Below are 71,776 nucleotides of genomic sequence, written 5' to 3'. Positions count from 1 at the left end.
AGCTCAAATAAGCCTTAGTTACCTTATTCAAATCTGGTCCACGCCCAGCTGTTTCTCCCCAGCCCGAGTGTGTTGCCTGCTCCCTCAGCGTGAAGGTGCCCCAGATATGAAAGAGCAGGTTACATAAAAGCCGCCCCCGGTGCGCGGCAGGGCCGAGGCTGTGGCTCCCTGGTTAATCCCAGGCTGCACCAGCGGCTCCGGAGGGGAGCGGGTGGTGGAATGAGCAAGCTGCTGAAGAATATCTAGCTAAGCAAAACATGAAATAAACTTGGGCTTAAACAAAACAAACATTATGGCCATGCGTTGTTTTCTTTGAAGTCTGGCAAATCATAGGACAATAGAATGGTTTGGGTTGGAAGGGACCTTAAAGATCATCTAGTTCAACTGCCCCACCACAAGCAAGGATGCTACCTAGTAGATCAGGTTGCTCAAGGCCCCATTCAACAAAAGTTGGAGATAGTGTGCTACCAGTGGGAGCAAGATTGAATCATTTCAGCATTGTCTGTTGGGGGTGAGAAGGAAGTGGGAAGAGCATTATCAGAACACTCTATGGAGACTATGCAAAGAGAGGTTAGCACCCTCACTCTTACTGATGCTGGTACTACTAGAAGGAGAGACAGGCTGATGTTTAAAATCCAGATAAGAACATTCTTCCTAGATGAGGCTTCCTAATTAGAGCAGTTTCTGTCTTGGGATTCAGCCTTTCATGTGGTAAATGCTCAGTTATAAATGTATGAAGTTATTGATTTTCTGATGCCTTGCCAGCAGCTCATATATTGAATATTTAATGTAACCCAAATACTTGTTTCCTAGAAATACTGGGAGATTAAAAAAACCAAATCAAACTCAATCTCTAGAGTTCACAGTTTAACAAGCGTTATGCTGGACAAACTAAAGAGGAAGGTATGAAATACCTGTGGAATGGGTAAGGAATCCTTTCCAGCAGACATTCAGTGTTTACACTGACTCAGATGGGCTTGGATGGGTGGAATTGCAGATGGACGGTCATCAAGCTTTGTGAGTGATGAGTGTGGCGGTTTTCATCCTTTTATCTGCTGATTTGCAGATATCTGTGAAGTACTTTGAAGAGGTCTGTGAAAGATATTTTAAGAAAAGAAAGTACATTTAGGTTACAAAGAAATTTGACATACGCCAATTTTTAAGGTAGTCCGAACTCATAATTGAATTTTTGTACAGGGTGTGAAAGGATGGAAGAACATTGTCCAAACTAATATTTGAGATTATATTCTTTACAGTTTATGTTCCCTGTGTTTCAGGATTAGTTCTCCTCTTGCTTTCAGACTTCAGTGAATGGAGCAAAACTTAATGACCTTTGGACTATTCCTAAAGTTAAACATGTGAGGTACTGGATTCCTCTCCAAGGAGAGCACTTCAGCTTAAAACAGTAGTAAATAAACTGACATAGCCCAACGTTAATTACAGCAGGACCTTGAGTCAAGGTTGGATCACTTAGTAATTAAGTAATTAGGAATACTGTTGTTTACTTTGATACATGCAAGATTTAAATACTTGTTTGGTTTTTCTTTTTTTTCCAGAGATTTTAATTAAATGAGCAAAATGTAGTTGTATTGCTGCTTCCCCTAGCAAAAACTTGTGTCAGCAATCTATGCTTTTGCTTTAGATCAAACCAAACCAAAGGCTTTATTTTCTTGCATGGAGATGCTGTTAGCTGTGCTATTAGGAGTATTAAAATAATTGCCACTTAACTATGTTTACTTGTGCAATAGATTGTATTGTAAAATTTATTGTGTTCCCTTGCATGAAAACTTACAACGTGAGTAAACAGTCATCTCTGTTAATTGGGGAAATCTTATTATCAGTATAAGTATGGGGGGCAGGGGGAAAGAACTACAGACAGACTAGTGAGTCAAGCTTTATAATTCTTGCGAGAAACTTCTAAAATACCACTGAAATAGGGTTCAGAGCATGAAAGAATTGGGGGAGATATGAAGCGGGGCTGTTTTAAGTCCTAGAGGTGCAGAAAACTGCTAAAACTGTTGGATCACATGTGCCTGCTTTGCTCTGCCATGTCTTCACAGGTGATTGTTCTTTATTAATGAGGTTTGCAGGGGGTTTATCTTGCTGTGATACAGCTGGCAATTTGAAGAGGTGGTTCTGGGCATTGTGTAGCTGTTGTACCAGTGCTTGAAGAAGTTAATCCTTTCTCAGGTGAGCCATTAGAAAAGCTCACCTGAGCTCTGACAGTGTTGGGCTGCTGCTCTGGGGCAGAGTGAAATGGATTTCACCTTCCTCCAGCCCCCTAAAAATTACCTGGTACATGATTTTCAGGAAGATGGAAAGAAAGGCAGAGAAAGCCACTGCACAGGACTCTGATTGCTTCCTCTCCTTAGAGTAATTGTTGTTGTGTTAGATAGCAGGACTCTGCTTCTTGAATGGCCTGAAGTTGTGTCTGAGGAGGTTTAGGCTGGATATTAGGAAAAGGTTCTTCACCCAGTGAGTGCTTGGGCACTGGAATAGGCTCCCCAGAGAGGTGGTCACAACACCAGCCTGACAGAATTCAAGGAGCATTTGGACAATGCTGTTAGGCATATGGTGTGACTCTTGGGGTATCCTGTGTAGAGCTAGGAGCTGGACTTGCTAATTCAACTCAGCATATTCTGTGATTCTGTGAGTCCTGGGGCTTGACTTCATCATCTGGATGTGCCAGCTCAGGTTGATCACAACACATCTGTTTCCACAGCAAATGAGTCATCTGATGCATTGTTGTGTTTGTCCCTTTGTCATCATGGTAACTGTTGCAGGTTTTTTTTACTGAGCCTTATGCTCAGCTTTAGGGCTGATCCCAACCTTTCCTTTCATGCAGTCTTTTACAGGTCAATGATGAAACTAGTTTCATGTTTAAAAACCCAAACAAGAGCAAAAAGCTCATCTCCAAGCCTGATTTTTCTGAACTAGTGAATGTCACAGCTTCCAACTGAAGCATAACATTCAAAAAGGAATAAAGAGAGCAGCTTTTATTATTTTCATGATGCCTCCTGCTTCTAGCTGCACTACAGCAGTCCCTGTCTGTCTTTCTTCAAGTTCTGCTCACTGAGCTGCTACCCAGTCCCTGCTGTCTCTCTTGCTTCTCTGCTCCACTTTTCATTTTTCTTCATTCCCATTTTGTTTATCTCTTGTTCCACCCTCCCATTTCCCAATCTCTTTGCCTCTGGCACTCTTAGAACAGCAACGCCCACAGTGCTGATTAATCTCTTAACAAACCTCAGATTCAGTAGCAGGAGTTGGAACTCTACCAGGTTTTGGAGAAGACTCTGACCTTCATCCTGGACTGCCTCAGCTGGACTCAAACATGCCAGAAAGGAGGAGATGCAATTGCTTTAATGCTTTTCATCTGTTAATCTGGATGATTCACTTCAGAACTGTGACAATTTCTGTAACCCTACATTTGAGCAGTCTCTTGTGACTCTTCTTATTTTACACGCCAGTATTTACTGGAATGAGAGAATGGAGGACACCAAGACCTCTTCAGGAATGTGCAGAGGTGGATGGTTACAAACAGTTTGGTTGCACAAAATCTGTGAACCTTAGTGAAATGAAATCTAAATATATAATCTTATATTTCCAAATAGTGCAAAATCAAAATTTAAATTGCAGTCAGCAACTTACTCTGTAGGAATATCAGCAATAGGAACCATATGGAACTTTCATACCATCTCAGTAATATTTTATCCCCAAGTTCCTTGTTTCACCAGTTAAACTGGAGAATTCTTAGATAAATGTGCATGCATTCTCTGTGAATAACTATTTCTGGAATCCTAAAACACACTCCTGTTGATCTTTGGCAAGCTGGCAAGTTGTAAGTTGTGTCCTGCTCTTCAAAACAGGATGAAGACTATTTGTGGTCTAGTTTGTCATCTTAAGTTAAGCAAGAGATGAGAACAGGTTGTCCTGAGAGGGTGTGGATGCCCCATCCCTGGAAGTGTTCAAGGCCAGGTGCCCTGACCACTCTGATCTGGCGCCTGACATTCCTGCCCATGGCAGGGGGGTTGGAACCCTCCTGATCTTAAGGGCTCTTCCAACCCAAGCCATTCTATTATTCTAGGAGTTATATCTCTGATGGTGCTTTTAAGCTGACTCTATCTTTACCAAGCAGTCTTCAGTTTGAAGAGGAATTGTCCTAATGTTTTTATTTCTTCAGCATGAGAATTGCAAGGCTGGATGTCAGAGCACTGCTGCTTCTTTCTGACATAAACTGCATGAAAGAAATAACCTACAGCATTTTTAATTTATGGTATTCAATACTGGGATATTTTTATTACTCTGGAACAGAGACTATGGATGCCAGTGAGATGCAAATTTTAAATGAGTATATACTTTCCAAAATGAATTCAGTTTGTGACCTCTGTTGATCCTGACTCGGTGCCAGCTATTTTTGAGTTGGTGTCAGCAGTATTGATGCCATATTTATCAGGAGCTGAATGACAAGATGAGATGATCACAGTGCTTTTAGGTGGCAATAGTGATTGAGCTGGGTTAGAGCAGGAAGTGTAGATGCAGGATCAGCATTTCACTCCTCATCCCTAATGTTCTGCTGCTGCTTAGGCCTTTCTCTGTTACAGTGCCTACCTAGGGAAAGACAGTAAGTCAGACAGATTTCTGACTGACTTTTTTATTCACTTTCCCTGATGCCTGATGAAAAATCGTTGTATCATTTGCCATGGAGCTTGTTCTCAGGTGTTAGACTGAGTTTTATGCTCCAAGATAGTTATTCCTGTCATGATAAAAGCTGCTTAAGCAGGGATGTCTTGTTACTAAAACTAAACTGGTTTAACTTCATGGTTTAATAATTCTGGTAATAAGAGAAGTAATAAGTGTGGCAAGAATCACCTACTGAAAAATTATTCTCAAATTCAAATAAAGTAAAAGTTTAGACTGTTTAAACATTTATTTCCTTATATTGAGTTCAAGGAGGGGGTGGTGGTATCAAAACAGCAGAAAACATAGCTAGTTCTTGACAAACAGTACTGAAGTTCAAGAATATCTAAGCAGCAAATAGGTCTAGAGTTTTTTTGTCTTTATTATTTATAGTTATCTATGTGGATTTTATTGTTCTGAAAAATTACTTAAATCTGGGTGATTCTTAGCAACATATGTTGTGTCCTGGTCTGAACTGGACAAACTGCTCACTGACCTTGAAGCCTGCAATGTTTTTGCATCAAAGATAAGTTTGCCTGCTTCTTGGCATACACATCAGGAGTACTGTAGAAAAGACTTGAAACTCACAGGAAATATGAAAAGCTGAATGAAAAACAAATAGAGTTAATGTCTTTGTTTAATGCATTTCTAAAATGAAAGTTAGGCTTTAATTTCTAAAATGCAAGTTTGCACATTAAAGCTCTCCTCTTCCAAAGTTACCATTAAAAGAACAACCGTTGCTTACTGGCAAATTATTTATGGAAGCTATGTCTGTAGATTCCAGGTTTTTTAGCTACATTGTGCTCTGTCTGGGTCAGATTGACAGAGTTTTATTTTGCTGGGACTGAGCTGAAACACTTTGGAAGTGTTAGGTACCTAGTGCAGAAATTCCCTGAAGGTCTGTATGATGACAGCATTGCCTTCTTGGAAAGCCTCTCACAGATACCATGTTCTTCATATTCTCTAGAGTTTTAAGAATTAGTGGATTCTCTTTGTCTCCAAATAAAGCCAACGGAACTAATGCATGTAACAGCTGTGTCTATAACCACCTATTCTGCTTTTTATTTTACTTTTACAGACATGAAGTCTGAACAGAATGTTAAGCAGGATATGAAGTTGATGTTTTAGTGACCCAAACAGAGCTCAGCATTGTAATGTCAGTGCTTATACATGCTTTGGCCCTCAAGATACACATTTTTCACTCTGTTGGACCAGATGCAATATCTTTACCTTATTAATGTGAGGATGTTTCCCTTTCTCATTCAGTTGTACAAATACACAAAATTATCTGCTTTAAAAGTCACACTTTTCTTGTACAGCATACCTGTGCAGAGCTAACTGAATAAGAGAAAATTTGAATCTTGGCTAAAGGTAATTTAAGGACAAGTTTTACAGATCAAATTTTGCTGTTTGATTTCATTGGGATTGGTACCTGAATGCTTTTAGCTTGCCCACCCACAACCACTCCCCCAAATAATTTGTAGGACTCAGGCTTCAACATAGGTACATAATTCATACAACATTTGGTAAGAGAGAGCTGTGAATAACTGAAGCAAAGGATGGGGAAATCTAAGCTGTAAAACCCACCTGGATTATGATGAGCTGTTCACAGGAACTCTGTGTTCTCTGAAAGTGGTATATAAGAAACAAATGTTAAATATTTTAACTCATGTTATTTAACATAGGTAATGGTAAACCCAGGAATAATTCATAAAAATGGATTCAGCTTCAGAAAAAAAATTTTAGGAAATCCACAAAGTGATGGGAAAGTACATTACCATGACTGTAAAATCTCAAGGTACTGATGGAGAGCTCACACAAGGTCTTAATGCAAAAGCCAGGTGCACACCAGAGAGAGGGACACAGGATGGACTGGACCTGGGAGAATTTTTTTTTTCCATTTATTATCCTTATTATTAAGCACATTGTATGTTTTCCACTAATAGGGAGCCAGTTAGACAAAAGATGCAACTGTACTAAAAGGGCACACAGGGGAGGGAGTTGGAGCAGTGCCCTTCTGCCCCAGGAGAGATCTCTGGCTCTCCTGTAATGGCTGAAATTCTTTCAAACACTCTAAATAATTACTCCATAAGATGATTGAAAAATCAGGAGAGTTTGCAGGGGAAGGGGCGATGGTGATGTTAGTTAATCAGAGCTGTCAACTGGAAAGACATGGGTATGCCTAAAAAAGAGGAAGGGATTCAATGGAAAGAACAGATCTGTTTTTCTTTGTCACTTGTGGGCACCATGTTTAGTTACAGTGCTTTGTAAAACTCCAGTGTGCTAGGACTAAATGTCATGCTGACTTAGGATGGGCACAATCTCTTTAAACTTGCACCATTCACATTTAGATGGAACTAGGAGAAAGATGAGAATTTTCTCTTTCTAAGTTGTAAGGAGCTCAGTAAGATAACTATTAAAAAAAATTGATAATATGATTTCGGCATACTTTATGTCTTCTCAATAGCCATATTTCATATGTTTTTTTTTAATGTGCAAGTCTTTTTTCATGAGGGAAAATATTCAAGGTATGGTTGTTTTCTTCTAAACTTTCACAGATGTAATTCTTATGTAAGCTAAGTTCTTCTGTTACCTGCATGGTGTGTTGTTCTTACACCAGGAAAACTGAATTCATGTCTCCTCATGTGTTTCAGGTCAGCAAATTCCACCCTTAGATCCTCATGAAAACAGTAACAATGGAGCAATCAAACTTGGAAGGCAGGCTTCACAGACGGGTAGGCGGTGCTGCTGACCCAACTTGATCTTTTCAGATTTACTTGAAAAACAGCACCATTTGCTTTTTTTTTCACTGAGAAAGGACTTCGTGATCTCAGTGACGTGGCTCCTTATCTTGAAAGCAGTAATTTCAATACTTCCCATGAGCAATAACGCAAGGACCAGAAGCAGAAGGCTTTACTTCAAAGGGATTTTGCAAAACCCACTTGGAAAATCCTCTCTAATATCCTGTCAAAATTACAATGTCAGAGTACTCCAATTCTCTGTTTAAACCAGTGACTGTTTTCTTTTTTTTTATAAACGGGAGTTTTTTTTTTTTTTTTTTTTTTTTTTTTTTTTTTTTTTAAATAAAAAGATCAATTTTTAAATAAAATTTAGGCTTGCTGCAAAAACTTACTTTCTTACATTTGCAAAGTGGACTTGGCATGTTTTTAGAGTTTTCTCTGTAATAATAGGGTGAAAAAATTCCATAAAACCTGAATTTTGGGTTACAGTTTCTCTGCCATCTTTTTAGCTGGACTCTGCTTCATGATTTTTCTAAATCTGCAGCTTCATCTCCTACTTTCAGTAAACATCAGCAAGAAGTGGACTGAATTTGCTAACTGAAGAAAAAAAAGGATCCAAAGTATGAGAGAATGCAGTTTTTATGGAATGGAAGTCAAAATCGGTGTCAGGAAGTGCTGTGTATGTGGAAGAAGGAGTTGTCATGGAATCTAAAAAAACAAACGTGAATGTTTGCTTACAGATGTAATTCCCTGAATTTGTAGAGTAGTCTCCTCAATTGTCTGGGGATGTGGTGTGGAAGGCACACTATTTGATAGCTTTGAAGCGTGATGCACTTGGAAATGCAGTGGAGGAAAGAATTCCTACAGAGAGTTATGAAGTGGAAATAATGTAAAACCGTATGTGTTTTCAACTTCTGTCTTTTATGAATGTGTGTGACTGAGAGGATAAAATCCAAATTTATCTTCTTCATCAATTTCATTGGAAGTGGGAATTAGAGTAAGAAATGCTATATTCAAAGCCAGAGCCCAGCCTGAATTCCACAACATTAATTTGCTCTCTTATGAGGAAAATTATCACCACTGCACATTTTCAGGAGGGCTTATGAAAAGCAAACAAAAGGGGAAAATAACTTTCCACAATAAATCATGAGCAGGCAGCCTAGAGCGTCATTTCCGTGCTGATACACAGAAACCAGACCTTATTGGCTGGTTGTGAGATTGCTTAGATTAAATGTCACTAATTGTTAGGGCTTGAAACAGAGCCAGATAAAATCAACAGGAACATTTTGTCTCCAGAGGTTTTGGAGTAGCATAGGTGGGAAATATCTCTCTGCATTTTATTTGAGAACCTAGGCTGATTGTTTTTTTTTCACATATAAGTAGTTTCTCCTGTATTTTAGCCTCCTTTGAAAATACTCATTCTAGAAAATATGGCCTTGGATATTTTAGCTAAACTTTCAGTTTTCAGCTGTGCTGATATATGATCCATGTCTCTGACTCATTGCAGCAACTATTTTACTGATAATCTAGGGGTATTTAAGTGAAAATTCAGTAATCATCATTGTTGTTAGCTGGGGAAGGAGACAGGCTCCTTTTGGGAACATTTAATTTCATCCCGGTACAAGCAAGTCTACCAGGGATGCCTTGCTCTTTCACTTGGGTGGGGAGGGAAAAGCTTAACGTGGCCTTCAGTGCTAAGGAAATAGCAAACTTACCGACATCACAGGTTCATGCATTTTATGGGGTCTATGATCCAATGCTGGAAGAGATATTATTCCTCCTAAGTAAAACCCTAAGAAAGAGGCTAGACCAGTTACCCGGAAAACAAGGTGAGATTGAACCCATGTTTTTAGAGGTGTCATAAACTGTAGTTCAACATATAGCAGTTATCCATAATTGATTTTTAAGCTTTTGTAAATGATTGTTACATATTTCTATTTTTTTTTATCATAGCATCTCAAAACTTAGTAAATCCTAACTGAGATGTCTGAAAGCTTTGTAAGACTATTTTGTGAGTACCTTGTATACTAATGTATGTTAGAACTGGCAATTGATACTGATCTTTATGGCATGTTATCCTGAACAACCAGCTCTCACAGCTGGCTTTGAGCAGTATGTGAATCAGAACAGGTTTATAAGTTATATGTTAAAACAGTTTTAAATTGCAAGTTTTTACAATGGATCTCTGACAGATTTTAAAATTTGAATGGTGACTAAATAGGTTTTGCTTTTGGTGGGGCAAATCTAAATGGCTTTATTCTGCTTTTAGTAAAGAAAAATATTTAAATTAATAAGGAATCTGATTGTAGAAGTTCTTGAGATTTGAGTTACTGGAAGCTTCACTAGGGAAGTCTGAAGCCAGAAGAAAACAGGCTAATGTGCTGTGCAGATATCTTGCATTTTCCCTGAACACAGGGCTCACCTTTGACAATATTGTTTTCTCTGCTGTTTGTCAAAGCCAAGGTGCTTCCAATGGGCCAAATGTTTGTTAAAAAAATAGTGATGTTAAAATGTAAAATTAATGATTTCTGCTTCCATTGGTTGCCTGTTTTCTTGGGAAGTACCACCACCCTCATAAACAGCCAGAAAAAATGACAGAAAACCTCCCAATCTCAGAGTTGAAGTTTTAGCAGCAACTGGAATCCCTCTTAGTAGTTAATGGCTGGTGAAAAGCTGAATTACTGTACTGGAGCACCTGACTGTGTAACTGATCTTCTCTCATAATAATAATAATTATTATAATTAATAATAATAATATCAACACTGCAGTTCTTGGTTAGCCAGCTGGTGCTGGATTTGTCCAAGACTGATTTTCTCAAGAGAGCTGGCAGCAGGACTGAGGCACAGGCCGTAGTGCCAAGGATATTTGGTGGAGCTTGTTTGCACTGTGACTCAGGACTGTGACTGTCCAGTTGAGGGTGACTTGCTTTTCTGGCTTGTCATGAACAAGTTTAAAAAAAGAATTATGAAGGAACTAGTTTTTGTATATGCTCTGCATATATGTGTGTATATAAAGTACAGTTTTATATTGTTCTGCTGAACAATATGTAGTGTTTTCTCGCTATGTCTGGTTCTCATATACTACACATTGTATTCTGTAAGTACATTTCTCTGCTAATGATCATTTCACCTTTGTGAACTTGAAGTTGTGGATCAAAGGTAGCAAGAAGATAGAGATATGCATAGGTACAATTTTTGACTTGCCATTCTTGTGCATGAAATGGCATATTCTAGAAAATGTTTGTCTTGCAGACTGAGAAATCTAAAAACAGCCATTATTATTCAGGAATTGGAACTTAGAAGTAATAAAGTGACATTCAAAAAGCTTACTATTTTTGCTCACAGTACAACATGTTATCTAAATTGCTGCAATGTAATATGAGTCTGTATCAATACCTAAAAAACTTATTAGTCATCCCATGTCTTCACTAATCCTTCATGGCACATGGGAATAAGCGTGATTAGACAGATTACATGTGTGAGCATTCTGGCTGTCATCAGACTGTTTCACTACAGTGATATATTTTACTAACCTACCCTTAATTATTTAAACCAGAGTCAGTGATAAATTTCCAGTTTAAAATCACCTGCTCGGTACTCTTCCTCTGTTCTGTTTATATAAGGGCTTTGATTGGGCTGGACCCACTCGCTTCATGTATGGGATGCTGCAATCTGTTAATACTTTACCTTCTGTTTTACATATTAATTGTATCATACCTAATAATATTTTCCCCCTAAAATGTAGTTTTTGTGTTTTATTTAACCTACAATGATTAATGCTAATAAATGTTTTAAATTTCTCTGAATTGGGGCTATCTCTGGTTTCAATAAAGCAGAACAAAATAGCTCCTATTTTGCACGTCCTTTGCTCTTGGAAAAGGGCTGTCTGCAGTCTGTGGATTACTTGCCTGGGATTTAAATGCTGCTTGAAATGTGTGTGGATGGCCTTTTAACAGAAAGTGAATGCATTCCTGGGGGATCCTGCAGTCCAGATGAACTCCCAAAAACCAGAAAAAGAAGATTTGAAAATCCTTTTGCTAATATTTGATTTATCCATTAGAAGAGAGGGACCTGAGTGGCCAGCATCTGCTTAGAAATTTAGAATAGTAGCTGTCAGTAGAAAGTGAGCTTCCAGTTACCACTTGCTTTGAATAGGAGCAATGACTAGTATGGCTTGTAAGACACTTCATCTTTTGTATGCTTTTATTTTGATGTACATTTATTTTTTCGCCCTACTTTATGTCCCTCCTTCAGACTTGTGTCTAGAAGAATTAACGCTCTCTTAAGAAATATACAGTATTTCATTCCCTTTGGTGCTATTGTTTCAAGAGGTATTTAACTACACCAGCTGATTTTTGCACTGTTTGTTTCATATTTTCACAGTTATTACAACAACTATGAGGACTATGAATGAAGAGCTGGGTTTTTAAAGGAAAAACAGGCTTTTGGAGTAAGACTTTTCTGACTGCCATGATAAATTCAATACATAGCAGTATGCAAGAAGCAGTGTAACTCAAATAACAGCACAGAACACCACTTTTCTGTGTAATGAGAAACCAGTGTTTCAAAGAGGTTTCATATGTGGTGAGTTTAGTTACTGCTGGAAGACACACAGGATCTGTTCCCTGCTTTAAAGGAATTACAATTATCTTGAAAAAATGTATCTTACCTCTAGCTGTGCATAAACAAGAAGGAACCCAGGTACATAACTGTAAACTAAAGGGTGATGTACTTAATTAATGGAACTCCTAAGCCCCTTAACTATTGTCTGTGTGTTGGAAGATCTGAAGTGAATGCTGTTTTGCCCTTAGGTGTTTGAAGAGGGTTGTGCCCTTGAATGGATCAGTCCTTGTGTTGTCCCTGGGATGTTTTGCATGGCCTGGAAGCATGTGCTTGTGCTGCTCTAGGTTGAAGTTGAATTTAGCAATGAGAGGGGAGCTATACAATTGACTGGAAAATAAATCTCCTCAGCTTTCCTTTTGAAGATTGAAGGTTGTGTCTCAAGGAAAAGTATTTGACATTTCAGCCTTCAAAATCTTCACCACTGCAGCTTCAGTCTCTGCAAAGAACATCATAGGACACCCTGCTGTGATCTCCTGACCACTGCACTGAAATCTGGACAGCAAGGCTGATGAAATAGTCTGTGTAGCTACTTCATACCTCCACCCCCTCACCTAATCTGCAAAACTGTTCAGGCCACTACCAGGTTTCCCTCCTTTCCCTGAAAGGAAAACAGTAAGCTGCAGGATTATTTTTTATCCCCTCTCGGTGTTGTTTTATACAAGGCTACAGAATAATTTTCTTTAAAAATGTAAAAACACTCATAGGAGGATAGACTAGCTAAAGGTGTGGTACAAATGCCTTTGTTAATTGGTGCTGGTTACTCCTTAAGGACTTGAAGCAATGATAGGATGGATGTCTTCGTTGTGTAATGGGGTTCTTGGCCATCAATAAGGTCCTCTTTTGGTCTCCTGTTTTTTGCCAGCTGGACCAGGGATAAAGTCATTGCTTGATATAAATGCTCTCTCACTGTCCAAAAATAAGACTTTTCACCAAAAACTATGAAATCAATAGCTAGCCACATTTAACAGGTTAAAGATGAGCAAGAATAAGTAACAGCATACTGTGGCATAATGTAGCTTTTTCATATCTATTTCAGGTGGGTTTCTTGTGTTTCAATTAAGAAGAGTCCTTATTGCAAAATGCCTGTATTTCTGATACAGCCAAGTGGGTCATGATGCAGATTAGTTTGCCTTATCACCTACCACTGCTGTGTATTTTGTTCAAATAGGAACACAGGCTCTTGATACTCATTCATAATCCTTTTGTTTTCAAGACATAGCTCTAGAAATGTTACTGAAATTGTTTTGTAACCCAGACATTGTGAAAACTTGAAGATAGTACACTGACTGAACTTGAAGTGTAAGAGACCTGTACAAACTTGCATTTAGTGTCACACCAATTAACAAGTTTTTAATAAGATATCGTTATTTAGTGTGGAGAAGAGAATTTTGAGGCTCCTGGTTAGGTATTAAACATTTAACAGCTTGGGAAGGATTTCTTTTATCTGGCTGTTAAATTACTCATTTTTTATCCCTGAGACTGCCTGAAAGACTTAAAAAAAAAAAAGCTTTCTTTGAAAAGTACTGACCTTGTTTTCTCAAAACCTCCTGGAGAAACCAAGCTTTCTCTCTCCCATCATCTGTCAGAAGTTTTTTGAGACACACCTTATTTATGATAAAACACTCAACCATTCTGTTTGCTACACTGGGAATTTTAGAAAACAAAAATGCCTTTCCCCTAAAGTCCATTTAATTCACATTTGTTTTACTTAGTGCCATTCCTGATCCATCCACAGCAGTAAAATACATGTTTAAATAAGAAGATAAATACCTAACAACTAAATGCCTATTCCCCTACATCAAGTAGAGTACTGTGGGGAAATTTTCTGTTACAGACTAAAACAGAAATGATCCCTACGCTTCCGATTACATATTGACAAGAACCAATCAATAAGAAAGTCAGCTTACATGTCTGAGAGATGCCCTTGAGGAAAATGAACATCACATTCCTTCCTCTTGGTCAATATAACATGACTTGGTGGGAACAAGTGATAGCATTGTTGTTACTGATGAAAAATAAATTAAAAATGTTTAGGAGGATAGCAACAGTTTCTCTTCACTTGTTTAATAGGGTTAAAATGTAGGTTAATCATCTTACAAAAGAAATCCCTGTTACCTGTCATCTTCAAAGACATTGGCAGCTTTGCTGAAAAATATGTGTTGGGAGTTGTCACAGGGGTTTAGCAAGAAAGAGCAATGGATGCAGCCTGGATGACACAATGCATTTCTATATTCTAGCTCTGCAAAAAACCACGTCATCACCAAGCCTATAGAATCACTACCGAATATCCAAGCTCTTGTGTGTGTTCATCACTCATCACATGGGAAAATTTTGCAACATAGATATTTGCCTAAAAAGAATAAAATATGTAGAAGTAATCTAATAAGAGCCCTCAGAAAGAAGGACATTCAAAACAAAGATGTAGCTTTTCTGTGCTATTTCTTGAGACAGTCAGAAACACAAATGAGAATTAAATAGCTTTCCTGGCAGCATTCCCTTTAGAGATACTGTTTGTCCTATGAGTTTTGCCACACTCTGTAAGTCACTCCTGATTCTCAAGGAAAATTTGCTTTCAAGGTGGCAACCTGAACTGCCTGCTGGCACCCAACCAGCTCCCCTCCTACACTGCAGCCTTTGACACCCAAATGGTTCTCCCAATAATCTCAGTAAGCAGGGATAGAAGTCTTGAGATGTGCTGGAAATAGGAACTCATTTTGATGTACGAAAAGGTTTCAACAGTTTGTTTTCTTACGGTAAAGATACCAGAAAAGCAAACAATTTTTAAATATATATAAGTTTTTTACCACAGTATTTTTTTTCCTGCAGTGTTTTAGGTCTGAAATTTCTGGAGGAGAAATAGGTTTCTTGGAATGAAAATGAAGCCAGAATGTCTTGTTGATTACAAAATTTGAAGAGGGAAAATAATGTTTAGAACTGAAAAGAAAGGACAAAGAACATGAAGATGTCCTACCCTGGGAGATCCTTGTCATGGTGGGTCACAACCCCTCTGAGGTGATAAGAAACAAAAGCTATGCCTGGAGTACAAAATCTAGATTTGTGATAAAAAGGATACCACGTTGTAAATGGTCATAGTGCATATACACTCATTTCATGCCACAACCACGCCACATTAACACCATTGTTATTTGAGAACCCTAGCTAATAAATAAGCATAAACAAACACAAGATTAGAGTACATCAGGTGCCTATGCTCCACCTATTAAAAAATTATATCATATCTTTACATGTGGGTATGCCTGAATACACCAAGTGCAAAGTCTGTGGAATAAAAGATGATACCCATTCATGCAGTCCATGACACACCAGTGAGTTGGAACTCTGGACAAAGGGCTTTGGCTGATACATTCCAGTACATTTATGTAGCCACCCTGCCTGCATGGTTTAGCTTTTCATAGTGCTTGATGCTGTCTGAATGATATCTTGGAATGATAGGTGTTTTTGCACAAATTGTTCCAGAGAAGACTAAAGAAGAAAGGATGAGATGATGATAAACGTATCCAAGTAGATTTATATTGACTGATTTAACCACAGCGTGTAGTATGTACTTAAGTAGTTGCTGCTGGCAGTATAAAGGCTTTACAATAACACAACATCCGTCACTGAAAGGTAAAATGGAGGGATTTTTATTTTAAATCTCTAGGGATGAAATTGATGCCTTAGAAAATCTGCAAGGCTTGAGTCATCAAGTCATCACTGTCAGCAGGCATGCCTTTCAGACACTTCACCTTATCTCACTGTGACTCACACACCAGGGAAAGATGCACACCATGGCAAAAAATTGCACCCTCCCCTGTGTGATAGACACAGCTGAAAAAATTACACGGCCTGAAGCAACTACTAGATTAGAAAGAGAGTTGCCATCTGAGAAGCCTGTTTCTCATCACATCCATGATAGTGAGGTAAGGATGTCTGGGAGCCACAGGTTTCAAAGCACTAAGAAAGTGGTTACTTTAGCTCTTTGGCAAAATGACTCAGCCCAGGTTTCTGGTCTCTGTCTCTCAGAGCCTGAAGTTGTTGAGGCAGCTTTCTGACAGGTCTGCTTTCAAAGACAGCTAGCTTTCCTGGTGAAATGGTGCCAGGATTCCAATGAGAAGTCCTCATTTCTCAAAAAGTTCAAGGAAAGACATGATCCTCACCATTTTCAACCAGCTTTGGAAATTTTCCTTCCATTTAGTGGGAGTTCCAAGCCACAACAAAATCCTGGATGTTAGGTAAGTCCAATGTATATTTCAAGCCATGTGGCTATACACAGGAAATCAGAGTTCGGGAACTTGTGATTTTCTACTGGTATCTTCAGATCATTCTGGAAATGTAAGGAGCCTGTGTTTCAAGCTAGGCCATCTGATTTTATACACAGCCATGTCATAGAAAGTGTGTGATGACAAGATGGATAAACTCTATCAAATTTTGTGGTTGTCACCGTTTTAAACATAACCATTACTATAATGCCACAGTTGTCATTTGCTTGCATCTTTTATACCCAGAGCAGGTCTGTGGAGACTGTGCATCAGTAACAAAACATTTAACCAAGTTAAAATATTGGATGTTCAATCTTAGTGGGGGGCAAGGCCAATAAGATTACTCTTTAGGCCATTTTCACATTCTGAGTTGGGTTTCCAAGCTTGGAGTGCAATCTTCAGCAGATCTCAGAAGGATTGATCTGGATAGCTTTGATGGAGAACAAAGCAAGGAGCTCTATCATTACATTTTTACTAAGTCACACTTTAACTCTGAGGATTAGACCCTTTAAAAACCGTCATATATTTGGGAAAGCTAGTGTATTCCACTGACATCTTGTGTGATATTTCTTGACCATTTTTTCTCTTTATATTTACTGAAAAGTGAAATGAGGTTTTCAATCTTACATTGGTCTCTTAGAGAGTCAACTGGATAGAATATGGAAATGGCCTAAAGAGTAATTTCATTAGGGCTTAGCCACCCCTAAGATTGAACATCCAATATTTTGACTTGGTTAAAAGTTTTGTTACTGATTCTTAGTCTAAAATCCAGCTCAGCTCTCTCTGTCACAATTGTATAGTCTCTGAATAGCCCACAAGAACAAAATGCAATGATTTCTTTTTTGCCTTGGATATGAATCCATGTAGGGACTAGTTTTTGCATAACAAAACACAGTTTTTACTAAGCTACTTTGAAAAGTTGGATTTCTTTCTGTTATCATAATGAAGTGATATATTTTTTTTTCATTCTCACTGTATATATGACAGAATGTTCATCAGTGAAAACAAAACACATTTAAATCTTCAGGCTTCAGTGCTCCCAAAGAGTATGAAAAAAAAAATAATTGTGGAAATACTGTTGGAGGCATTCGTCTTCATTCTGAAATAATATTGTGCACAGGAGAGATTTCAGATGACTGATAAAAAGTGAATGTGGCACACTGTAAAGAATAAATTCAAGGAGTTTTGGATAATTATAAGCATTATATAGACCCTGGGCAAAATACTAATGAAAAAAAAAATTATAAAACCAGAAATAAATAGAAATTAATTCATAGGTAGTATCTTATGTAATGTTAATAAATATATTTTTGTGTGGAAAATAGATGCATTCAAGCAACAAGATGAGACTAAAATACAATTGCTTAAGACAGATGAATTGAGTTAATACACATGGATTACTTTAACTCATTTGATGTAGCCCTGCATGACAATCTGGTAAAAAAATTGCAGTACTATACAAAATCAATTTACCTATATCAAATGCTCTGGGAACCAATTAGCAGCTACATCAGCATGTTTCTACTCTCTTCTAATGGGTTATTTAACAGCTTCAAAGGAGCTAATACAGCTCAATATCTTTATCAGTGATCTGGAAGAAAACATAAACTCTGCTGCTAACTTCGCAAATTACACCAGAATTGCTGGAAAGGAAAGAATGAAGAGAACAAAATTAGATAATGGTATTGAAGATGCTGCTTCAGATCTTGAGCATTAAGCCACTATTTTAAAAAGGATGAATCTCAATGTGGAAGATAACACTAGCTTCTGTCTTCAAATATGGGATCCTCTGAAGCTTCTGGTGCTGACCCAGAGAGAGAGAGTGATTAATGAATAGAGACTACCCTCTGATCCACTGGCAGTTCCCATTTTCCTCATTTCTATTATTTGTCTTACTCACAGAAGGAAAAAATGCAAGGAACAGCCTGGTATAGGAAAAAATCACATTCCAGATTTGCAGTGGCTAATTCTGTTTTACTATTAGATTGCTATTAATTTCCATTAAATTTCTTTTGCTCATACTAGGGAAAAAGGAGAGACAAACCGACCAGCCTCCTTTGAAGAGGAAAGCAGGAGAAGTTTGCTGGCCTGGATGCAAGCTATTGGGAACACTGAGGCAGGAACAATGTGAATTAGGAGAAAGGGAAAGGAAAAAAAAACCCAGCAAAAGATGACAGAGTTAGTTATGGGGTGGTGGACTGGGAGCAGAAGAGTCTCTCTCTCATGGTAACTTTTTTCCCACTGCAGAGAAGAACTGAAGACAGGAAACCTGTGGCATTGAAATAGAGACTGCACCGTTAAAGTCTGTATTAAAGGCATGCTCACCAAATATTTACAAGCATTTAACTTTATGAATTTAACAGTGAAAGTCTATTTATTTTTTTTGTCTGCAACAGGTACGTAGGCACAGGGGCAAAGTAGCAGGTGAGTGGGTACAGTCTCCCAACCTTCCTAGCTCATGCTGGGTGTTGGAGGAGGAAAATGGTAGATATTCACAGTTGTAGGTATAAAAAACCCTGCACAAGCTTGCAGTGTCCATTGCATAGGTAGAACTCTGCTGAAGGACAGGAGAGACTGGGTTGCCCACAGGGAAGGGGAGCATCAGAAAAACATGACAGACATCCTGGCTGGAGAGTGCACATGGGTGAGGAGTGGAAAGGTCCCACATGAGCTAATCGAGGTCAGAGCATTGTTTGCTATATGGGGCTTTCTGCAGGCCTTTTTAGCCCTTGTAATTAACAAAATGCAGCCAGGTATCCCTGCTTGGCCTCTGCTAAGTGTTCATACCTCTTTTAAGGTGACCCACCAAAGTAGCAGAACAAAGTCTGAAAGACACAGCCCTGTTTTTGTGCAGTGTATCAATTGCATATTGAAATCTAACAGGTCCTCATGGATATCATTTGTACAATTAAGCGATAAATAATTCAGTATTTGGCAGTCAAAGACTCCATCTATAATAATATGCAGACTTTTTCTTTTTTTTCTTCCCAGAATGCAAAGTAAATATTTCATAAATGATCTCTCAGGTAGACTTTTCAAGCTTTTCTGCAGACACAGAACACCTCTGAAACAAACAAACCAGAGTGGGAAGATTATTTTAGAAACCTTATGTCTTTACTCCTAGACATAATAAATTAGTCAAAAGCAAAGAGTTTTCATCTGTGTATTAGCCTCACATTAGTAGTTGCTTCCTGCATCAGTTAAAGAAGCATTAGGAGTTGTCCCTGTTTCCTGCCACAAGACAAAGGTAACGGTGCAAGAATTTCTGGGAGATGCCCACAATCCACAAAAGCAGAGCAGCTATGGATGCCCACAGGAGCTCTGATTTTGCAAATATGCAAGCTCAAAACTTCATGTGGAACTTCATGTATCCAGCATTCCTCTCAATTGCATAGAGAGGCAGACCTTTAGCTGGCCTAAGTGCTTGTGATTTAACTGATCATTCAGAGTCGAGAAAAATCCTTATGTTATTTGGTAACAGACTATGGGAAAACAGATATTTCCTCATCAGTCACTACACAAATGACTGAATTCACTGACAGCTTTAATGTCTCCCTTTCTTTTGCTCTTCTCATTTTCAGGCTCTCAGCTAATTTGATCTTTTGGCAGAGACAAACATTTCATTCTCATGTTCACGATACCTATTTATTTTTAAAATGTTGTTAACATAGTTTCAGCTGTCTCCCTCTGTCTGGCCCTGCCTAATTGATGTAAAAAATAGCTGTTTAAAATGTTCTTCCTTGAGAAAAGTTGCTAATTCTCCCCCAGAGATCTTGTGCTTGTGTCTGCTTCCAGTCAATTCCACTCAATTTTGTAAGAAAAATCTAGCACTGCACCTTCAGAGTGTGTTTACTTTCCCTTGTAAAACCATTGCAAACTAATGTGCCCTGGGAAAATGAGTTGGATTCTTCCCATTTGCAAATACCATTAACAAAATTGTGGACCAAATTCCATATGCAGCTCCAAATTACACACTCAATTAGGGCCTGATCCAATGCTTATTAAAGTCACTTGGAAAATTCCACCTGATTTTAATGGGCTGTAGCCCAGATCTCAGGAAGTGGACATTTCCACTGCAGATGATCAGTTTAATCTTTGAGCATTCTGGAATTCATGTAATGATAGACTCATAGGGCTGGAAAGGACTTCAGAGGTCACATCTCAAGGCAAGATCAGCTAAATTTACATCTCCCAACAGATGTCTAACCTGTTCTTGAAGGTCAGTGACTGGGACATCATGGATTGTGCTTCCAGGCAATCTTTTTTGTTAATTATCCTTACTCTTAAAAAATTCTTCATACCTGCTCTAAATCAATTCTTGCTCTGATCTGCACCCATTGCTTCCTGTTTCATTCAAAGTAAATGAGAGAAGACTATTTTTGCTCTCTTTCCAATAGCTTTGAATGTATTTAAAGACTATTACTGAACACGAGACCCTCTTTTCTTCCTTAGGCTAAACAACCTTGGTATTTCAATCTGTTTTTATATTTCAATCCATCTGTTTTCTGGATCTTAGTCAATACAGGTCCTTTCTTCTGGACTTCCTTAACTTATCCCACATATTTTCTGACAGATAGTACCCAAAACAGACAAACCCCTTCAGCACAGGTTTTATCAATCAATGCTTTGTAGAATGGAAGGAGTTCAAGTGTCAGGCCTCAGCAGCCTCATCACAGTGCTTGTCATTCACACGTTGATATGGCACTATTTGCTCACATTTACCTTGTGAACCGTTAGAACTGAAACTGGGCATAGTTCAAAAATATAATTTGAGGGCTTCCTGGGACAGCTGGGGAAATGCTGAGGGCAGAACTAGCAATGCAGAGCTGCTGTAGAGCAAATGAGAGGGGGAATTTGAATCCCAGTTGCCAGATGAGTTCTTCAAGCTGAGATTCAGAAAGACCATGACATTGTTTGCCAGAATATCAGTTTGAGAAAGAGAGGTATGTGATGACCATAAGGCACTATCATGCTGGTTCTGCAGAATTACTTCTAAGGTAAGACTCATTTGAGTCTTTTAGGAGTCTTTAAGGAGGCCTTAAGACTTCTCTTCTGGAAGCAAGTTTCAGCTATGTACTTATGTTTGTATACTTAGTTACAATTTTGATTTTTGGCTACTTTTTAGGAAGGTCTTTGTTGATTTTAGATATGCATCACCAGCAAACATCACATAGAGTCTGTATTTTGTATATTGAATTTTCTCATAACATTCCTCATGAATGGGTATGAATGTAAGAACAAATTCTTAAAACAATATTCAAAACTCCATTTCCTTAATAACTTTTTGCTTTATCAAAGGACTAATGGCTTTTAGCACATTTGAAATTGCCTGAGAAATCCTTCATTTTTTAAAATTGTACTTTAAACCACAAAGACAAGACAACACTTCTGGCTTGCCCTTACAGAAGTCAATGGTCCAGGGCAATTTTGCGTTCAATAGAACAGAATTGGGTCCAAAATATGAAAAGCACATTAAATTTTGTGCTATAGCTATTTATGAGAATGCCATTATGTGTTATTGGCTTCTTTCTTTATGAATATTCAACATGTATTGTGTGTTTTTCATAGTAATTTAGTGGGGTAAAGAAATACACTGTAGTTGAACCAAGTTGAAGATACTCAACTAAGATCTACTTGTCCATTCTGTGGCAATATTTGAATATTGCCATAAATCTTTAATAATACTTTGGACTGTGACTTAATCTCTGATTTACAATATAACAAGTGGGCCAAAAATGATATATGAACCTCTAGCAGTCAAGTAAATGATGACTAGAGCCTGCTGTAAGAACAGTTTTGTATTTCAGAAGAAAAACAGCAGCACCAAAAGGCCAGGTATTTCCCTAAAGAGAAATTTGAACATATTCTTAGCTTTATACCTTTGCATTTTGCAATATTCACTGACTCAGCAGTGCAGGATGCACGAGATACTTCACTGAGTGAGAGCCAGGATGTTCCCATTAACACAAGTAATGCAGCACTTGGTTACTCTTTCTGACTGTCTCAGTAACACCAAAAACTGGCAAAGAAGGTTGTGATATTGTTTTATTGCAAGGTATTTTCAAGTTTAGAATTGGTGGGACTGACCAAACAACCTGCACAATAAACAGGAAAAAGCTATTAAGAAACTGAATCTATTCTATTACTTCTCAGGAACAGAGATTGCTTATTTACTATTTAATAGCAAACAGTTTTGAAAGATGTCAAATTATCTGGAAACTGAGATATTATAACAACAATACTGAATTTGCAGAGTGAAAAACATCAAGATCTACAAATACACAGGACAAATGTTGACCTCAGATTAAGCAAATGTTATCCTTTTGCAAGCAGTGATGAATACACTAATAGCACTTCTGGAATGACATTATTATCTCACTGAAATCAGTGACAGGAGTTCGATTGACTGCAGTAGATCCAAGGTTTCATTCCTGAGCTGTGCTGTGAGGTCATGAAATTAATCAGATATTGGGGAAGGTTGCCAGGTATTGCTGATCAACAACACATGTGTTGTTTTAATATGAAAATTTACATCAATCTGGATGAAATAGAAGCATTAGATCAGAAATGATACTAAATGCAATAAAACAGATCAATGCATTAGTAAGCTTCAAAATGTGTTCAAGACCAAGTTAAAAACAGCTTTGAGTGGGAAATTAAACTATGGCCTTACTGGGGTCCTTTGCAGCCTCGCTGATGATGCGACATCCCCTCAGAGCTTGGGGCTGTGCCCTGTTCTTCATTCACTGCCTCTCACTATGCTCTTGGTAAGTATCAATCCAGTCTTCCCCCAAACTGTGCACACCCCTGATGCCAGTCCCATCTACGGCACAGCCATGTGTAACAAGGTGTTTGCATGGGAAAACCTCTAAGTCCTGTTACCATACTAAGGAGAGATCCAAACTTCTGGTTTTTCTCAGTTTTTCTTAAACAAGAGGTATGCAGAAGAATTAGACAACAGAAATACTTCTGTCTTCTAAATCTGCATAGTAGAAACTTCTAAGCTTCTTTTGCATTTACACTCTTTTCTGTTATTTTTTTTACCTCATTAAAAGGAGAAAAGACAGAAACTTTTGTGGCATTCACCATTTTGCAGCCATTTCCCATGTCTTGATTTTTTGCAAGCTGAGACCCGGTTCTTCTGGTACATAAGCAGCAGGTAATTCTGGAATGACTGAATTACTGTTTCTGAGAAGTGTGCACTATGGCTTAATCTTTGCTTGATTCATGAACAGAAACAGAGAAAGAGTGGAGATAACAGAGTTAACATTCTTCTTCTGTGTTAAGACAGAAGAAGAAAAACCTCTATTTGCCAGTTTATCATCCAGATCCCAAGGGTAAGAATGCATAAACAGAGTGGAACATTAGTTTTGTTAACAAAGCCCAACAGACCACCAGATAGCAACTTTAAATATTGCATTGTAAATAAAAGATGTAATTTAAGATGCTGTTTTATGTGCATCATAAAGTAAGTCTGGAAAAAACCTGCAGCCAGAGTAGTTGCAGAGCTCTAGTGACATTTTCACACATAGGTCATGTAACTCCACCTATTGAAGCCAATTCCAATCAGGCAAACCTGCTCTGAGGTGCTTTTCTAGTGCACTTTTTACTTGTTTCTTCTTCAGGCAGTGACGGTATTAGAAGTCATATGGCTTTTGCTGTTGGCAAGAGTGGTGTGGAAAAAAGTAGGCAGGAATGATGGCAGGCCTGGAGGAGGGGTAGGCAGCTGAAATGGAGGGTGAGGCTCCAGGGCAGAAGCTGCACCTAAATTACTCAGAGGGTCTCCCCAGCCTTCCCAGTCCACAATCCTTCCTTCATGGCTCGGCTAAACTAGAGGTGTTCACCAAAGAAATTATGTGATCTGCAAGTATTACTATGAAGAGCTGATTTTGAATGCAAGCCATTCAAGGCCTCTCAATGTATTTATTATCAGGACATTTTTTTGAAATGGGTTATTATGTCTCTATGTATGTTCTTAGCATACCTACACCAGATTTTGCAAGAGAGAAAAAATGTGTTAGTCCTTCTGACTAAATTTTCATCACCTGTACTCCAACTTTGCATGAATACAAACTTATCTCTTACAGGAAAATTCTTCAGAAGCAGATTTAGGACACAGAAATCATCAAGGTTTGGATGGATTTGACTGTCTAACAGTTTTTTCTTGTTTGTTTGTTTATTACTGATACATTCAAATACCCCAGGATGCACCATCTGCTTGAAAGTATGGTACTAATGAAAAGGCCCACGGTGACAACACTGTATCTGACAAAAAGTGTTAGCAAGGAGGATGGCAAACAACTCATGTTCCTGCCTGCTAATAAATAATGGCTCTTACTTTTCATTCAGGTTTTGCAGCAGCTCAATCTCTCTCAACTTTTCACTTTCTCAATCTCTTTCAACTTTCAAAGAATTGAAGAATTATTGGAAGAGATGTCTGGAGATCATCTGGTCCAGACCCCCTCCCAAAGCAGGGTCACCTAAAGCAGGTGACACAGGAACGCATCCAGGTGGGTTTTGAATGTCTCCAGAGAGGGAGATGCCATAACCCACCCTCTTCCAGTGCTCGGTGACCCTTGACATAGTAAAGTTCTTCTTCATGTTGAGATGGAACTTCTTGTGTTTCAGTTTATGGCCACTGCTCCTCATCCTGTCTCTGGGCACCACAGAAAAAAATTGGCACCATCCTCCTGACACCCACCTTTGAGACACTTACATGTATTAATGAGATCCCCTTCAGTCTTCTCCTCTCTAGACTAAACAGGTCCATTTATTCCCCTGTTAATATTCCTAAGACTTAATGTAACAACAGTTTTCCTACGTTAATGGTTTTGGCTGTTTTCAAGGCCAGCAGGTCAGGCCCATCCACGTCAGTGCCCAGGTCCCTTTGGATCAGACCACAGCCATTGCTGCCATTGTACCTGGCAGCAGTTGGGAACTGCCTCACCCATAAACAGCACTGACCCGTGTCGGAGCCACCAGCGCCGCCGGGATCCACCACCCAGGCTCGCTCTCCCTTCTCCAGCTCAGAGGGAAAGGCCGGTCAAGCCGCTGCACCTGAGGCCCTATGGAAGTGCGCCCGCCGGTGTCCCCCAAGACTACAACTCCCGGCAGGCCCCGCTACTGCCGCGGGGCATGCCGGGTGCTGTAGTCCCCTCGGCGCGGCTGCCCGAAGCTCCGAGCCAGCGGCATCCTTCCTGCTCCAGCCCGAACTATGTGTGTGTGTTTGGGAAGGCGAGGAGCAGGGGTGTTGATTCTCACCGCTCCGCCCCAGCCACCGCTGCTGTGGGGACCGAACCGGGATAAGCCGCGGCGCGGGGGAAGACAGACTGGATCGATGAGCGATCCAGACCAATGGTGTGAGGTTCAACGAGACCAAGTGCCGGGTCCCGCACTTGTGTCACACCAACCCTGCAGCGCTACAGGCTGGGGGAAGACACGCTGGAAAGGTGCTCTGCAGAAAGGAGTCTGGGGATGCTGGCCAGCAGCAGCTGAACAGGAGCCAGCGTGTGCCTAGGTGGCCAAGAAGGCCAGTGGCATCCTGGCCTTTATCAGGCATCATGTGGCCAGCAGGACCAGTGATGTGACTTTCTCCCTATATATAGCATTGGTGAGACTGCACTTGAGAACGGTGTCCAATTCTGGGCCCCTCCAGTCAGGAAAGACATTCAGGTGCTGCAGCGTGTCCAGGTAAAGGCAGCGAGGCTGGTGAAGGGTCTGGAGCACATACCCTGTAAGGAGCAGCTGTGGGAGCTGGGGGTGTTTAGCCTGGAGAACAGGCGGCTCAGGGGGGTCCTCTACAACTGCCTGACAGAAGGTTTTGGCCACGTCGGGATCAGTCTCTTCCCCCAGGCAATTAGCAATAGGATGAGAGCACAAAACCTCAACTTCCACCAGGAGAGGTTTAGGTAGGACATTAGTACTAATTTCTCCACAGAAAGAGTGATTAGGTGGAATGTGATGCCTAGGGAGGCGGTGGAGTCACGGTCCCTGGAGGTGTTCAAAGAAGGACTGGCACACTGAGTGCCGTGCTCTACCCTACACGGCGCTGTCCGGTCACAGCTTGTACCCGATGATCTCGGAGCTCTTTTCCAACCCAACTGATTCTGGGATTCTGACTCGCTCTAGCCGTCAGAGCGGGAAGGAAGGGTGTGTGGGGGAGTGTATGCCCGTCTGTTTCCATGCCCGTCTGTTTCCATGCCCGTCTGTGTGCCGGTGCCTCTGTGTGGGACGACCCCGCGGCGCCCGGGCGCATGCGCACAAGGAAGGCCCGGGGGGGGCGCGCCGCCGCCGCCGTGCCCGCGCAGAGGGCGGTGCAGAGCCGCGCCGAGACACCGCCCGCCCGCCGCGAGGGAGCGGCGGCACCGCCGGCCCCCTCCGCCCCTCCTCCTTCTCCTCCGCCTTCTCCTCCGCCTCCTCCGCCCTCCCCCCTGCCCCTCCTCCCGCCGGAGCGAGCGAGCGAGATGGCGGCCGCTGGGGCTCTGGCGAAGCACGAGCAGATCCTGGTGCTCGATCCGCCCACCGACCTCAAATTCAAAGGTGAGGAGGGGGGAACCCGGCGCGGCGGAGGGGAGCGGGGCGGCAGCGGCGGGGTGTCCCGTTCCGCCTGGGCGCCGGGCCGCCTCCGGGCGCCCCGGGCGCTGCCCGCCCGCCGGGGGATGGGGGGCGCCGCCGAGCCGGCGAGCGGGATCGGCCGCCGCCATCTTGGGATCCCGCGGGGATCCGCGGTGCCGGGTGGGATCGGCCGCCCCCTCTCAGCCCCTGCCCCCGCCCGCCCCGCCGTGACACCGCTGCGCTCCTAGGCCCGGCCCCGGAGCAACGGCACCCGGGGACGCGGTTGTCGCTCTCCGGTCGCTGGCGGTGCGGGCTCCCTCTGGCAGCAGCGGGCAGGAGAGGCCCTGGAGCGGGCGGTGGAAGCCTTGCGGGGTTCCAGCCTTCACGAGGCTGCCCTAACGCCTGGCCTTGTCCCACTTTTCCTCTCAGGCGTGTTGGGGCCGCGGTGTCCGGGCGGAGCTGGTGCGGCTCTGCACCACCGGTGCATCGCAGCCCGGCAAAGGGCTCCCCGCCCTTTCCCCAAAGCTGTCATATCTCAGGCCGGCTATCGGAACGTAAACAGGGAGCTCGCCTCTTTCCTGGGAATGAGGGAAATGGAATGCGTGCCTTTCGGAAGTTTTATGTGCGCTGTGTGTTGCGTGCCGACCGCATGGCTGTGACTGCTGATGTGCTGCTGTCAAAATAGGTCCCAGCTAGTGCTGGTATCGTGTGTGCCCGGGGTTTTCTCTCCTCATGAGTTAGATAGTTGAGAAAGGAAGGGCTCTGTCAGAAGCTAGAGATCGTTGAAAGGCAAGGGCACTAAAAAAAGCGTGTCAGAACGTGTAGTTTTTGTGATGATATATTTGTAAGGGGCATTGAGAAAAATCTCAGAACCTTTCAGATTTGGAATCATCAGTATTAGATTTTTTTTTTTTTAAGAGTAGTTAATATTATGTGAACTTATATTTTTAAGTGTCGTGACTGGTGTCAGCACATTTACATGCATAATCCTGTACATTCTTCTGTTTTCCACTTTTAGAATGCTCATTTTTCATTGTTTTAGAGAGCAGAGTGGAATTTATGATGTTGTAAAAATCTTGCACGGACAACTAGAACAAATGACTGTTTGTATTAGAATAGAACACTGTATTTCCCCAAAATACCTTTGGTCTGGCCTAGCATTTACATAAATTAGCAAACTATACTTGTTTTATTGATCTGCCAAATCAATTAAACCCCAACATCTGTCTAATTATGCATATTGATTTCTTGATAGCTTCAATTTAAAATTTTTTAAAGTTGCACTTTCGTACACAAACTCAAAACCGTTGCGGGAACTTATCATTTTCACTTGGGTTTTGTGTTAAAATGCTGCCCGTCTGGCTGCACTCACATTTCAGTATGCTGTGTTCAGAACAGGTTGATGCAAGAACACGTTGGGGGAAAATGCATTATTTTTATTTTAATTAAAAAAATATGTCTAATTCGAAGCCTGCAAATGTTGAGATGTCTTTGGGGTGGAACTAAGCCGTATTGGTGTGATATGAAACAGTGTGTTGATAGAATAAATACTAGATGAGAAATTCTGTCTGTGTGAAGCTGTTGTCAGTCAGTGATCTTTCTTGTGCTCTATGTTTATGCACTTAGAGCATGAAATGTGTATTCTTTAGGCATAAACTTCGGTTTCAGGCTAATTCATATATTAGGAAAATTTCTGTAGAGCAGACTAAGCAAAAACAAAATATGAAGCATAATGAGACTGCAGCACTCTCTATTACTGTACTATTGCAGTGATGTACTATAGGAAGTGCTGTCAATTCAGATAGCATTGAGTGCACTCTCAATAAATATTTTCTAACTGCTTATTATTTAGAGGTGTTTAAAAAGGTTTGTGGGCCACAAACTAATCCAGTTCTAAAGTACTGTGTTGAAGGATGCAATATTTGCAGTAGTGAATTCTGAGTGTCACCTTTTAAAAAGTAATTGGTTGGTAAGAAAGAGAATATATGACTCAGAATAAATGTAGCCTAGTGTAGGAAAAGCATAAACTTTGTTAAAAGAATAAAACTACATTTTTTTCAGTGCAGTAGATTATTCAAAGTTATTTTATTGGTACAATCATCCATTTTTATTATTATTGTTGATGCATATGAACAGAGATCCAGTTTAAGTCTAAACATTTGAATTGAACAAATAATGTTACTGGTTTTCTTGCCTCAGGAAATTATAACGGATTTGCTGACCTTTTGGGTAGCAGTGAAATGCAATAGTGTGCCCCTTACAAACAACTATTTCATTAAAAGATACGAAGTACTTAACATAAGGAGTTGTTAACAAGACTTTAAATTCCTCATTTCCTGATGAAACTGCTTTTTTATTAATAAAACCTAATTTACTCTGTCAGCAAAAATAAGATCTGTAATACATTTATCCTTGAATTTTATTCAGCACGATTCAAGGGGAGTTCTAAGGGCATGTCCTGTGGTGGCTAACATGTTACATAGTTCCCTTGGTGTCCAAGATTGCAATCCTGTTTTTATAGTGCTTGTAGTCCTAGAAATTTCAGTCATTATTAGTGTTTGGGTCATGGTTGATTCCCTCTGACCCCCTTCAGTAGGTGGATTTATTTGGATTCTGAAACTATCAGGAATCTCTTAAGAAAGCCCACAAAACAATTAAGTACTTTTCATAGTGTTGTGCAAATGTGACAAAGGGAAAAACTGTACTTAAAAGTGATGAAACCAAGAGGCAGTTGATAAACTACGTGGAACACTGAGAATTTGCCTCGTGGCAAAATTCTGGTCTTGTACCCAGGTTCTTCAGCCATATTGCTCCTGCAGGTTGGCTTTCTTTTGTATTCTAATGTGTTTCGTTTAACTTGCCAAATGTGAAGTTGTTGGAGTTTATTTAGGATTGGATAGGAAGAATTGAAACACAAGACACTTAAAAGCAACCCATTTGGAAGGTGGAACATCTTCTTGCTGGTGTTCTCTTCATGTAACTCATACATGTAATCACTGTTGGTGGCTCTAGTAGAGTGAAGATTATGGGAATCTGGAATTAGTGCACTGTGAATAAATGTTTTTAATTTGTTTTTTTTTGTAAGCAGTCATGTAGTTTAATAGCAACAGTTGAAGTTTCAAGTTCAAAAATTTGAAGCACTTTTATGGAAACTTCTTCTTCCTTAAGCCAGAGAAGCCAGTTTTGCAATTTTAGGTGACATGGAATTAAGTTGGTCTTGGATTGTGGTCGTTTTTTAAAAAAAATTAAATTTAAAAGCCTTCTCCAAATGTTTAAATCAGTCATAAGACATGCTTCTGCAACACCTAATTGAAACTCAACACTAGTTGATTTGATGAGCTTTAGAAGATTAGTGTAGACAGTGTTCAGAATTTGAATTTCATGTGATTCAGAAGTGTCTGACCAGCAATGCAAAATTCCAAAAATGCCTGAATATTCTAAATTAATACCCTTTATTGAAGGTCTTGCTTACAAGTGTGTGAGGTCCAGTTATGTTACCTTTGTAAACATCTCAAAATAATGAGCTACCCTTTTCCTTTAGCAGACTAAAATAAAATTTGGAATGGTCTGTGTGCAGTAAATTTTCTTTTTGGTGGGTTGAGTTACTAGGAGAGATCAGTGTGACAGAGAATATTTCATTTCTGATTGTTGATCTGCATCATAGTTTGGAATTGTCAGTGTATAAAATCAGCTATCAGCTGGTGTATATTCAAATGACTTTTCATGGGAGGTAGAGAGCACTTCACTCAAGTATTGCGGCTTGTTCTGAAATGCAGATTTCGACAACCTTTTAAATAATACAGAAATATTGCTGTAGGTTATTTTGTAATCATTACACTGCTATTGGTAACACTGAAAGCCATGGGATATGTGTTGCTGCAAATCGAGAAGGTGGAATTTAAAGGCAAAAATAGCTCAATGTTGAATGCATCCCCTGCCCTCAAGGTCTGTTGCCAGAATTGGCCTAGGATGCCTTTTGGTGCAGGCAGAGTTCGAAGTCCTCAAATGTGATCTTACTGCCTTACTTGTGTGTATCTTGATTATGTCAAATTTTATGCCTGTTTTCACTCTCTTCAAAGTACCAGTAAATTTTTGATGTCCCAGTTTTCTAAGATAGGTTTGGAAAAAAAAGGTGATTGGGATGTCAATTTTCTGCTGTCTTCATTCAGGAACATTTTTGAAACTAAAAGAGTGGGAGTGTAGAGGAGGGAAAACTGGTTGTAAGTGATTACTAATATAGTTGTGACTTTCTGATCCTTTGAAATGGTTCCATTTAAGTTAATATTTTTACTGGCTGAGAATTGCATAATGGCAGTAAAATGACTCAGTATTCAACATGTAGTCTGACATTTTTTTCTTTTAAATACAAGAGCAATTCTTGGCATTGTTTGCTCTTGCTATATGTATACTTCTATCCATTGTTTCATGGCTCAAATGTAGTATTTATTAGTATTTTAATTTCTTTACATTATGTGTATTAATGAAAATTGAAGCAAAGGATGATTTGTGGGAAGGAAGAAAAAGAAGGATAATGTTTTTTACCTGGTGTTGCTTATTAGTTGGTTATTATGTTATACAGTCGTCTCTACCACTGTGCTAGACTGCATTTAAAACTGCCTTATAAAAAGGGAGTTATATTGATCTGTGAAGTCAGGTGTGTTACAGTGTTAGATTATATTTTGGCAGAACTAGTTTGTCATTTGTTTTAATGGAATATTTTCTTCTGGTGATAGAGGTATACAGCAATGAAGATTTAGGAGTTTTGTCCTTTACCTGAAAATTATAGGGCTCTGTTTTGCTTAATATTGCTGTTGCTTCACTAAACAGTGAAACACTATCCGAACCTCACATCTTGTCCTTCTAACGTGTACCAATGACTGGTATAAAAGTGTCACCTTTGCATTGTAATTACTATAAAGTGCTTATTCATGCTGCTTGTTGATAGCATAAGCAGGTGTTCTAGATCACCACAAGACATTTTTATTAATATTATAAAGACATCCTGTATTATGCATGAACAGTGTACTGTTGCTCAAGGCCAGGTTGAAAAGTAGAAAGTTTGAGAGGATTGAGAGGAGCTGTTCTATTGCATCAGTAAATATATCTGAATATTTAGTGCACCTACTGTCCATTGTGGAAATATAAATTGTTCCTGTTTTGACCTGGCCATGGTTTGTGAACACTTTACTTGCTTCGTCTTTGGGAGGTGTTTGTTAACCAGATCTTTGTGACTATCAGTCACTGAAGGGTTTTCCATACTTCCCTTTTAAGCCATGAATTCAAATAGAAAAGGTTTCTGAAGAGAACTTACTGTATTAAAAGTGGAAAAACCAACCCTGACTAATTAGATAAGTATTACACTTTCCAGTTTGGAAGTTGTCAGTTTACAAGGCTTGTGGTGTCAGATGAACTTGATAAGTGAGTGTAAGCTAATTTCTTTAAAAAGAAAAAAATCAGCAAAACGACTCTACTAAGATAATTTCTGATGTGATATTTTTGAAAATAAAAATGCATAAACACAAGTTAGAATTTTACTACTTTGTTTTTTCTTAGGATGGTAAGACTTTACTTGGGGCATGGTTATCTTGGCTTCTAGCTTCTTTTGCCTTTTAGTGTTGTTTTGGATTGTATAAAGTTATTTCCTGGCATTTAAAATTGTTTAGCAATGTAGATATTGTATTTCATTTTAGTATTTGAATGTATTTAGAAATAGATAGTTATGTAAAAGAAAACAGATATTTTCAGCTTATTCCTATATGAGCAAGGTCTTGTGAATTAAGATAGTTTGCTGAATATTATCCTGCTGTAGGACTTCATGTGTTTAATTAAGCATGGAAGAGGAAGAAAATAAGTGTTTGCATGAAATTTATAAAGATAGTCAAATCAGAACTTTTCTGCCCTTTGTTTGTCAAAATGTGGTCTTGGATTAAAATCTTCTGACACTTCAGTGCTTGAATTGGTCTGGCCTCAATAGTAAGCAAAGCCTTAGAGGAAAGAATGAAGACGTTGAGGTAGATGGAACATGGAATAAAATGCAGTGTCCCAGGTAGAATGTGGCAGTCTGATCTGAGACCTTCTCTATGTGTGATGCTGGGGATTGCCCTGACCCATGTGCAGGACCTTGTACTTGGCCTTGCTGACCCTCACGAGATTCCCATGGGGGCACCTTTCCCTCCTGTCAAAGTCCCAGTGGATGGCATCCCTTCCCTCCAGTGAATCCACTGCATCGCTCACTTGCTGTCACTTGGTGCAGACTTGCCAAGGGTGATGCCACTTTCACTGTCAGTGTCATTGATGAAGACACTGAGTAATACTAGTCCCAGTATGCATCCCTGGGGGATACAGATACCACTTGTTGCTGGTCTTCACTTGAATGTTTTGGCATTGACTGGAGCTCTTTGGACAAACCACCCAGACAATTCCTTGTGCATCTAACAGTCCATGCATCAAGCCCATCACTCTCTATTTTAGGGGTAAGAATGTTGGGGATGTCCAGGTAGGTGACATATGTAGCTCTTCCCTTGTCCATTGATGTCCACCGTAGAAGGCTGCTAGATAGTCAGGCCTGATTTGACCATGATAAAGCCGTGTTGACTGTCACTAGCTACTTGTCTTCAATACATTTCGATATATTTTTGAGGAAAGTCTGACCCAATTTTCATTAATGACCTTGGTATGGGTGGGAGTGTGCTAGTACAGCTCACTGGTAATGCAAGGTTAGGAGATGTGATGAATGCAAAAACAAAATTGGATGTGTGCTAATAATAAAATATTTTCTTACAAGTGGTGAAAAAGAAGTAAAACTAGCGATGAGTACTTAATCATGGGTTTATTGTGAACGTGACAAGTCATGAAATGGGGCAAATACAGGACTGTAATTTTGTAGTGAGGAAAGTATTGATGTCAAGGTTTTTGGCTTTGATGAAGCTTCATCTGAATGCATCCCTGGCAACACCTAGTCAGATAAAATGAACCCAAATGGGAATGATGCAAAGACAGCTTTATTAACACAAGTGAAGTAGAAGGAGAATAGCTTTAGCTTGTTAATCTTAGCAAAATGAAGACTGAAAGGGGATCTGATTGCTATCTATAAATACATCAGTAAGGTAAGCACTGGGGAAAAGAAAATCTATCTAGACTAAAGGATAGACTTGGTGGAAAAATGAATTTGCTTCAAGTGGCTATGAATGTATTTAGATCATTAGAAACTTAGCTGAATCTGAATCATGTCAGTCTGAACCAACCTTCTAAAAATTGTGGGCAAAAATAGTTTTAAATTCATCAGATACCATCTTAAAAAATTATTAGTTTCATGTGGACTTCAGAAAGCTTCTCCTAGGTAATGAGTTTACAATGCTCTTGATAGTTTGGTACGACATTAATGGTATACAATTATGTACTTAAGCTAGAGGAGGTATTTGTGTTACATTCCAAGACATTAGAATAGCTTGACTGAGATATGTTTAATTTTTAAATTTTTTTTCCTTTGTAAAAAGGAAAAAAATTCCTTTGAAAAAAATTTCCTTTGTAAAAAGGAAAAAATTCAAAAATTATATATGTGGAACTAACTGCTCTGTATGTGAAATAAACCTAGTAATTCTAGTCTGTAGGGATATGATGTTAATTTAATATGTTATCATGTTTAACACTATGGTGCTAATAAGGCCAGTAAACATAGTAGACCAACTGAAAGTACAAACTGTTTGGTTTTTTTTAATTTGAATGTCCACTGGCCATCTACCAGGCACATTCTGTGTTACAGCTCGGGTTGGAGCTCCAGCTGCTTCTGTAGCCGTGACCTGACTGGTCCTGAGAAGTGCGACTGCATTAGCTCAGCTCAGTCCTGGGATTTGAACTTGATGAGGAAGTGGAGTTCGTGGTCCTGCCTGATCGACAAGACCGACTAAATGCAGCTTCTGCTTGAAGGAGGTGTTTGTTTACCCGAGTGACTGTAGGAAATGGTTGTGCTTGGCTTTCAGTGGCTTGGGAAATGGAGACCTGTGGCCTGTGCTTCCAGAGACTGAAAAGTCACCCTGAAATTGCAGCGATCTGTTGGTGTGTTCAGGAGGCAGTCCAGTGTCAGCTAGACCTGTCTGTAGGAGATTTTAATGTCTGATACACAAGTCTCTTTTGACCAGGCTCTGTGTTATGGGCTGAGGTTGGATACCATGTAGCAGTCCAACAGCTAAAACTGTTTGTTTGGGTTTTTTTTTTTAAGAATTTTCTGGGCTATTGCCCATGGTGGGAGACTTTTGAATTTAATTGGTTCTTGAAGTTACTTCGTTACACTGTTGGGATACTGCTTGCAAGGAAACCAGAGAAAACTGCTAGAGCTTTGGTGGTCTGTTCAAGGTTTGTGTCTGGCCTCTGATACCCAGTTCTTGGAGCACATTGGGAAAAGTGCAAGGCAAGAGCTTTTGGTCAGGTCTTCTGTGGGAAGACTGATTTTCTGTGTGTCACTACAGCTGTCATCTGAGATGATTACAAGTGTTCTGATTACTGCTATACAGTTTGAAGAGTATCTTGTATGTTGCAATGCAGATCAGTTAGGTGTATCCAATGGGAGATTTTTTATATGATGATGCATATGGATTTTAAGTTGCTGGATATTTGAATATTTTAAGCAGCACATCTGGGTTTTTCAGCATCACTGAAACGATTGGTAAGCTATAGCAGGTCAAATACAAAGCAAGCTTAAAAGGAAAGGAAAAAGTTACTTGTTTATTTAATTCTGTTGATCAAATATGCTAATATTCTGGAAATCAGGAACCTCTGTGAATATCAAACTCATTAGTTATCCTACCTTATGCAAGCAAAGAGAATAGCTGCTCCAGCAGGAAGGGTTTATAACATAGCCCTTACTGAACTAAATCTATACTGAAAGATTGCATGTATATATTAGTTGCTTCAGGACTTTGGGGGGATAATTTGATAGTTTAAATGTTCAATTTAAGCACCATTGAAATATTTCTACTGTTCTTGTTATTTCAGCAATGCTTTGGTATGAATAATACTTTATGATTAGATCCTGAAGATTTTATTCTAGTAGAAATAAGAGCTACCAATTTTAGTATGCTCTTAATATGTCTCTGGCAAGAATAACAGTGTAATCAAGCAAAGCTAAATTGCGAGTAAGAAATTCACGATATTAGGGAGGTTAAGTTTAAGGTACAAGCATCCCTTTGATGTTAGTAACCAGATTGTCCTTTAGTAATGGCAGTCTTTCAATAGGAAACATATCAAGAACAGACATATATGACTGACTTGGGCCTAGACTGCTAGATTTTAAGGCTTAAGCTAAATACCAGCAGTAATATCTTTGGATAAAGTTATTCTGTGTTCTACCGTCTTATAACTGGTGGTGTTTTGTTGTTGTTGAGGCTAAAGAAACGTTGCCCATATGTAACATTAAATACAGGACGGTCTACATTTAGTCTGTATTTTATCTAATATATAAAGAAAATAATGCTCTCTTGATCAGAATTCCTGGTAATGATCTGTGGTTGTACTTTATCCTTGAGGTAGATAGGTGCTTACTGCATTTTTACTGTGGTTTCTTGGCTACTGAGAACATTTCAGTCACAAAGCTGGGGTGAATAAGAAGTTTTGATCCAGAAAAAACATGTAAGGAAATGTTTTGTCTGCTTTGAAATGTCACTGTGTTGTATTTTTGTCTTTCTCTGTCAGAATGGCAGGCAAAAGGTTTCAGCTCCCCTTTCTCTTACACCAGCCCCCAGTAAAGTGTGCGTGCCAGCATCTGCGCAAGCACCTCTAACAAACTATGTAGCCATATGCAGGCTCTGCCCCTTTGATGGAGGAAGATGAGCTATTTTAGGATTAAAAAATGGGCATTGTCTCAGCATTTTTTAGAAAGAAAAATCTATGATAGGCACATCAGCAGCATGAATGCTGACAGCATGTCATCGTGTGGAGCTCAGATAAAATCTGATGTTACCCCTTGTAAACAGTGGTAGCCTAGAATCGGCCCTCAGGAATTGTGGACATTGAGGTGTGTCAGCTTTCTTATAAAGCCTGTTTTGCATTCTATATTTTACTGCAGGTTGATGATAAAACATAACTGTTTCTCAAGTGCCACGGTAGAATAAGAAGTGAAAGATTCTGTAATGCTGTTCTAATATATGAATATCTTCCTGAGAGCCATGGTTATTTGTAGGTATAATTAATCTCTCACCTTCATCCACTGATTATTCCTGATCATTCATATTCATGTTTAAGTATTAATCCATGAAACCTAAGTTATTATGCTTCATAGACCATGAATAATTTTAATGTAGGTGATTTGTTAGTGTTGGGATTTTTCTCCTAGTTGGCAAAGGTATTTGAATGGTCATGGTTCTGGTATTTCAAGAGGAAGGAGTTGTTTATGTTCGGTGGCAATATATATTACATATTCTCTTCAGATTTTTTTTCATAGAGGTCTGAATATTAATTTCTTAAAACGAATTTGTGGAAATAAATTCCACTCACTTTTGTGTCAGCTGTGTCACCTATGCTTTTTTCAGAAAGGACTGTCAAATTCGATTTTGAGCAGTAAAGTGCTTTGTGTATATTTTAAGATTGATTTTCTTATCTGGTAGTCAAGGTAGTTTTGACTTGCTACAGAACACAAGTATTTCTCATTTTTAGACATCTTCCTTCAGTACCTCTGGTGGAAGATGATCTGGTCAAGGAATACTTTAGTAAGCTAGACATAGTAAGTCCAAGGACTCTGGTGCAATGCACACGTGAGTGCTGAGGAAGCTGGCAGGTGGACAGACAAGCTGACAGGAACCTTGCAAAGTTCAACAAAAAGTGCAAAGTCCTGCAGCTGGGGAGGAAACAGCCATCCAAGCAGCAGTGCAGGTTGGGATCTGACCAGCTGGGAAAGCAGCTTTGCAGAAATGGCTCTGGGCATCCTGGTGGCCACCAAGTTGATCATGAGCCTGCAATGTGCCCTTGCTGCAAAGAAGGCCAGTGGTGTCCCAGGCTGCATCAGGAGGAATGTTGCCTGCAGATTGAGGGAGGTGATCCTTCCCCTCTGCTCAGCACTGGTGAGGCCACAGCTGGAGTGCTGGTTCCAGTTCTGGCCTCCCCAGTACAGGCAAGACACTGACACCATGGAGAGAGTCCAGAGAAGGACCATGAAGATGATGAACTGGAGCATCTCTCTTTGAGAAAAGGCTGAGAGAGCTGTGGCTACTCCAGGCTGGCAAACTGGAAGCTTGGGAGAATCTTACTGATGTATGAAATACCTGAAGGGAAGGTGCAAAGATGATGGAGATGGGTGCCCATGAGCAGACCAGAGGCATTGGACATACCTTGGAACACAGGAGCTTCCCTCTAAACGTGAGAAAACACATTTTTACTCTGAGGCTGACCAGCTAGTGGCACAGGTTGTCCAAGGGGCATCCTTGCATGTATTCAGAAGTTTTCTGGCTATGGTGCTGGGCAGCTGGCTCTTGGTATCCCTGCTTGAGCAGGGAGTTTGGGCCAGATGACCTCTAGAGGTCCTTTCCAGCCACAACCATTTTGTGATTGCCGTGTCAAATGATGGGAATGAAGAAACAATTCTATTTTGGCCTAATTAAAAAATTCCATATAACATCATACAAATATAGATTACATGGAGCTTTCTTAATTTAACTTACTCTTTCTTTACTCCATTGTTATATTTGATTCTGTCAGAATGAGTTGCTGGAGATCTTACTCTGTTCCTCTCAGGTCTATTTGAAAAGTCAGTTTACTGGGTCTCAAAATCTGTCTTGCTTGGTTTACAATATCGCTGTTAGTTTTTATTCTGCTGACTTGAGCTCATTTCTCATATAGGGCTCCAACTGTCAAATGCAGTAAATGAATTTTCTTTTTCTGCCCAACCTAATTGTATTGTGCATCCAAAGAAAACTGCTCTGAGTTTGTTTTAGTTAAGCTGCATTGAAGTGTTCTGTATGTTTCTAGTGCTCTTGGAAATTCAAAGGTGATGCAGCAGCTTTTAAAAAACAGCATTCCACTTAAAGTATATAATCCCCATATTTTTAAAGTTAATACTCTAACACATTTTAAGGAGTTCCACTTAAAACATAATCCCCATATTTTTAAAGTTAATACTCTAACACATTTTAAGGAGTTTGAATTCCCTTTGCCAGTCTGTGTATGTTTTTTATGTGTACTTACATTGTTTTAGATGTGGTTGAATGTATCACTTTAATGTGTCAATTTACAGCTTAAATAAATGTTAATTCAATGCATGAACTAGAATGTTTTCTGGCAGAGTCGGCTTAGATAATGACTTTTGTGGCAGCTACAGTTCATTGTCTTAAATTGAACAGGGTGATATGCTTAACACTTAAGCTCTTTCATAAAATGCTGTTGATTTTGTTAAATAATGCATGCTCATTTTTGTGGAACTCTACAAGTGATCTGCCTTCTAATTATCAAAGATTTTGTGTAATTTAATAAAATTTTAATTTATTCTTCTCTAATTTTATGTAGAGATGGTATTTTAAGACAGGCTTTTTGTGTACATTATGGCAGCCTTACTAAGGAATGGAGCTTCTTGCTGACCAAACCTGTTCCCTTCTCAGAAGTGCTTTTTTTGCTCTGTACAGCCGGAGGTACTGACATGGGTCTCTCACCTTCGCCAGGGGTACCAAGCCTGTGGAGGTTTGTCTAAGCCCTTCCTTCCCAGCTAGGAAGGCGTGTTCACATCATCTTTTCTTCCCTGATGTTTGACCATCTGAGATGGTAGAAAAATGGGTTTTGAAGCTGGGACAGTGAAGGAGACCTGAATCTGAAATGAGAATGACACCACTGATGAAAAAGATCTCTATACAGGTCTTACCTATCCAGTAATAGGTATATTTTGGTTTTACTGCGGTATAACTGGCAAGCTTGTAGCAAGCTGGGAAACTTGGCACTGTTTTAGCAGTAGAAACTGGCTCTGCAGAATTCGTGGCATTTCTTCCTGCCCACTAGTTGCTGTAGTCCAAGCTGTGTAGTTGCCAGAGGCAACCCCGGCATTAATGTTGTGTGGTGACTGCACTGCAAGATAGCTGAAATAGAAACTCAGCACATGAAGTTTTTGGATAGGTCTGGTATTTCTGAGTGTTGATTAGGCAGGTGTCTGTCCTTTTCTAAGGCCCTCATAAGTCAAAGTGACAGGAAAACTTGTGGCATGAATTGTCACTGCTCCATTCAAAACCAATTGGAACAAGCTGGCACTTTCACAACCTTCATTCCAGGAAGATGCTGTAATTGGTGTCTTGAATTTACACTACTAAGAGAGTTGTTGAACTTGCTGTCCCCTCTGAAGTAACTCTTGACTTCCAGAGGTTATTGGATTGAGATAACAGGTTTACAAAGCAGTGACCTCTTGTCATTAGACATCATGTTACATTGGTATGTAGCCTGAGGATTTTATTAGTTGAATTACCACAGCTTGTGTGTACAGTTAGACTTAAGCCTATCTGAGATTTAAATGCTTAAATAAAAATCTGCTTGGACCTGAGTGTCATGCAAGCAGCAGGTGAGATGCTATTTTTGAGATTATAATGCTGCCCTGGTGTAGCTGAATATTTACTAAGATGAAGTGGGTGTGCATTTGTCCATTTTGATGCATGAGCAGAATGTTTGTATCCGTCTTTGCCTGTTCTTTTCCTTGTTTACATGCAGTCTGTGTAGTACAATCCAAATGTTTCTCCTTCCTGGTTCTTCTGCCCATGCCCCACATTTTTCCTCAAGAACGGTTGTAGTTTAGGCTTTTGCACTTAGGCTGTTACTGCCAGCTTGTACTTCATTTCCCCACTCCTGCAGAGGTAGTGGTGCTTATGTTTGCGTAATAATGAGCTCTAGAATCTTCTTCAGGTGTTGCAGTTTCTTTATGAAGGGTATGTCATGCTAACTTATATCGTGTGGTTCCTCTGAAAGACACTGGATTTTTTTTTCTGATTTACTATCCTTCTGTCTGTTCCTGTCTGTCCCTGCTCAGATCCATGCTGTTGGTTTGCCACTAAACTACCAAACAGCCGGGATCTGCAGGAACAGTGAAATTCAGTCATCTCTTCCTTTTGTGCACCAATTTGTTACCACCTATTTATTAAATCTGATGGTTGCAAGTCTTGAGAGTCTTTATACAGCTATTTTCTTTAAAGCTTTTAGAAATCAGGTAGAAGGTAAAGCTGTCATAAGCATCCTCTACCTTGAAAAAGATTTCAGTCACCTCTGAAAGAAATGTCTGATTCTAAAAAATGTCCCCGAGCTGAAAGCTTTTTTTTGTGAAGTATCCAGGAAATGCAAAGGAGGTCACTGCATTCATGTACCTGGAAAAGAAAAGCAGATTTCTTTTAATTATCTGAGGTGTTGAAACTGACAGTAAATAGTGGAGTAATTGGAAGAATATATTGAATCCTATCTCATTATTGCACACTTTAAATAGGCAGGCATGAGGAGACCTTTCATATCACAAAAGAAACAGAACATCTTTTATTTTGGTTTAAGAACCAGTTTATCATCAGTTTATAAATTCACTGTTGCTTTGTCTTGAAACAAGCTGGTTTTGAATAGTATGTCTCCTTTTCTTGATGACTGTGCTTCTCAAAATGAGTCTCTGAACTGTGTATTTTTTTTTCCTTTGTGCAGAATGTTCTCAGCAAAAGTGGTTGAGAAGATTGAGAAGTAGACCACCTCACGTTGCCTAGAGTTGCAATTAAAAAAAAAGTAACCCTCAAGTTTGAAAGCCAGATTCAAAGTACTGTTTGCCTCTGGGCATTGTAAAAGCAGTGGCTATTAGATGACTAATAGCTTAGGTGGTTGTTAGTAAAACTCCCAAAATAACTTCCTCAAAAATGTGTGTGTAGCTTGAAAAAAACACATGTTTGGTGTGTTATGAGTGTATCACCAGTCTTGGAATGAGAAGAGTATTCAGCTGCCTGGTTTTAGTTCAGTTTGTGGCATGGGTGATGGGAAGTTTTTTTTGGATCTCCCTCTATAGGTAAAGACAACTGGATCATGCAAGAACCATCAAAAAGATAAGTGCCAGGAAACTTTTCAAGTAATTTTGTAAATCTTGGGGGCTGTGTCAAATTTGCCTGGATTGAGAGGATGACTTACTTCATCCACCATATAAAGTCAGATCAGAAGTGAAATTTCAGACAAATAATACCAGTTCCTGTTTTGTCAAAAGATCCTCACTGAATGTAAACCTAGCTCACATGTATCTTCATCTGCATCTCAGTATTTTGGTTCTCAGTGATTCTCTTTTTAGTCTTTATGTATTTGTATCTTGGTTTTTTGTGTTAGGACTGTTTTTAGGACTGTTTAACGCTCTCTCAAAATCAAGTCCTTGGAATGAGTTATAGAAATAAAGGCATCAGTCAAGTAGTGAGCCCTCTAGTGTAGTAATGTGTTTGATAGCGGGCAGAGCTTTTTCCTTCAGAGAAGTGCAGACTCCTCTATGGAATAAGGTGTTCAGACTTCTCTGAATTGACTTCCTATGTCTCATGCAATTAGTGGTTTTGTTGTACCTTGCCACTTATTCGTATCACTTATGCTTTTCATCCAATTTAATCTGAAGCTTGCTTTCATTGTAGTTTTTTAATGGAAAAGTTGTTGTGTTTTCAATACTACAATACTGTAGTTATTTAATGTGTAGTTTTAAAGAACTATAAAGAAGGTTCTTAAAAGTTAATGTACACATGGAATATTCTTGAATAAATTTCATGTTCATATGAAACACCATTTTTCTAGAGCCCTTGCAGTCTTGCTTTCAGATGACACAGACATAAGGGAGATTAACACTGCTCAGAATGCTGTGAACCTTATTTTTTGTGATGTTCCTGTGTGGCATTGCATGAAGGTGATCCCTGTCGGAAGATGTGCTTTTCCAGCTTGATATTATGCCTCTTGTCCAGACTTGGAAGGAGTTCCTATCCTGAAGGTTTAACATAAATACAGTTTAGAGAGTACACTGCATTGAATACATAAATATAGCAACTTCAACTGCAAGGGCAACTATTGCTTTTCTGTGTATCAGTTAGAGTACCTCATAAACAGAGTATGATCTCTCTTGCTTATTTTGAGTTTAAAAGAGGAGATTGATACCTTGTTTTTCTAACTCTATAGGAGGTCAGAAGCCAACAGAAGTTGAAATCTCAAGAGTGCTGACTGTGTTTTAGTCTCAGTGTTTTCTTTCTTTAAACAATTGAAAGTGTTCCAAAGAATGTGTTACTTCTATTCCTGAAGAAGAATTCAGCACAATTTACTTTTGCATGTGACCAGTACCTTCTAGGTATTTCAAATATTAAGAATGGTTTGGTAGGAATAGCATATACACATATGAACCACTTGTGCCAGCAGCTCGAGTCTGTTGTAATATTTAAGAGTTCTTGATTGCTGTAATGTATATTGTTGTAACTAAGGTGATAGAGCACTCTTTGCAGGTAACACAGGGTATGTGCCTAACAGGTGTATGATTTAACCTGCCAGCAAACTGGCAACAAGATGTATTTTAAGAGTTACTTGTACTGTATAAACAGATTTCTTCTCCAGAGATGCACATATACTTTAAAAAGACCAACCTTTTTTTCAGGTCCCTTTACAGATGTAGTAACTACAAATCTTAAACTACGAAATCCGTCAGATAGAAAAGTATGCTTCAAAGTGAAGACCACAGCACCTCGTCGATACTGCGTGAGGCCAAACAGTGGAATTATTGATCCAGGATCATCTGTAATTGTTTCAGGTAAAAATAAATATATGCAGTTGTAGGTTAAGTGTTTTTGAGGCCTTTGATGCAGTTCCCTAATGCTTGATACGAAAGACTGTTTGAAGTATGTCAGCTTTTTAAAACCTTTTTATTTTTAAATAACAAGGATTCCCCTTGTTAGTGGGATGGCAGCTTGATGTAGAGCTGCAATGATACAGAAATCTTCCATGTAGAAATACTTGCCTTTGTCGCATTTATTTGTGGCTCCCTAAAAGGAGGAAAAACAAGTTGAAAATGGGCAGTGACATTAACAGTACCTTTGCCTCAGACTACTATATTCATGTTTGTATCCTGAAGTAGAGCATTTCTTGGCTGCTCTGATGTGCTTTCAGTGTAACATTTCATAGTTCATTGCATTTAATAAAAAATTGGTTTGCAGTTGTATCTAGTTGTTTTTCTCAAGAAAATGGGAAAACAAGATACTAGTCTGCAGATTGGGTAAATGATTTTTGTAGGTCATTCTTCTGACCATTTTGTAGTAGAACCTCTAGGATAAGGGGAATTCAGGTTGTAGATATCACAGGCAATACAGGTGTGAGCTCCTAGATCTCCTAGATCTAGAAAACTGATTATTTTAGAACCCTTGGAGACCTCTGTGGCAAAGCAAAAGGGAAATAAGATAGCAATCCTCAGAGCTTTTCAGATCCACATTCTTGCACCCTTTGGGAAGTTTAAAAGAAACTGGAGAACTATCTTCAGGTGTTTTGTTCAAATACTGCAAAGAAGAACGCAAGACAAGTTTATGATTGATTAAAACCTTAGAGTAACTTTGCTTGTAGGAGTTTTCTAATCTAATATGATCTGTAGAATGGGGCCCTTTAAAACTTCATTATTGCTTACCATGGGCAGTCCAGCATCTGGACTCGTGGTACTTATTCACTGACTTGGGGATGAAAGATTATTTTACTGAGAATTGATTCAAGATTCAAATAGTCAAAAACTTCTTTATTTCCACCTTCAACTCCAATTTACAGCCATTTTGCTGTAGCTGTGTGTTTGACCTGGTATCTGGGATTTTTCCGCTGGGTAGTTCAATATCACAATCAAGATCTCGCTGGCATTTCTCTTCAGGGAATTGAATAGATTGAGGGATTACATCCTGTGTGTTTTCATAGTTATAAATCATCTTTTTAAAGCTTTAAATATTTTGGTTTTTTAAATGAGTCAGTACTGGAGCTGTAAACAGTACTGTGGCTTCAGGATCTCCAATAAAGGGAAACATGTCACACTGCTTGAGTCTTCAGTTGGCATGGCAGGAAGTCTTTGATGTGCCTATTTCTGTATTACTGGATTCTCATGCAGTTATTCAGCTGCAGTGACCTCAAGATGTTTTCAAGTGCCATTGTTTAGTTACAGTGATTCCACAGTGCTTTTCAGAACTAAGTTCTCTTCCCCACAGTGTCAGCTTCATATTTTTGTTTTTAGGCATATAATTTATTTTGGGTCATCTGCTAAGATAAGTGCACAGATTATTTTTCTAGTGACCCACTTTATCTCATCAGTCTCTCAGCTGAATGTTTTCAGTGCTGAGTCATCTTTCATATAATTAAAAATAGATTTCTCTCATATTGTTGGACAGAGAGAAATAACTATAGGATACTGTGTGCTGAAGCTCTTATGTTCAAAACTGAATGTTGTGGTAGTGTTAGCTGTCTTCAGCCTGTTTAATGCATCGTGCTGATTCAGAGCCAAGCCAGTTTTAAATTCACTGTTGGAAATGTGATTTGACAGTCATTTTATGGAAGTCCACTGACATTTTTTAATTTATTACTTTTCAACTATGAATCACTAAGTAACCTTCAGCCATAGTTTTTCTTTTTTTTTCCCGAAAATACAAATTCCGTAAGAGCTGTTTTTCTTTATGTTGATACCCTAAATTTACTATTTATTGTCCTGTCACGTATGGTTTGCTGTTAACTTGTTAACAGCAATTGCTTGTTCTTGGGTGTTTTTCATAATATACCATGTTACTCTTGTTCCTTCACAGCTTGTTACTGTTACTTGTTAATGTTTTTCTCTCTGCTTTTGCATTTTTCTAGCTATTTCAGTATCTCTGCCATAGCTTTCTCATTGCTATAAAATAGGTACATATATAGATTACTGTTACAGGACTCCATGTATTTTTTCTTATATTTTTCTGAAACTGCCTCTGCTTCTCTTAATTTTGTGTGAAGATATACTGAATTTAAATTCCCATTCTCTGGAAGACAGGTGTATGTACACTGCAAAATAATTTCTCTCCAGTTCACTGCATCTTCATCCTCTGGTAGATCAAGTTGCAAGTCTACTCTCAGATACACATATTTAGATGTAAATTTTTTGGGTCTCTTTTGCAGGATGTTTGCTCACATTTGTATATGAAATGTCTTTTCCTATAGTAATTACAGAGATAATCATGTCAGCCAAACCAGACTCTGACCTCTCAGTCCCTTTTTCTACAGTGTATGCACTGCCTTTGCATTTTAACTTTCCATGTCTGTTCAATGAGGACTTAAGTCTAAAGAGGTTACTGAATGTACATGCTTGCTGTAGTGATTAGCTGAAGAATCACAGGGTTTTTCTTTTCCTTTGGAACAGTAATGCTGCAGCCTTTTGACTATGACCCAAATGAGAAGAGTAAACACAAGTTTATGGTACAAACAACCTATGCACCACCAAATATTACAGATATGGAGGCAGTGGTAAGTAAAATTGGATTAAAATGGCTGATGTATTTTTTTTCCTTAAAAAATTTGCCTTAACTATAAATGATTCACGTTGTTGCAATTCCTTTTTGAAGAAGAATTGGGTTTTCTCTGAACAAATGTGACTTCAAATGTGATTCAGAGTTTTTAATATGAAATACAAGGTCAGTTCTTAGAACTTGCCTGTATTGATTAACATAGAGATTACTGAATGGAAATAGGAGTGAGTCTAAGGTAAGGTCAGTTCAGTGTTAAAATATGGGCATATTATATCTTACATATGCAGCTAATTTAAAAGGGATAAACAGGTTGAATTTGAAAGAATCAAGAGTATATTCAAACAACAAGCCTGAAGCTGTATGTAAGTGGGTTCATGTGGTATGAAAAGTGTTTAAGTGAAATGTTGAATGGGATTGTAATGAATTAAAACATTTTCAAGACGAAGATGTGTCTCCATACAAGATACCAAGTCCTGGCTAAACACAGCACAAATGATAGATTTATTGTCTATTTTAATAGGGCATATTGTAGCTTTAGTTCTTAGGCTGGGTTGGTCTGATGCAAGATCCATAAAGAAGATATGTAGGTTTGTGCTTGTTTGTTCAAAAGTAAGGTGACTGTTTCTGATTTTACTGGCTGGCAGCAATGGGAATGAAGCCCTCAGTTGTCAGAACATGTCTTTTAGGGTGTATGTGGACTCATGTAAGTATGTCCTGAGGTGGAGGTCAACGTTGCACATGCTTCTGACTTTACAAACTATTTTAAGTAGTGCCTGGGTTCATACAGGTACATTTGATGTTCACTTAAGGCAGAGAAGGAGAGGGGAAACAAAGGTTAAAGATGAGATTTTATAAATTGCTGAAATCCAAGAGATCTTTTGGGCTCTGTCCCCTTATATGAAGGCAGAGACTGCCATGACATCAGTCTTCACTGGAAGCAGTGGAAAACCTTCTAGATTTTGTGAGGCTTTGGAGACATGAGTGTTAACATCTGTCTGCCTTTTTGAACTGGTTTGTTTTTCTTCATATGCTTTAGGAGCTCTTGGTTATGTTTGGTAAATGAAGCATGCCTATTTGGTGAGGATATAAAAACCAACTTCAGAAATACCTTTCAAATAACTGCTTTCTTAGTCAGTTCAGGGTATACAGTACTGAGAAACAGATCTTTCAGAAAATTGCTAATTGTAGTTAAAAGTTACTATATAACTAATACTGCTGGGGGAAAAAAAAAGCATGTTATGAAAAACCTGAATATTTGAATCTGTAACACCTATAGGGTAACAGGAGGACCTTTTAGAAAAGTTGCTGCAGACTTCAGACCAGTGTCTGAGACTAAGAATTTAAGGCAACTACATGAAGTGCGTGCATTGATAGTTAATTGTCAGTTGAGTGGAGAGATTCCAGCATAGTTTAGTTATTTAAATATACGGAGAACCATTGAAATTTAAATGTTTTTTAGAAACAGCTTTGGAAAATTCTCTAGGCCCAAATTGTCACATTATGTGCAATAAAAGGAGAAGGCAGGTAAAAGTCTAAAATTTGAAGAACTAAAGAAATTTACTCTAGAACACATGTAGAGTCACTAAAAGGTGTCTTTCAGTCTTTTATTTAAAAATCAGTGCTTCCAAGATGGGATACAAGCAGTACATTTACCAAGGCCATAATAGGGATAGAACTTTCTTCTCAAACTGACTCAGATGCTACTTTTCTCATTGTGTGTTAAGAAACCACTGTATTGTCCCCTCCGTGTTTCATACAAACCTCTGATGGATCCATCCTTGCATTCAGTTTGCTCTTTTTCATTTCCAGTCTTGAATAACCATCTCTAGCTTTTGTTACTTTACAGCCGTGTGAGTGAACAAAAAGCATTGTTCATAAGCAAGTCTGAAAATTGCAGGGAGGGTAAGCATGGTATTCAGCTGTATGGAAGGTCAGTGCTAAGAGCAAGCTCATGAACTGTTCAGATGTTTGCATAAGTCCAGCGTGTTAAATAACTCTATTAATTGTTTCTTAGTGGAAAGAAGCGAAACCTGATGAGTTGATGGACTCCAAATTGAGATGTGTGTTTGAAATGCCCAACGAAAATGATAAACTGGTAAGTAAGGAATAAAAAACTCATACACTGACTGGTAGGATCTCACAGAAATTTCAGGGGTTTTTTTTAACTTACTTGATTTAATGACTAAATGAATCTATGGAATTTGTACTAAATTAGGCCGGAGTGGTGTTCAGTATATAACTTTTTAAGGATTCATAGAATCATGGAACAGCCCAGGTTTAAAGGGACCTTGAAATACTGTCTGGTCCAAGATCTAGTCTGAAAGGGAGCACTCTGTCCAACCACATCTTAAAAAACTCCAGCAATGGAGAGCAGTGCCAAAAAATTATATTTTTGTTATTTTTGTACTTTATAGTTTTCAGATGCAGTTTTCAGATCTGTTTAATCTTGGAGGGAAGGGAATGTAGGGATTTCTTTGTGGTCAGAGTTTTTGGGGTTGGTTTGTTGTTTTTTCTTTCTTTTTTGGAAAGGATAATTTGTGAGATGAAGGTGTAAGCTTCCTAAGTGTCTGTTAAACAGTAAAAGTGTAAAGGTTTTTTTATTTATTATCATTTTTATAATATAATAAATATTTTATATTTATTAGCATTTATTATCAAGGCACTTAGTTGTCTACTTTCTAGCTTTAATTTTATAAAGTGTGTAATGTAGTGAGAGAAATGTAATGGGTTATACAAAATTTCCTCCTTTTGTACTTCCTCCTAAGAAACTGTCCCTAGGGACAGAGGAGCTTGTTCTTTAATTAAAAAGTCATCTCTTTTACAGCCACTCTTAAGGGCTTTAGGCCCTTCTAGGGCCCACTCCTTAAGGCCATTTTTCTTAGAATGCAAGAGCTCTCCATCCTCATGTGTAAGAAATCAAGGAAGGCAGGCTGGAAAATGGCATGGCTGAGCAAGGATCTGCTCCTTGCATTCAGTGAGGAGGCAGTTCACAGCCAGTGGAAGCTGGACTTGTGACTTGGGAAGTACAGGGATATGGTTTGGGGGCGTGTAGGAGTGGGATCAGGGAAACTAAGGCACAGATTAAATGGGATGTGACAAGGAATGTGAAGATAACAAGAAGGGACTCCATAAGTGTGTAGTATGTTAGAAAACAAAGACAAGGAGAGTGAACCCCCCTGATAAACAAGAAAGGAGAACTGGTGACAACAAATATGGAGGAGGCTGAGGTACTCACTGACTTCCTTGCCTCAATCTTCACTGGCAATCAGGCTTGCCAGGTCTTGGGAGTTCTCATGGTTGAAAAGCTGGACATGAACCTACAGTTTGTGCTCACAGTCCAGAAAGCCAATTGCATCTGGGACTGCACCATAAGAAATGTGGCCAGCAGGTGAAGGGAAGAGATTGTCCCTCCTTCTACTCTGCCCTTACGAGACCCCCTCTGAAGTCCTGAGTCCAGCTCTGGGTTCCCCAGCATAAGAAGCATGTGGGCCGGCTGTGAAGACAGGCAGAGAGAACTGTGGTTGTTCAGTCTGGAGAAGGCTTCATGGACACCTCATTGCAGCAACTTTTAACACAGGCAGATACTGATAGCACAAGGGAGAATAATTTTCAACTGAAAGTGGAAAGATTTGGGTTAGATGTTTGGAGGAAATTCTTTGCTCAGGAGGTAGTGAGGCACTGGAACAGGTTTCCAGAGAAGTTGTGGATGTCCCATCCTTGAAGGTGTTCAAGGCTGTGTTGGATCAAGCTTTGAGCAATCTGGTCTGGTGAAAATTGTCCCTGCCTGTAGTGGCGGGGGGGAGGGGGGGAGGAGGTTGGAACTAGATCTTCTTTGAGGTTCCTTCCCACCCAAACTATTCTATGATTGTGTGATTTTAGCAGAGCTGTGGGAATTAGATTGTTAATTTTAATATTGTTCTTTTCACAGCTTTTTGTGACTCCTCACAATTAGTAATATGTATTTCAGATGCTGTCAGACTTAATTTTCATGTTTGTGCAGCACTTTATTTTCCTTCACTAAAAGGTATTATAAGCACAAAACATTTGTGTCACACATACTTCATAGGAATTGGTGACATGACCTGTTCTGATTTTACTTCCTTTTGTTTCTTACTATTGCAGGATTACTTTCTTGCTTTTATTTCCCCCCACCCCCAAGTTCAAATGCTCTTTGGTGTGTTTTATGCCCTCTTTTGGATGCCTCCTGGGCTGGTGTTAAGCAGCTAAAGTATTAATTTGTGTCTCAGTAGAGTGTAGTACCAGATAAACAGGGCAATCTCCTCTTGCTTTTTTAATACTTGAGCTAATCAGAATTGAACTGTCAGTGTGTCTGTTCAGTTTACTGTAAATATAAACCTCATTGAACTATATTTGTAGCTTCATTGTTTCACTTTTAAGCTGTGGATGATTTTTCTCTAGGTAAGTAAATTCTCAAATCGTTCTTAATGTTTGTAGAATGATATAGATGCAAGCAAATCCGCCCCAGTACTGAACACATCTAAGCAGGATGGACCGATGCCAAAACCACATAGTGTTTCACTTAATGATACTGAAACAAGGAAGCTCGTGGAGGAGTGCAAAAGACTTCAGGCAGAGATTATGAAGCTGACAGATGAAAATCGGCACCTGAGAGTAAGTTCTGTGTCCATGTTTATACTGAAGTTGCTTAACTCTTCTTGATTGAAAGGTCTGGTTTATAATTAGGGCAAAAGATTTATATTCCAGCAAGTAGATGTCAAGATTGATTCATGATATGAGTTTACTGTCCTGTATATAATGTATATTTTGAACTTGTCAGTGATTGAGACTTTGTGGTTGTCGTGGAGGAGACATTGAAGCTGCATAATTTTCTTCTTAAAAAAAGTGGTCCTATTTAAGGTGATCTTATTTACTTTAAGTCTAAGTCCAAGCTATTGAATTAGTAGCTTTGTAAAAGTGCTTTATTTTTCATTAACGATGAGTGAGATCTAGAGCAGTCACGTTTTGTATTACAAACAGCTAGTGAACAAGAGCAATTGTTTGGCCGGAGGAGGTAAGCAAACACTACTTTCTTGTACCTTTATGTAAAGGGGTCATTTCAGTGACCAGTAACTAGTCAATACATGACTTTGTGTCTTTTCTGTATATTTGCTTTTGGAAGAGTTCTGACAATTTCATTGGTCATGGTAGCCTTTTAGAAAATCATGAAATAATGTATCTCCACGCCTGTTATTTTGATGACATTGGCACTAAACAAAGCAGATGTTTCTCCTTAGCAATAAGGAATTACTGCTATTTAATTTTGACAGATATTAAGTAAGAGCAGAATGCTTCATTGGGCCTAGCAAGATTTTTGGTACATTTTTTAAGCAGAGAGACTAGTGAATTATGGTTCCTATTTAAAATACGGTTTTCTATGTTCATGTTTTGGATTTTGGTATGCTGTAATGTTGTATGTGTTGAGGGGTTTTTTTAAACTTTATTTAAATACTTACCAGTAAATGTGGCCTTTTGAGTTCAGCTTTTACTATCCTAGTGGTATATTTATGGTTTTTTTTCCATCTATGTCTTTTCTTCCCCTCAGGATGAAGGCTTGAGGCTCAGAAAGGTAGCGCACTCGGATAAATCTGGATCACCCACAGCTTTGGCCCTCAGAGATAATGGCTCTAATTCTCTTCCTTCACTTCTTGTTGTAATTGCAGCCATTTTCATTGGATTCTTTCTAGGGAAGTTCATCTTGTAGAAAGAATGAGTCAGAGAAGCATGCAAAACTGCAGCTTCCTTTTTTTTTGTTTTGTTTTGTTTTTGTTTATTTTTGTTTTCTCTTGGCCAGAAAAAGGTTTGTTTACCTACCACATCATGGGGTAGTATGGCCCGAGCGGCCGTTCTTGTGTACAGCATCATAACAGGCTTTGCCTTTAATGATCTTGCACGGTTAGAAAACACAATCTGAGAAGACAAACTGTTCAGCTGCTGGACAAAATTGTACATTCAGTCATCAATAGCAGGTATCAGTTGCACAGTCAGTCCTTTATGAAAATTCATAAATAAAGAATTGTTCTTTCTTTCTGTGGTTTTAATAAGAATTCAAAAATTGTTCAGAGTCTTGTAAATGTTATTTTAATAATCCTTTAAAATTTTATCTGTTGCTGTTACCTCTTGACAAATGATTTATTAGATTGCTAATCCCACTCATTCAGGAATATGACAAGAGGTATTCTGGGGGAAATGGTGCCTCTTACTGTGTAAATTTTCTCCTTACCTTACTTTGCTAATATCATGGCAGAATTTCTTTCTTATTCCTTGTGAGGCATTGTTGAGAGTTCTTCATCCTTAACAGTCCTGTCCCATAATATTTAACATGACAAAAGAAATAAAATTGTTAACAGATTTTTCTGCTGGGTAGCCTGTTTGTGTGTGTCGTGCTTTTAGAGGGGATTCTTAACAAGTTCATTGTTCATGGTAATTTGCTACTTGTAACAAATGGCTATTTTGAAGTTTATTTGCTTTAGTCTCTGGCTTTGACTGTTGTACTTGAAGCTTGGGAAAGAAGAAAAAAAAAAGGTTTCCATTCCATTTGTTTAAAAAAGTGGACTGTTTTCTGGCTGCTTTCAGCTACAAAGAGGATGGTTATCAAACTTGGGACAGAATCAATCTGTTTTGGGACAGAATAATTTGGAAATCCAGCAGGTGCAAATGCCAGACATGAATGTTTTCAATACATTAACAATTTGCTTGGATTGTGCAGGAGCATAATAATCAACCTTCTGTTCCATCTTTGGATCTTCTGGGTGTCTTCCAGGAGTCAGCATTATTCTTTGATTTCTTAAGGGTACTTAATTCACATGTATTAACTTACTCAGTTTATAATTCTGTCTTAGCAGATACTAAAAAATGCAAGTCGAATCATTCAGACACCCGTAGTGAATTCCATGATGCAGAAGAGTTGATATTTGCTGAGTTGCTCACCTTTGGCTCAGTTGCTCACCTTTGGGAAATAAAAATCATTTTATGCAACTCTTGGCAGATCTGCCTGTTTTAACCATGTATAGCTAAGTTTTAAAAAATGCATTTTTGGGGTCTGAAATGCTTCCCTGCACTTAATCTTATGTCTTGCCTCATCTCTGAATATGTCATAAAAACAAACAGTAGTATTGAAACAAAATATTATCTGTACTTCTGAGTAAGCATAATCCAATACAGGGAATTACTTGTAAACTTGAAAAATTGTGGAAGAGGTATACTCCTGTAAGCAAAATTGTGTATGCTCTTGGACAGCTTGACTTGATGTGGTGCAGCTAAGTGTGTTAGACCTTGGTATGTGCACACCTTATGTAGCTGAGAAAAATGTTCTGGGAAAGATGTACGTTATCTTGGTTGCCTTTGATTTCTACTGCTTTTTTTTTTTTTTTAATTCCATCATGTTCTGTCATAGCTCTCTGTGATAAACTTTTTTTATAAAATCTTGCACACGTACAAGGAAGATGATGGAGAAAATGCAAATACTGCTTATCTTTTCACTTAAGCATGCAAGCACTGATGTTTCCAGTTACATGTTCCAGTGTCTGCATTCAAGTCTCCTTCCATCCCAGTGACTGGAAAAAACTGTGTTAAGGTTTCAATTATTTTGGTTCCGCTGGTTCAGAATGGTGTATTTCTTCTGATTTTTTTCTCTGACAGAACATTTCCACATCAAACTTTCATAGCCTGTTCCAAACTGATTACGTGGAAAATAACGAAAGCAATATTGTGCAGGATGTAGTTTGCTTAAATAGAGCAGTCATTCCTGCGTTGAAGGGAGAAAAAACCACACAAAACCCTCTGGAAGATCTTAAAATGTTTACAGCGTGGTGTGCGGAGGTTTTCAAAGGTGCTAGCACTTAGAGGACTTTAAACCAGAAAAAAAGGTCATTGCTCAATGCAGCTGACTCAGGTTTTGATGTCTGGCAGCAGAAATATGGTAAAAGTAATGCTAAAATCAGAATGAAGTAACTTTTTTTCAGAAATAAGAAAAAAGTTGATGGTAAAACTTTGGTTGTGGTTTAAGTGATGTTTTCAAGTGTACAGCACTCTTGTAACCCGAGTTCTCAGTAATGCTCTAAGGAGACTGTCTTGGTTTCCCGTAATCCCTTCATAGCTGTATATAAAATGTAATGCTAAAACTATTTTGCTCTCAGGAGTCCCTTTGGATGAGATCAGCTGTATTCAGTGAATTATGTAATATGGATTAAATTGTTTGTCTTTGTTCCTGAAATGGTTAGAACTTCTTGCTTTGTCTGCCTGCTTACTTGTGTATGTAAGCACAGGGAAATACAGTCTCTCCACCTGCTCCTGGTGAGATGAGCAGACGGTGATGCCCCTAAAGTCGTGTCAGGGTAAATGCCTAATTTTGGTTAAATACACATTGCAGGTTGCTCTTCTGATTTCTCAAAAGGGCAAGATGATACAAGTATACAATATCAAAGTACTTATTTAAAATTTTCTATGAATATAGCACTTTAAAAAAAGAGTAGTATGGTTCAGGGGGAAAAAATAAACAGCTAACTAGAAGATACAGCTTCTTTAGTAATTCTGGGCACCAAATTTAACCCACTTAAATAAATAAATATATATATATATATATATATATATATATAAAGTTAGTTATTTGTGTCAATGCACAAGTTATTTGTGTGTTTCTACTCATTCTCTAAAAGCTGTTGACAGACACTATTGCCCAGGCTTGCATGTTTCTGCTGCTATGTTTGAAGCCAACTTACTTAAAAGAAGCAACCAAACATTAGCTTGGAACTTCATTATCCTCCTGGGAGGAGGGAGGGTGGAGGGAGGAGTTGAAAGGTGACATTTTGCCAAAGGGGAAAAGACAAAGCCAATAAGCAAAACTTATCTTTCAGGCCTTCTTCAAAATTATTAAAGGTTGAAGTGTTAATAAACTATTAAAAATGTAGCGGTGTCCTTTTTATTTTGGAACTTCTCCCTGACTCCATTCTGTGGACTGCTGCTAGAGAAGAGGTGTATCTGGTCCCATGGGTGGTGTTACTGCCCTGCTCTAGGTTCTGCTGGTAAAGGCAAGAGACTGTCTTGGATGGAGAGTCGGTATTGGAGTGAAGAACAGGTGCCTTGATCCAGGCAGCACTGGGCATGCTGATGGGTCTGTCAGATTTATAAGAATCATCTTGACAAATTTAGTTTTTCCTTTTGGGAGTCCTCTGGTTTTTATGTGTGAACTGACTTGCTGGAGCAAACACTTGTTTCAGTCTGTAGCAAAAGATGGAATGAGAGCTACGCAGTTATAGAGCAACCCTAATAAATATTGGCTGTAACACTGCAACACCCTCCAAGTTTGCAGGCGGGATTGAAATTCCGTAGCCTGTCTTTTTAGCTGCATTGCTGTGAAGGTAATAGTTCACTGCCTTGCCTGCTACTCTGGTTCCTGTGGAATGGCTTTGTGGGGGGTGTCCTGGAAGGCCCATCTGTGTGTAGCACTCACACCTGCTGCACTCACCCAGTAGGGAGCCTCTGTCCTTGCTGATCCTGAGCCTCTGTGGTGGCTTTAGAGTGGTGGCACATTGGAGTGTTGGACAAGAGGGGGAGCTAAGTGCAGGAGTGAGCTTTCACAAGGGTTTGAGCTCCTTCCTGTGGGAAGTACTGAAACTAGTGGTGATAAAATGAAGTAGGTTATTCTGGTCCAAATGTGTTTCCCAGGGACACTCAGATAGTGTAACCAAGTGTCTGACTGAAGTTGGTTATTTCTGGTCCAAATGTGTTTCCCAGGGACACTCAGTGTAACCAAGTGTCTGACTGAAGTTAGTGTGTTGTGTTTTTCTGTTTCAATGTGTGTTATGTTTGTTGAGGAATTGCTGATTCTAACAGGGCTGCATAAGCGGAGGTAGTGCTGGTGTTGTCGCCTCTTATTTATTTGCCCAGTATGTGACAAATGATCATGTAGAACAGAGGTCTTGTGCAAAGACAAAGCAGTTGATTCTTACCTTTTATCTGGCATTGTCATTACTGCCAGGGGGTGGTAAGGTCAGTGCCTGTGCCTCATTTGCTGGGAGAAGGGTTTATGTGTTTGTGTGGTGAACTAGATCTGGAAACTGCTTCGGATGAAATTACTGTTTCATCCACTAGAAACTATGTTTTAACTGAATCCTGGTATAAGCATCTCCACCACAATGCAGTGCCATTTTATTTAAAACTTGGTACCAGTGTACGTAGTGTTGGTAACACTGCCAGCAGGGTATTGAATCCCTGTTAGTACTGCAGCTACTCTCTTGCTGGCGGTGGTGGAAGGCTTATGTTCTCCCTCTTCCTTAGAAATTACTTAAAAGGATGTTTGTGGTAGCCAGGCAGAGAGTTGTGAGGCAGACAGTGATAATTACAGCAAAGCAGTCTGAGCTCAAGCACTTCAAATAAGTGAAACAGTGATTGAAGGGTGGCTGAAATAGTTATTGTTACCTTTTGAATTGGTTGATAAGAAAAAAAAAAAAACATTGTAAGTTGTTTTATTTAGTTGTGGTGGTTTGTTCTTTTTTTTTTTTTTAAGTTAGGCTGCTGATCATCCAAGTTCTGCAGGGGAAAAAAAACCCTACAAACAACCAACCAGTTGCCATAGTCTAGGAGTAATTATTTCAGGATTTTATGGAAAGTTTTTACTAATATTGGTGCAGGCTCACATGCAGAGATGAATTTGGAGAGACTGTTACTGGGGATCAGTATCTAGGCTTTTCTCATGGTGGGTAGTAGTTAAATAGCAGTCTTTGTGAGTGTCTTGGTCTGCCTTGTCAAGGATGGGTTGGTTATCCTGGCTTTTGAGGTAGGGAAACTGAGGCATGAATGTTGAGGCAAATGGCTAGGTAGTTTAAGCACAGCCCTTTAGCATACATTCTGCCCTGCTTCTCATCAAGTATTCCTTGAGCCACGTCCAAGTCTTTTTTTTGTTTGTTGGATTTCAAAAATGCTGCTCCATGTTGCTTAGACATCTGTAACAGTATTTTGAAGCAGCTTCCTAAAGACTTAGCTGCTGCTTTGTCTGCTCCTGAAGCCAAGTGTTGAATGGACAGAAAATATAACTGTTAGGTGTTTAGAAGTGGAATGTGCTCACTTGAATTATATTGCCTGACCTCAGCCAAAGATAGTCGAGGGGGGAAAAAAGGAAAAAAATATGCTAAGCATTTGGGTGTGTTGTGTTTGTAGTCATGAAACATAAAAATCAGTCTGTGTTGCAAAAAACTTCTGTGGACCCAGTTCTGTTTGCACTTAACAAGTAAAAGAAAGCAAACTGTCCTAAATGTGTACAGCTGCCCTGTTAGTGGAGGTATGTATCATTGAATTGGGTTTCTGTGGCAAGGCTTTGGTAGTGGGGGGGCTGCGGGGGTGGCTTCTATGAGAAGCTGCCAGAAGCTTCCCTGGTGTCCTACAGAGCCCACGCCAGCTGGCTCCAAGACGGGCCTAGCACTGGTGAGTCTGTCAGTGGTGGTGGTAGTGACTCTGGGGTGACATGGCTGTGAAGGGGAAAGGCTGCACAGGGGCAGATTGCAGCCAGAGTGGAGAATATGTGCGAGAAAGAGCCCTGCAGACACCAGGTCAGTGCAGAAGGAGGGGGAGGAGCTGCTCCAGGCACCAGTGCTGACTCCCCTGCAGCCCGTGGGGCAGCCCCTGGTGCGGCAGCTGTGCCCCTGCAGCCTATGGGGGTTCACGGGGGTGCAGAAATCCTCCTGCAGCCCATGGAGGATTGGAGCAGGACTGCCACGCTGGAGCAGGTGGATGTTTAAAGAGGCTGTGACCTTGTGGGAACCCTGCAGTGGAGCAGGCTCCTGGCAGGACCTATGGACCCCTGGAGAGAGGAGCCCGTGCTGGAGGTTTTCTGGCAGCACTTGTGACCATGCTGGTGCGGTCTGCTGCTGGAGGACTACACCCTGTGGAAGGGGCTCATGTTGGAGCAGTTTGTGAAGAACTGCAGCCCATGGGAAGGACATGTTACAGAAGTTTGTGAAGGACCGTCTCATGTGAGGGACCCCATGCTGGAACAGGGAAAGAATCTGTGAGTCCTTCCTTGAAGAAGGAGTGGCAGAGACAATGTGTGATGAACTGATCACAGCTTCCATTCCCCATCCCCCTGTGCAGTTTGGAGGGAGAGAGAATCAGGAATAAAATCAAGCCTGAGAAGAAGAGAGGGGTGGAAGGAAGGTGTTCTAAAATTTGGTTTTCTTTTTCATTATCCTACACTGATGTGGTTGGCAATAAAATAATTTGCCCAAATAGTCTGTTTTGCCCATGATGGTAATTGGTGAGTGACCTCTACCTGTCTTTATCTCAACTTATGAGCCTTTCATTGTACTTTCTCTCTGAGGGGAGTGATAGTGCAGCTTTGGTCAGCATCTGGCATCCTGCCTTGGTCAACTCACCACAGTTGCTCTTCCCATGGAAGTGGAGAAGTATTTTTCCTTTGCTGCTTTGATAGTCCAAACACAGATGATACAGACCGTTACCGTTACATTTTTTTGAAAAATCCCTTCACCAGGATTTCTTCTCCTGGGAAGCTGAGAAGCCTCAGAGAAAAATGAAAACAATAATTATCACATTTGCTTCTCCTGTGTTTTGCTGCTTTGGAATGTGTTTAGACATTGTTTACCAGCAGGTGGTTGCTTCATTGGTTTCATGTGAATTGTTTTTACTTATTGGCTAATCACGGCCAAGCTGTGTTGAGACTCTGAAGAGAGAGTCACGAGTTTTTAATTTGTATCTTTTAGCTTTCTGTATCCTTTCTGTATTCAGTAGTATAGTTTAGTATAGTATTCTTTAATATAATACAGTATCATAAAATAATAAATTAGCCTTCTAAAAGCATAGAATCAGTTTCATCATTCCTTCCTTCCTCTGGGAACCCCACAAAAACAAGAACAGACAGCTACTTCAGATACTTCAGCACTTCTTTTTTTTTTTTAAAAAAAAAGCACTTCTTTTTTTTTAAAAACTAAACATGGTTGATTCTTGCAAGCAAAGATGCTCCAGAATCCATCTGACTCAGAGGTTAAGCCCACTGATGTGCTTTCTATCACAATTAGTAAATGTTGCTACTACTGTTTTCAGACTACAGTAGAATTCTGCACTAGTATGAAGGTTGGTCTGAGGAATATTAGTAATGAGAGTAATTATCTCTGTTTCTTAATGGTTGAGAGACATTACTTAAAATCCTTGTGTAGTTTATGGAACCATGTTGTGAAAAGTCTTAGGAAGAAAGTCTACAGAAAACAAAATCTGAACCTTGGGTCCAGCCCTCTAGAACTGCAATCAGAAGTACTAAGAGTGCAGCTTTGATAATGAAGTGAGTAGTTCTTAAAAGAAGAAGCTTATGTAGTGGCTATTTTTCACTGCTTGCCTTAATCTCCTCTGGTTAGTTTAAAATTTTGAAGTGAAAAATGTGAGCTACGTGTCCCACACCTCGGGAGTGGTTGGTGTCAAGTGAAGAAAATGAGAGTATGGTAGGAGGAGATGGTCATGACGAAAGTGAGGTGGGCTGCATCAGCAGTGGCTTTGTGGCTTTGTGATGGCTTTGTAGTCTCAGGATGCCTGGACTGTTAGAAAGGTCTGTATGTGCTGCCTTCTCTGCAGACATATGCTGGAAACTGCCCTGCCTTCTCCAGGCATGGGAATTTCTGTCCAATTTTAGGGTGTAAAGCCTCAAACATGGTGGTTGCCCTTGTAAACAGGAGAATGCCAGGAGAAGGATTTTCATTTTATTCATGCCCGGGATTGTCTAACCTCAGATTTCCTCTGCAGCCTTCAGCTTCATGGCAGTGCTTTCTGACTGCACTGAATACCTTGAAATACTTTAGCCCTTGGGCCTCTCATTTCACATCCCAGCTTCAAGAAAATGAGAACAGATTGCCTTCCTGATTAGATGAAATAATCTCTTCATCCTGCCTCCACAGGAACCAGGTTACAATGGCAAAGGAAGGTCAGCGTATTTGTGGAAAAACCTGACTTAAAAGAGACAAGATTTATGTGATTGTATCATTTTTATGCTGCTGTTCCCTACGTGAATTTGAAATCTAGTTCAAGCCACATTTGATAGAGAGGTGTATGTTTCACAGATACCAATTACCTCCAATTAAAGGAAGATTAGAGCTCGGATGAAAGACATTTAAATTGAGTCTCCCAGCCTGGGCAACCCTGCGTGGCAAGCTGGAAAGATACCTGTTCTTCTTGCTGCTGTTGGCATCCTTGCCAAGTTGTGGGCACGGGCACAGATCAAACACCCTGGCAGCTGCTGCAGTGGCCCCGCTCTTGTCAGCAGTGGGGTGAGAGATGAGTGGTCTACAAGGGAGCAGGTTGGCAGGAGCAATGGGAGCTGTCACCAGACTAAACTCATGGATGGCGTGTGGAGGTGAGACTGCTTGATGTACCAGGGAGTGGGAATGGGTGACCCAAGAAACCTGTAAAAAACCTGAAAAATGCTAAAAAATGGAAGAAAGTATAATCCTGCATGTTATGCATCCTCACTCCTCTGCTCAGGCACTTCAGAAACACTAATTTTGTTTGGATTGCAAGCAGATCAGAGGAGTCTGCTGTTCAGAGTAGCAAAAACCGAGCTCAAAGCTTCTTGTAGATCAGAGCTTTTTTATAAATCGTGGGTTTCTAAATCCACTTTGTGAGGTGTGTAAACGTTGCATTTGTGGAAGTAGAGGTTTAGAAATGAAGCAGCTAATCAAAAGTAAACCAGCAGCATATGGAAGGGGTCTCCTGATTTCCTTGGCTACTGCTCAGGGATAGCAGCAGGGAAGAGTAGTGTGTGACCAGAGTCCTCTGGTGCTCTGCACACACAACACAGCACACACCAGCATTAGCTGCCCTGTGGGCAGGGATGACAAGGGGGTTATGCAAAACCATTTTTTTGTGTCTGTGTACATATTTACATCCGAGCTGTGAACACCAATCTTTCTGTATGTGGGCTGGTGGTTGCAGCAGACTGGCTTTCTAGAGGGCTTTGCATTGTATCACACATTTGTAATTGCTTCAGTTGCCTCTAATCCATTTTCTTCCTTCAGCTGCTCCTAATTTTTGAGTTACTTTAGTAGTGCTGATTTTGAGGGTGGCTGCGTGCAAACACACTTCCTTCCTTCTTGCCAAACTGGAGCCATTTCATCTGAAACCCCTCTGAAGTGCAGTCTGAGCCTCTGCCAGTGTTGAGACCTTCAAAGAGAAACATGAGGCTTAAGCAGGAGAAGGCTCACACAAGGTGGATTTCCAACATCCAGGAGCAATTGCTACTGCTTTTGTGTAGTGCACAGGTCTCTGCTGTAAATGCAAAAGCAATTTTATATTTAAGTAATTTAAATATAGGTTTTTTTACAGGAGATCCTTCCTGGTCTCACACCTGATGGCCCCTAAATCCTAAATACTCCCTTCTGTGTCACTATACATGGATTGTTATATCCTCATCATGGAAACTAAAGCACTTACTTTTATAACAGGGTGAGACAATAATAATGTACGATTTAAAATTATAGTGCATCTGTCAAAATTCTGTAATTTCCCCCCATATTTAGTGTATTTGAGAGTTTATGTAGCTCTTAGTTTTAGTTGAGTGTGTGATACTTCTCATTAAAAATTTCAGTAATTCCCTGGATAAAGTACTTTCACATTCGCTGTGTATGTATCATTACAATTTTCAGTTGCTACTTATATATACATTTCTGGACAGATTTTGAATATGGACAGATGGTCATATGTTGAGGCAGTGCAAGACTGCCAGTTTAGTAACAATATTTTCCTCCTATGGAAAATGCATAAATGCAGAACTGATTGGCACAGCTTAGACCATGTAACCATTTCCCCTGTATTCCCTTGCAGAGTGTAGAGAAGGGGATTCTTTAGGGCATAGGTTCAGCAAGTTTTGCCCTGATCATATGGCACTGGGCATGCAAAGGGGATTCAATGAAGGCTGCAGGGGCAAAGCTTCATTCTGGCATTTCCTAGCTTTTGAAAGCGTATCTTCACATTTCTCTGAATGTAATTCCTGATTTCTTTTATCACTACTGCTTTCATGGATGGTGCGCCCCTCCGGTAAGGCGACAGCATCATGCGTCATGTGTAATGAAATTGAAGCGTTAGTCTGAGCCTCAGGGAAAACTTGTGAGCTGGCTTTAAAAGATGGATGCCTTATTTGCTGTACGCTAAAACCTTGGCCTCCGTAGAGAAACTGGCTTTGTTACTCATTCAAGCTTTTTTTTTTTTTTTTTTTTTTTTTTTTTTTTTTTTTTTTTTTTTTTTTTCCCCATTTAAGTTTTTTTTTTTTTTTTTTTTTTTTCCTCCTTGTGCTCGATAAAGCGGACAGAGCCGGACGGCTTGAGCTCCCCTCTCCCTCTCTCTCCTCTCTCTCCCTCGCCGTGTTCCCGCTGGATTTTGGCGGGATTGACGCTGGGAGGGGAACCGGTGTTCCGCAGGCTCCCGCCGCCAGGTGACGCTGTGCCCCCGGCCCGCGCCGCTCCCGGGCGGATCCAGATCCATAGCCCCGCTCCCGCCTCCCGCCGGCCCGGCCCGGGCGGATCCAGATCCATAGTCCCGCTCCCGCCTCCCGCCGGCCCGGCCCGGGCGGATCCAGATCCATAGTCCCGCTCCCGCCTCCCGCCGGCCCGGCCCGGGCGGATCCAGATCCATAGTCCCGCTCCCGCCTCCCGCCGGCCCGGCCCGGGCGGATCCAGATCCATAGTCCCGCTCCCGCCTCCCGCCAGCCCGGCCCGGGCGCTCCTCCTCACCCCGCTCCCGCCCTCCCACAAAACGGCGGGGGTCTGGGGGCTTGGGTGTCTCTTGTTTGTAGTGTTTGTTGAAAGATGCAATTGTTTCCAGAAATGGCTTGGAGAATCCTAGAATGGCTTGGGTTGGAGGGGGCCTTAAAAATAATCTTCTTACAGGTTACTCAAAGCCCTGTTCAGCCTGGCCTTGAACGCTTCCAGGAATGGGGCATCCTCAGGTTGTCACACAACCTGTTGCCAGAGTGCAACAGATGCCTCACCACTCTCACAGTAAAAAATTTCTTCCTAATATCCAATCTAAATCGACCCTCCTTCAGCTTAAATCCCTTAAATCCCTTTCCTTATTGCAGCAAGCCTTGCTAAAAAGTGTGTACCTGTCTTTCTGATAGACCTCTTTTAGGTATTGAAACGTAGGAATAACATGTCCCTGGAGTCTTCTCTGTAGTGAACAGTGCCAAATCTCTCAGCCTTTCCTCATAAGAGAAGTGCTCCAGCTCTGATCATCTTCATGGCTCTTGCCTGGACCTGCTCCAACAAGTCCATGTCTTTCTTGTGCTGAGGACTCTCGTGCTGGATGCAGCGCTCCAGGTGCAGGGGGGCTCTCATATTGAGCAGTTAATAAAGCTGATGCCTGTACATAATTTAGATTATTTTTTTGGTCTTTGGTTGGCGCTAAGAGCAAAGGGATTCAGTAGTTGGGCAGTTATTTAAATAAATTAATAATGCATGTGTCTGTCCAGCAAGCACCTGTCCTTTGAATGAAAGTACATATGTCTGATGCTGTTATTTTTACTGTGTGTTAATCTAGGAGGTATAATGCTCAACATTTCCAAGTATAAACTTTTTCTCCCAGCATTTTTCATTTATTTATTTGAAGACAGCATTACCCTGTGCATCTTGCTTCTCATTTTCCTACAGACCATCTTGGAAATGGCAGCGGACAAGGAGCACTGTGGTTCTCATGGGAAAGGATGTCTGCCTGCTTTAAGGTGGTGATCATGGGCAGTTCCCATTACTGGATGACATACAGGAATTAATTGCTGTCCTCAGGGCTTGGTAGTACCTTAGTCAGAATCCATCCTGTGGACTGGTCCTGTACCCTGGAACAGATTTGTGAAGAAGATAGATGGGCAGAGGGTGCCTGATAAATAATTGCTCAGGCCAACAGCACTGCTGCCTTGGCTGTTAAGGGTACCCATGGTATGATTTCTCAGAACTGTGTTTGTCTCTGCCTGATTCAGAAGTGGAGTCTCTTATTTATTGCTGGTAGAAAACGGGAATGAAAAAAATCCAAAGTGATTGCACCGGAGAAGACTAAAAGGATGAAAGCACTTGTAGAAAGAGTAAAAATTATGGAAAATGAATGAAACAGAATGAATCAGAATGAACCAGAATGAGTGGTGCTGGTTTTTGTTCCCTGTACTTCCCCATTCTGTCAGGACTGAGTAAATTATGCCAAGTAGAATTGTGCAGAATTTTGCAATAAATTGCCTGAATTCATCCATACTCACTGCTTTGTGAGGAAGGGAGGCTACTTCAGAGGCTGTGGCTACTGCACTTGGAGTACCTTGTAATTTTGGGCACATTTCCTGAAAACAGAACTCATCTTTCAAGGATCTCCTGAGTCACTTTGAAAAACTCCGGAACCAGTAAACTCCAAAGCTTTTGATCATGGTGGTGGAAAGCCCAAGGACTGCATTTTGCCTTTGTGCGTGAGGCAGGAGTGAAACTGCAGAGCACTGAACAAAGATACTTCAGTTATCCCGTGTCTTGCTTTCCCTTTATGGTTTGTTTCAGGTTTTCCTTTCTTTTCAAGAAGTGTCTCTTCCCTCCCTGCTCCTTGCCCCAGGCTGTAGCCCTTAAAGCATCTGGGATGCAATAGCAGAGTAGCAATAGTGGTTTGTTTCTCATCTCACTTAGGAAAAACACTTGGTTTCTGTTGAACCATACCCTTTGTCCTGACACAGCTGTTCTCACCACACCCTCTCGTTACTCACTGGGCACCTCCAGCCACGATTTTATTCAGAAAACTTGAAGATGTGCTGTGAACCCCAAATCCCATATCTGTATCCATCAGAACTGCTCCTAGTGACAGATGTGTTCTGAAACAAAAAAAAAAAATGTATATGTAGTAAAATATGAGCTTTTCTGTGCACAAGTTACTCAACTTAGTCAGGTTTTTGGCTGTTTCTGTTAGACACCTAACATTTTTTTTACACTTAGAGAGTCAACAGAACAGGAAACTAACATATAGAGGAGGCAAAGAATCCTTAATTTTACAGTTAGGCTTTTTTTCTTTTTTATTTCAATCAATAGTTTAACAAGTGCTTAAACTTCCCCAGCAGTTTAATCTGGAACATAGTTGAGAAGAAAAATATCTTCTATAACTTTACAAAAATAAAAAGATTTTTTTTCTTTTAAAATCCTGCACTTTAGGCAAGCACGCTCTGACTCAAGCAAGACTGACATTATATCCTAAAATACAGACTTCTGTTCATAGAAATGACATTCTACCCCAGGACAGCAGGCACAATATGTAAATGGCATAGAAACAGAGCAAGAACACTTGTTATGACTTTTCTGATCCCTTTTGTCCTATTTCTTGAATAGAGCCTCTTAAAACAATTTGCCTAAGAATTTCTTTAGGTTGCCATTTCTTCTGTCAGGTGGGTCTTTGAGTAGGATATTACTGAGGGAAAAGCTTTCACCTGTCTTGGCAACACTGGTAGCAGCTGAAGATACCATCATTAATGGATTCCTTTTTTTTGTTTTTTTTTAACCTTCTGCATTTCAGCAAGGGACAAATCACCCAGCTTGCAGGTCTTCCGCTGCTAAACCACTTGCAGCTTAACTTCTTCAGCAGCCAGGGCTGCCAGCACATGAGGTCAGGTTGGAGAAATAAAATGAATGGAATATATTGTGTCACATATGTATGTGGTGCTGTGCAGCAGTTAATTTAGTGAGTGATGAAACCAAAAGAGGGGGTTAGCTTAGCTCCTCGTTCTATGCCTGCAAGCAAGGAGAAGCCTCACAGAAAATACAGACTAGCACATAAACTATGCACTCTGAAGACTTACAGCTTTGTCCAACTTGACTTGTATTGGCTAAAAGAAAAAAATATATAGGCACATGGAGGTAAGCTGGTGCAGCAAATGCTAAGAACCCAGATAATAAAATTGTTTCTGTCAACACTACAAATAAACTACAGAAGTCCCCAATCAGATTTCATGTAATGCATTGTGAAGACCTTTAAAAATACTTCTTTTTTAAGTGTCTTTAAACAACAGGGGGAAAAAGAGCATTTATTGTACAATTTGTACAGTGAGTTACGTTTTCATGTAGTCTAACCATAAACCTTTTTAAACCTAGACCTTTGCAAGTCTGTGATTCAAAACAGCTGAGACATAAATGTGCTTTTAGAGGTTCTAACCAGACAGATCTTTCTCTTGAAACTGTTGCAACATTTTTGACATTAAACAATTTACAAAGGAGCCACAAGGCACTAACAAACTTTAGATGATTGCCCCAATGAGTATAGAAAATCATGCTGTGGAACAGCTCCTTTGGTCTTTGCTTTCATCCTGCACCACAAGCATGTGCAGATGTCAGCTGGGATCGAGTGTGTGTGGCACTTGCACAGGCAAGTGACATAGTCTGACAACTTCTAACCATGGAAATTTTTTAGAGATAGGACCACATGGGAATGGTTGATGGTGGTAAAAGCAGCTTGTCTTGTGTGATCTAAGGAATGCCACACAGTACCCATCCTTTTAAATAAAAACTAGTGTGAATTCACTCCTGCTGCTAGATCTCAAATAGAAGTCAGAAATTAAGCAGGTGCTTCGGGGACTTGTTTGACTGTAACAGCTCAGTAACCCAGTTAGAGATATGCTGGTGGCACTCTGCTGACTACAAAACTCAATCTAGAGAAACCCAAACTCCATGCTGGTTTGTAACTACTCTGTCAGGGGCATCCTGTCTCCTTCTTGAACCTCTAGTTAAAACTGTGCCCCCCACCAGCAACTGATCCAGAGCTGGCTCTTCAAGTAGGTTTCACTGCATGGAGCAAAAAATACATCAAGAAATGCTGATCAGAACTGCTGTTGTTCATAGGGCTCAATTCACCATGGTGACTTGGCTTTCAGATCCTTCCAACAGGCTGAAGGAGGATCTGACATCAAATAGATGGATAAACACTTTCTCTGGTGACTACTGAGCCAACCAGAGCTCCATTCCTGACTCTTAAGTATCAGTTTTCTGTGACTTTTCATTTTTCTGAGGAAAAAATATGAAAGATGTAGTCTGACTCAGCAGCACATCTATCTATGATACTGCTCCTTCCCTCTGTCTTCCTGCTGTCTCAAAACTAGGTGAACTCATTCTGTTCCAACTCTGACGAAATTCACATCCATATTTGCAAGGAATGCTTTTGCTATAGTAGTCAGTATGAGGACTCACTGTGTAAAGATTTTCATTCAAAACATACTTTTCCTAGGTTACTGAAAATAATACATTAAAGGTTCTTTTTCTGACACAATACTGGGTTGGGCAGCTAGCAGCTGCTTATGCTGTGAAGAAACACTACAATTTTCTCCTTATGTTTTTTACAGATTTTCCTGCTCTTCCTGTGAGCCAAAATGTGTACATGAGTAAAAGCCACAGCCCAAACACAAGATTATGCTCTCAGTTCACTCCCCATTAAAGCTGAGCAGCATGGTTCATCTATGAACTTCCAACTCTTTGCAGGTCTTAAACATCTCCCCTACTGCTTCCAGAGTCTGCTCTGATTTGCATCAGGGCACAAAAGGATATATTCACCACTGAGGGAAACCTGAGAGTTTCCAGGGCAGGCTCTAGTTGACAAATGCTCTCTGAAGGCTGTGTCTCTCCATCTTCCCAGCAGTGTCACCCCAAAACAATGCTGATTTAAGATTTATGAAACCGTGGCCTGTATTGGGACTCTTCAGCAAGGAGGAAAGGAAGGACATGGTTGCATTAGTGCATCTCTTGCTCCTCCCTCTCTAAGACTGGGCCGATGTTCCTCCATCTGAGGGTGTTTCCAGATGCTTTCTTGCTCTACCAGGAGCCACACCATGCTTGCTGCTGTAACCCTTTTCCCTGTTCTTACATGAGGTCACATGACTAACAAAATGCTGCTGAATAGGGCTGCAGAACACATGAGATCCCATTTGCTTTACTCTGCCCACCCAGCTGACCCAAGCACTGCATGTGGAGTATGTAAGGCCTCAGGAATACGGAAAGAGTAGTCTTTCCTGCAGCCTAGTATTGGCAGCTTACCTGCACTCTGTGCATCCGACAGGAAAATTGCTGCTGCTGGCTGGCTTTGAGGGGGCTTCGTTGCAACTACTCTCTAGATACAAAGGGAGGCCTTGAAGCAATTACACAGCTAAGTTAATTGAATGAGAAAATACTAAACCACTGGTTATTTTTACAACTTAATGATTGTAAAAATAGCTTAAATTACTCTGAGTATTTTTTTTTTTTAATTAGGGGTATCAACCATTTAGCACTTTTTGAACAGAGGGCTGTTGATTTGCTGATTCTTTCTGTATTATGAGCTGTGAGATAATGGCAAGATAAATCTTTGTGGGTTTCCTCCTTATATACATATCTACATCAGAGCTGTGAAGTCAGAGGGGGAAGCTGCTATCACAGTACTGGCACAACACTGAGCCCTTCCCCAGAGCTAAATTCTGATGAGAAATCAGGCTTTGGGGATAAGAGTACCACAACAGTAAGAAGGCAGAGATGACTGAAGCAGGATCATAGAGTTCATCCCGGCAGTTAAAAAAAATAAAAAAAAGGGAGACCCCCTCCCTCCCCCCAGAAGTCTGCAGTCCTAAAGTGCAATTACTTTTGTGCAGTCGTGTCAGGCTAGGGATCAGACTGGATGAAGTTCAAAGCACAAACATCAAACGAGTGCCGTTCGGGATTCGAGGAGGAAGAGGGAAGTAAGGAAAAGAACAACAGTTCTCAGGCATTCAAGTGCATCAAGAAAATAAATGTCCTTTTCTGTCTGAAGAAAAACAACCCCCAGTCTGGTGGAATCCTGGCTTTGTAGTCATGAAAAATAAGTTTTCCTCGCTTCTAGCTGAGGATGTCCCAATATGACACAGTACAAATAAACAACAAAGCAAGAGCTGGGGTGCTGGGATATTTTTCCGGTGCCCTGCTGCTATACAGCCTGATTTTATTCTCCTCGGGTGACTCTTCAGATCTGGGTACTGATGAGGCGCACTGAATTAAAGGCATCTGGTAGGAAGTGGCTCTTTTCTCGGGTCGGTCGGGGCTGGAGCCGTCGCTCGGTCTCTGGCCATTGTAGAGCAGGTACCTGCCCCAGGCATCCTGCTCCATCTTGAAGATTTCGTACTCGGTGTGAGGTAGGCGGATGCCGAGCGCGATGCAGCCGTTCGTGTGGGTGACGTCCTGCTGAACCCCAACCTGCCAGGATCCCTGTGCTCCACACTCATTCCCGTTGAAGACATTGAGCAGCGAGGCTGTGGATATATCCATGGGAGTGACCTTCATGTGATTCACTGTGAGAGAGGAAGAGGAGAACTGTTAGCAGAGGGACAAAAACAAAAGCAAAGCCAACATGCAGATTGGGGCACACCTGTTAAATCAAAAATGTCTCCCCTTGTTCCATCTTAGACTAGTTTTTCACATTACAGGTTTGGCCAGCAAATCTAGGAGTATCATTCTATGTCTTTGTCTGTGCAAAACTTGCTTTTTGCAAAGAAAAACCCCCCTCCAACTCAGTTGAAGAAAGCCTGATGGCCACGTATCTCAGCCAGAGATTAAGCAGAGCTTTTCATAAATTCCAGACAATCCTTTACAGATAAAGCCTGGTTGGTTATACTAGGAGATAAGGAAAAGAGGAAACAATAAAACTTTGCTCATGTTTTATTACTGTCTGTATTAATTCGTAAGTGAAGCATTTATCATATTTTTCATCATTTCTTAACATTTGCTAGCTACCCTGTAAACCTAATAAAATAATTAGTTTCCACTGGGAAATCTGTAAAACAGCACAGTTGCACTATCATCCTATATTACCTGTCCTTTTTTGCATGAATTATAAAATATAGATGACCTACAGAAAGATGTTTTTTCTCATCTCTCAACATTGGCTGCAGCTTGCTGTATCAAATGTAGAACTGCTGCAGCTTCTTTAGTTCTAACCTGCTTGTATTTCAAAGGAGTTTAAGGCATATAAAGTTTCATTTTCCAGCCAAGTTAAAGTTGAGAAAAGCCAAAATGAATGAGCCTGCAGAAGCGGAATAGAGATTTTTCCTGGTGTGTGTTTGACATTGTGCATCAAGAAAAGGGGATCTGAATGGATTGGTGCTGACCGAAACAGAAGCAAATAACCATCCCTCATGCCTCCCAACATACCAAAATCCCAAATTCTCTTGCAGATCATTTTATAGTAAGATTTGTTGTGAGCTTTTCCTGAGCTTTTATAAACAGCCATTTGACTCTATGGCTCTGCAATTCACATTATTTACTCTAGCTGGAGTAAAAAGTAATTTATAGAAATTGAACCTAAAAGTTTCACCTAAGCCAAATTAGTGACCTTGATCTGTAAGGTACGTTGGCACAACATAAACCAGAAATGCAAACTGGATTTCATGCCAGGAGCTGAGCTGGGACATGCTGCACACGCAGCTCTAAAGAGCCAAAGTTCTGACAGGCAAGGGTATCTCCCATCTCCTACAAAAAAATCTCAGATAAATAAATTATTCTAGTTGGACACTTTTCTAAATTAGACCCATGCGTGATGCTTTACACTTCTAATGTGGTAACTGAAATAAGGAGAAGAGCCTAAAGAGGGCTTGAGGCTACCAGAGGCTCCGCTGGGGCTGGTGCCGTGGTGGGATGTTGTGTTTTGGAGATGTTTGCTTGTGTGAGTGGCTCAGGCCCCTGAGCTCTTTTTAAGCAAGGTTCCATGGGGCTGTTTGCATGAGAAAGCTTCTCAGCCATGGGTGGTGTCACCACGGAGAGCTGCTTTCCAAAGTACCCCATGGGTTTGGGTTGGATGCATTTTGTCTTTGCTCTGGCATCTTTAATCAGAACTGTCTTTAGGGACACTCTTATTTGCTTGAGAGCCCCTTGGGAGCACATGAAAAGATGCATGCTGCTGCATCTGCCTTCCACAGAAAATTATTTATACCACTTCAGATCTGAAATGCCTTCTGAAGATGCTTTTGTCTCTCTACTGAAGGAGCCCTAGGACACAGATCTAACCACTTCTCTTAGAGGCTTGACATCTGGCCACTGGACTTCACGATCACTAAGTAATGTGGAGACTTATTTTCTTATACTTAAGAAAAGTATAAGAACTTAAAGACCTCTGTCTCAAATGAGTATTGCTTCAGCGGTGTGAAGTGCCATGCAGCTGTATAGTTTGGCTGGGCATTCCCACAATGCCTGCAAACTTCCCAAGAAATTACGAACTCCTGCAAATCCCAGAATGAAATCATCAGCAACAAAATCATTATAAGCAAACTGCACTGGTCCATAACTACATTCCTCCCCACTGTATTAAGCAACTCTACCTTTGAACACAAACTCCGTGCCACCCATGACTTTGGACGAGTGGACTCCCCGGCTGTAGCGCCCCTTGGCATAGATGGTGAAGGTGGGGTGCTTGCAGATGGGGTCGGAGTAGTGGTAGTAGTGGCCCTCCCAGGTGTTGTTGTTGTCGTGGAAGATGAAGTGCC

General features: G+C 40.1%; 3 protein-coding genes across 4 annotated transcripts in view; 2 read left to right on the top strand and 1 right to left on the bottom strand.

Moving 5' to 3' along the window:
• RAB31 (RAB31, member RAS oncogene family) overlaps positions 1–7,685 on the top strand; it is a 57,511-nt gene extending 49,826 nt beyond the window's left edge. For both annotated transcript variants that reach the window (XM_041399317.1, XM_041399318.1), the window contains exon 7: positions 7,332–7,685. In XM_041399317.1, coding sequence (XP_041255251.1) covers positions 7,332–7,429 — 98 coding nt within the window. In that variant the 3' untranslated portion in view covers positions 7,430–7,685. The remainder of the gene's footprint in view (positions 1–7,331) is intronic.
• Positions 7,686–26,643: 18,958 nt separating this feature from the next.
• VAPA (VAMP associated protein A) lies at positions 26,644–52,665 on the top strand. The gene is made up of 6 exons (XM_041399249.1): positions 26,644–26,839; positions 43,437–43,589; positions 46,191–46,294; positions 48,311–48,391; positions 50,752–50,928; positions 51,860–52,665. Exons 1-6 carry the CDS (start codon positions 26,764–26,766, stop codon positions 52,016–52,018), a joined length of 750 nt encoding a protein of 249 aa, XP_041255183.1. The 5' UTR covers positions 26,644–26,763; the 3' UTR covers positions 52,019–52,665.
• A 15,843-nt stretch (positions 52,666–68,508) lies between these two features.
• The window catches only part of APCDD1 (APC down-regulated 1), a 24,204-nt gene continuing 20,936 nt past the window's right edge, over positions 68,509–71,776 (bottom strand). Inside the window, exons 4-5 of the mRNA XM_041399389.1 lie at positions 71,612–71,776; positions 68,509–69,589 (exon numbers count right to left, since the gene is read on the bottom strand). The exon at positions 71,612–71,776 is cut by the window's right edge and continues 157 nt beyond it. Of these exons, the coding sequence (XP_041255323.1) occupies positions 69,141–69,589; positions 71,612–71,776 (614 nt within the window). The 3' untranslated portion in view covers positions 68,509–69,140. The remainder of the gene's footprint in view (positions 69,590–71,611) is intronic.

The sequence above is a fragment of the Onychostruthus taczanowskii genome, unplaced genomic scaffold, assembly GCF_017590055.1.
Source record: "Onychostruthus taczanowskii isolate IOZ18803 unplaced genomic scaffold, ASM1759005v1 scaffold16, whole genome shotgun sequence".
In the NCBI taxonomy this organism is placed as follows: domain Eukaryota; kingdom Metazoa; phylum Chordata; class Aves; order Passeriformes; family Passeridae; genus Onychostruthus; species Onychostruthus taczanowskii.
Note: the sequence above shows the minus strand (reverse complement) of the source record. Positions and strands in the feature narration are given on the sequence as shown.

Excerpts from the sequence above, each read along its gene's own strand:
- VAPA (XM_041399249.1), top strand. The coding sequence starts at position 26,764 with ATGGCGGCCGCTGGGGCTCTGGCGAAGCACGAGCAGATCCTGGTGCTC. Across the intron at positions 46,295-48,310 it reads TTACAGATATGGAGGCAGTG|TGGAAAGAAGCGAAACCTGA; the intron begins GTAAGTAAAATT and ends ATTGTTTCTTAG. Across the intron at positions 50,929-51,859 it reads ATGAAAATCGGCACCTGAGA|GATGAAGGCTTGAGGCTCAG; the intron begins GTAAGTTCTGTG and ends TCTTCCCCTCAG.